The sequence below is a fragment of the Zingiber officinale genome, chromosome 8B (assembly GCF_018446385.1).
Source record: "Zingiber officinale cultivar Zhangliang chromosome 8B, Zo_v1.1, whole genome shotgun sequence".
Taxonomy (NCBI): Eukaryota; Viridiplantae; Streptophyta; class Magnoliopsida; order Zingiberales; family Zingiberaceae; genus Zingiber; species Zingiber officinale.
In genome coordinates, this window is record NC_056001.1 from 35,570,570 (window position 1) to 35,642,658 (window position 72,089).

The 72,089-nt window shown below is 40.0% G+C and overlaps 2 protein-coding genes across 3 annotated transcripts; both read left to right on the top strand.

Annotated features, from left to right (window-relative positions):
* The first annotated feature begins 34,804 nt into the window (after positions 1 to 34,804).
* On the top strand, positions 34,805 to 47,630 carry LOC122017795 (kinesin-like protein KIN-14B). Of its 2 annotated transcripts, XM_042575491.1 has the most exons (12): positions 34,805 to 34,937; positions 35,100 to 35,287; positions 35,372 to 35,455; positions 35,530 to 35,700; positions 35,790 to 35,896; positions 35,961 to 36,133; positions 36,214 to 36,375; positions 36,461 to 36,676; positions 36,774 to 36,811; positions 36,902 to 37,029; positions 46,162 to 47,245; positions 47,360 to 47,630. In XM_042575491.1, exons 2-12 carry the CDS (start codon positions 35,104 to 35,106, stop codon positions 47,473 to 47,475), a joined length of 2,463 nt encoding a protein of 820 aa, XP_042431425.1. In that variant the 5' UTR covers positions 34,805 to 34,937; positions 35,100 to 35,103; the 3' UTR covers positions 47,476 to 47,630. The 2 variants fall into 2 exon arrangements, with proteins under 2 accessions (XP_042431425.1, XP_042431424.1); XM_042575490.1 differs by lacking the exon at positions 34,805 to 34,937 and having other exon boundaries at positions 34,948 to 35,287.
* Positions 47,631 to 65,570: 17,940 nt separating this feature from the next.
* LOC122013670 (protein CHUP1, chloroplastic-like) lies at positions 65,571 to 68,303 on the top strand. Its single transcript, XM_042569910.1, has 4 exons — positions 65,571 to 66,569; positions 66,658 to 66,725; positions 66,806 to 67,429; positions 67,500 to 68,303. Exons 1-4 carry the CDS (start codon positions 66,449 to 66,451, stop codon positions 68,301 to 68,303), a joined length of 1,617 nt encoding a protein of 538 aa, XP_042425844.1. The 5' UTR covers positions 65,571 to 66,448.
* The last annotated feature ends 3,786 nt before the right edge of the window (positions 68,304 to 72,089 follow it).

A 72,089-nucleotide genomic window follows, 5' to 3' on the forward strand; every position in this document is an offset into this window, starting at 1 on the left:
TGTAATGTAATCTTAATTACATTACTACGTTTGGTAATGAAATGTATGTAATCTTTGATTACAAAGGTGATTACGTTCTTTTGTTTGGTGTTCATTATTTTTATAAGGAATGTAATTCGTATTATTATAAAATGACAAAAATATCCTACAACTTCTATTGGCGGGCACTACATCTATGTCGGAGCTTGCGGCGGCCACTGTCGTCGGCCGCCACCGGTCGTCGTCGGCCGTCGGCCGTAGGTCGCCGGTCGTCGGTCATCGAGGGGCGGTGGCAGTGGCGGCGGGCGAAGATGGGCGGCAACAGACTAAGGGTATATTTGACATTCAAATTTTTGTTAAAAGATGAACTCGTAATGTAATCGGATTACAATGTGTTTGCTTTGTAATTCAGATTACAAAACTTCATTACATTTTGTAATCTAGATTACATTACATTACAAGTTAAAAATGGAACCAAACAAAATAATCAACCTTATAATGTAATCTGGATTACATTACAAGGTAGATTACATCCTACCAAACGCAACCTTAATGTAATCCAAATAACTCAAGTTTTACAAGGCAAGGATAGAAAATCCAACAGGTGAATCCAATAGTTGTCGGTAGTAGAAGATCAGATGAGTCAAGACTAAATATTTGGCAGTCGATGTCAGATGCTTTATAAGGGTGAAAGTCTTTGATGGGGAAGTCTGGGAGAAATATATCTCTTCATAAAACGAGACTTAACCTTAGAATTGAAATGAAGGTATACGTAGATTGATGCTAATCGGCTAAGCTAAGCTATCGACTCGGACTAGAATGTCAACAAATATAATATTTATGTTCAGGGGTTAGTTCATCATGACTATGCATGACTAGTAGACTAACTGTAATAATCCAAAAAACTTGCGACAAATAAGTTTCAAGCTAAGCGTACTAAATGGAACTTCTTCAAATAATAATTTGCAAGTAAAATTATTATAATATTGCTTGAAGATGCTAGCAATCTATTAGTGCAATAGACCATGGATCAAGGTTGACGAAGTTTAAATTAGGTCATGATATTTGATCAATGTATTTGATGGTTGAATAAGACATTAAGTAAAAGGGAGATTATTTGTGCAATTGACCTTGAGTCAATGTTGACAAGTTAAGCATTGTTTGGGTTTTGATGGTCAATCAAGTAGGCAAGGTTGACTAAACATTTGAAAGTTGGAAGTCCAACAAGAGTTAGTAAGGTGAAAGTCCAAATATATGTTTAGCAATGGCAAAGTTGTGGGAGGCGAGAAATTTAAAGAGGTTAAGGATGATCAGATGTTTGGCAATAGAGAAGTCTCGACAGTTCAAAATTTACCAAATTCTAGATAGGAGAAGTCCTAATAAGTTGATGTGAACTAGATACCAGACAAGGTGAGAGTGTAGAACCGAATCAACACTAAAGGAGGATGAATAATACCCATCTTTTTTATCCTTGTTTTGTTCTTATCTATAACTTAGTATGTAGTGGAATAATAAAATCAATCAAAGATAAGAATAAGGAACACGCCATATATGTCCAAGACTATAACTTACTAATCTTTCTCCTTTCTGGACAACTTCTAATGGAAATCTTTTACAATATTAATTAGTACAAATACAATATTAGTAAAAGAGCACAATTATAGAAAAGCAAACAAACAAACAAACCTCTTTTGGAAGTCTTGAATGCGGTGACACTTCTCTTGTCGCTTCTTGGATCGTATCAATAATAGAGCATTGAGAGGTTTCAAGCATAGTGCATATTGAATTGATTTGAGTGTGAATGAGTGAATAATCCTCAACCCTCCGACTCCATTTTATAAAGATTGGTTGTCACTTTTCTTGTTAACTTGAAGTTATCCTGGTCACTAATTGGAACTTAGTCAAACTTCATTCGTAGATCAATTGGCAAGAACACAACATTATCTGAGTTTTTGATCGACCAAACATGTTCCAGATGGACCAAACTCGTGTGCAGTCACCTAGACCAAAGGTTCGGTCTTCGAACAAGCTCCGTTCAGCTTCGATCCTTGCGTCTTCATCCACCTGCTGTTTCTTGCAAAACAACACATGCCAACAACATGAAAAACCTACTATTAAATCTACTTAACCTACTAGACCTACTTGCTCGGAGTTTACTCTCCCAACATTTCTTTCTTGCTTAGTAAGACTTCTCTCTACCTAAGATTCAATCCTTAGGGTAAATATTAAATAAATAAAAAATTTATTTTCCCTTTAATCTTATTAACTGTAACTTAATTTCTTTCTCCAATACTTTTTCCTTCAAATTCCACTCCTAACTTAGAGCTGCCTCACCTGGGCATGATTGTCGATCTTCCGAGCAGGTTGAGAATTGAACAGCTTCCACGCACTTTGCTCCTTTATTGGATATCGATGATGACGACGACTGTGGACCAAAGCCTTTGGATCTTTATGGGAGACTCACGTGGAAGATTGAAAAGTTTTTAACAATCAACAAAAAGGAATTGCATAGCAATGCATTTGAAGTTGGTGGTTACAATACTGGTCTATCCACAAGGATGTGAATTGTGATGTCTCCAATCATCTCTATTTGTTTTTTTGTGACAATCACGAAACAACTTATGCCAGAGTGGAGTCATTTTGTGAAATTCACAATACCTGTAGTGAATAAATTAAGATCCAAAGAAATCAGAGTTGTTCAAAGAAACATTAACCTGATAAGTCCAATTAGCAAACATTACCTGATAGGTTCTTGAATATTGTTCTCCAGTTGATGAATTAACTGCTTTAATTTCATGTTATAGAATCACCTAGTTTGAAACAACTTTTGTTGTAGTTATATTCCCCCTCTTGTACAGATATCCATAAAAAATGTTCTCAGGTCTACTTTGGCTAGAGGTCTTGCTTGCGCACTTTCCACTTCAGTATTGTATCCTATTGATACTATGGTTTGCAAAATCACGACCCAGATCATAGGATCGTACGATCCTATGATCCAGAAGCACTAAATCGATCCGAGATCGATTGGGATCAGGTTTTGTAGTGAAATCGGAGCAGGATTGCTGGGATCATATAGGATCAATGGGATTGGTATGATTCTATGATCCTACGATTCTAAATTTTGAGTTGTCATAACTTTTGACCCAGGTTGAATTCGACACACAATATATCAAATCGAATTTTGTCCAGAGATCTATATTTATTATCAGGTGTAACCCATCACCACCTAGCCTTAGGCACCAAAATCATTTGCATAGTTGATATTCAATAGTTTTGATCATCACGAATATTTTTTTTCGTTGCTTCCCCAAAAATACGAGTTTTGGATGCTTATTTTCCAATATATTTCTGCTGAATCAACATGTCTTTAGAATATTATTTCCAACATTCGTATTTGAATCAACAAAATCAATATCCTATCCTACCTATCCGATCCTGGCTAATCTAATCCTACTGATTTGATCATGACTTCAAATTGATCTTGCGTAGGATCACGATCCTAAAAACTATAATTGATAACATGAAGGTAATGCTATCTGCCTTACTAGAGACAACTTGCTCTGTCATATGTAAGATGATTCTTATCCCGCCCCCGCAACATCCACCTCAGCCTCCAGACATAGCAAATTTTAGTAGCAAAATTAATAATTGTTTAATATTGTTTTAAAACTTATTTATACCAAGTGAATGAAGCAGATAAGCAACTGAAGGAGTGAAGGGACAATATATAAATGCAACCTGTTTTTTTAGTTAGCATCAGATATCCAGTCATTCGAACTGACTAATTATGAGAATGATCAGTCCGACCCTATGAAAATTTCCCAACGATCATGAGGATAAGTTCGGAATTCTCATAGCGGATGATCCAGCAACCCGACATCCTAGGTGTTAGAATGTATACTAAAAGCCTAGCTTTTTGTATAAACATTTACTTAGAAATAAGAATCATATTAGTCAAATATCTACATTTATAAGCTACGTGTAGTTGTTCAATTAATTTATATTGTAGATAACATAGTGTGTGGTGTCACACACAGAAGATAATGTTATCAATTCCTTATAAATTATAAACAGTAACTCACGACTGAGATGGAAAGGAACAAATCATTGGAATAGTCGTAGTGCAATTAGGTATTAGTTTATCTTTACTAATAAATTACACTAGTACACTCTGAGTGTATTGAGCAAGACCATTTAAGGTAAGTTATTTTTATACTGACTTAATAAAAGAACAAGACCTTAGTTATTATGGAAGTGTGCGCTCTTAATCCTAATATAATAACAAATACATATATTTAGTATTTATTTCTTTGACTTATCAAAGGATGAGATTTAGCTCGATAAATCAATAGGCCCGATAAGTTGGGAAATGATATTACTTATAGTGTGTGTTGTTGATTATAGAAGGAAACTGTGTCCTAGTAATCTAGGTCGATAATGTCCCCAAGAGGAGCTCATAAGGATTATCATGTTAAACCCTGCAGGTGGACTTAGTCCGACATGACAATAAGCTTAAGTGATACTACTCTTGGACTAAGATATTAATTAAAGAGAGTTGTCAGTAACTCATTTGCCAAGACATGATAAAAGAGAGGGAGGGGGTGCCTTCATGAAAAACAACTCTCTTCTATTTTTCCTCTCTCTTTTCCTCCTTGGTGGTGGCCGGCCCTAGCATCTTCTCCTCCTTTTCTTCATCCTTTGTGGCCAAACCTCATCAATCTCAAGGAGCTTGTTTTGGTGGTCGGATCTAGCTTGGAAAAGAAGAAGAGAAAGGAGGATTTTGTTTCCTAGTTTTCCTTGGAGCTTGGTTGGTGGCCGAGACTTGTTTTTCTTGGAGAAAGTTGCTTGGCCGAAACTTGGTAGAAGGAAGAAGAAGGGCTTGGGTGGTTCTCATCTCGGTAGATCGTCGCCCACACGACGTCCGAGATAAAAAGAGGAATACAATAGAAGACCAAGAGGTTGTTGCTTACAAAGAAAGATATAACTAGTAATTCTATTCCGCATCATACTAGTTTTCTTTTTATAAATTTGAAATACCAAACACAAGAGGCTAGAGATTCTAGATTTTCGGATTTGTAATTCGAAGTTGTGTTTCTTTTATTTTATTTGTCGATCTTGTGATTCGATTGTTCTTTTTGGTTAAACTTAAGGTTATATAAGGAAATTAAATATTGAATTTCGTTAAGAGGCTTTGTCGAGACAGTGGTGGATGTTCCCATACCCAAGAAGGTCATGTGCCTCGCCATGTTGACCTGGGAACCGATTTCCGAAATTAATATTTAATTAAATTTGTAACCTAGGTGGATTTGGATCTATAATGTTAAGTATCGTTTGTGATCCAAGTCTAAATCACTAAGAACAGATAAACACTACAACAAAAACATTAAAAGACAACGGTTAAAAACCGTTGTCGTAGGCCTTTAAAACTGTTGTAATTGGCAGTGTTGTTAAAAGTGGCGGGCTACGACAACGGTTTTAAACCGTTGTCTTTGAATGAAAAGAAAACAGTTTTGCAACGGTTTTAAACCGTTGTCTTTGAATGAAAAGACAACGGTTTAAAACCGTTGTTAATTAGAGCATTTTTCTGCAAGTTACAATTGGTTTTGGGGTTACGACAACGGTTTTTAACCGTTGTCTTTGAGGGTGATAGACAACAATAATGATTTTAAACCGTTGTATTTTAAATTATTATCTTTTAATACCAATATATCATATTTTTAAATATATAATAAAGAATCATAATCAAGAAAGAATATTCCCACATCAATATCATTCAAAATGTTAATTATACAAGAATTACAATCACAAAAGAAGAAATATATCTCATGTTCAAAACAAATTTATCCCAATAGTATGAAAAGACAACGGTTACTTCCTCGAGCTGACTTGGTCCTGTTCATGTTGTAAACCTTGCGTTGAAGGACTCAGTCTTATAGCTGGTCAGACTCCTATTTGCAATTCTTCTATCATTGTTACTTCCTCGAGTTGACTTGGTCCTGTGCTTGTTGTAATAATTTTTCCTTGCTTTGGGAAGTTGATGGTGATTTTTCTTCAGTGTGTAATAGTAAGGTGCATGGTGGATCATAGACATCAGGAGCCCATTTCACATGTAACTTGAAGTTCGATGGTGAACCATGCTGTGCGCAACTTCCCTTCATGGCAGAAATAAGTTTTGGAAGCATCTGGAGTAGCAGTCTAATAAATACATTAAGGAGAAGTATGAAATTTGCAAACATGAACGTGTATCACATATGGCAATCCCACTAAAGAAATTATAATCCAATGAAAGTAAAATCAATTCTTGCGAGTTGCAACTAACATGATCCTATTTTCTATAAATAGGAGCAAATCATTTTTGTAGACATGAATCTGCTGTATTTATGCAGAGAATGTAAATATGTCTTTTTCAAAGTAATACTAATTAAGGAAGTTCAATCCGTATGAAAAATTATAACGAGCTTATTTTCATACTAAAATTTTACAACAAGTACGTGTAAACCTTATACAGCAAGTGCGTGTACCTTTGAGGATGATACTATTCCATGTAGTCTCATCGCAAACAAACTCAAAACTTTTGCAGCAAGCAAAGGTCAACCATTTAAAAAACGAAGTCATGCTACAGATTGTTTTTCTAACAGATTTATGCTTTCTCCAGTTCTGACAACAGGAATATGCATCTGATGATTCTTCCTAAAGAGCATTCTTTGCATCTAACCTTCCATCTCTTACTTATTCTGAACTGCTAGTTTATTATAGCTCCAATGTATTTACTTTGCCATCACTGGGTGGAAGCCAAAAAAACAAAACAGCTTAGGGCAATTTATTAAACGTTAACGGACAAATGGTGACATTTTTCTCAATTGCAGCAGTAATTTGCATAACGAGGCACCAATAATTATATGCATGGCATGTAGATTATTAACCAAACTTTCTTCTGTAGGGACATTGGCATTTGCATTTCTCACTAACTGCAACATATACCAAGATGCTCCAGGGGTATGAGCATTGGCGACCATGTCATAGAAAGTACAAAAAGGAATATAATACATACACAAACAAAAGGGAAATTGTAGATGAATTAAGGCATGCTTGTACTATAATACCTTGTCTTCAGGCACATGATCATGTGAGTGATCTCCATGCCCTTCCCAAGGATGATGTCAACCCTGAATAGGTGTTTGTACAATAGTTATATTGAGATGACCAAGGTATAGGATGATTTTCATAGTAAGGTAATTTACCAAGAATACTGGTCCATCTTGCTTGGCCCTATAAAGAATCCAAAACCTGCAAAGGAATGTATATTCACATGGATCATCATGGTTATGTTTGAAAAAAATGAAAGCATTATTTAGAAAAAAACAGCATTTAAAAGACATTTTTTTAATCTGTCATTTGATTTAATGTTTGCAAGGAAAAAGATCTCGGCAGAAATATTATTGTAGAAATTGGATGAAAATTGTTATTTGTTTCATCATATTTGTGTCAAAGCCAGTAAAAGTCGTGAGGTGTTGAATTGAAATGCCCACATAGTAACCCATAGGGAGAAAAACATGTCAGGAATATATTACTTTTGCAATAAGATAAACACCAGAACTATCTCTCCACTTGAGCATATTAACAAACATGATCTCTGCCTTAGACATGTTGAAGTTCCGCAATCACAAAAATCTGCAGAGAAGAATAGAAAGCTATAGCATCAATAGTAAAATTCTTTCACACGATATAAAACTAGGACATGTATGATCAATATAATAATAAGAAGGATTCAAAAAGAGAAATTTCTTCCAGCTACTTAACAAATGTATTCTAGCCATACCGGAGAAGCGTATGGTAGTCATCATACTTCTCAGGTAGCTGACCCTTCGATAGCAGTGTGTCCCTCAACGACTTCACCACTTTCTCCTCATTCGGATCGTGGACGCCTTGGAACATCGTTGGAAATGCATTGCTTTTGCTGACCTTAGTGAGCGATTTCTACAAGGACCTGAAGGTCAATTTTGAAGTCAAAGGGGGCTTCTTCTTCTCGGGCTCCGGAAAATGCCAATGCGATTCCAAAGGTCCGTAGAACGTGTTTGTCCTTCTCGTCTGCTTCTGTTCCTCAGTGGTCGTCGAATTCCTCCTCGAAGAGTCACCATTAGACCTGGCTGTAGGATAGTTACCCTTCCACCAAGAACTCATTTCGCTTACCAGCTTTCTTTATCTCCTAAATTTCGCAGAATGCCTAATTTTGACAGAAGATGGAGGTGGAGGTTGGAGGGAAAAGCCTGGCTTCCCTGGAATAACTTCAAGCGCTGAGTGGAAGCCATGGAAAGGAGATCGCCCTCCATCTTCAAATGATCTGTAGAAGAAAAGGAAAAAGCAAAGAATATGAAAGCGTGCGATGGACAAAGGAGCGATCGAGTCGAGAGAGGAATAAAACAGCAGTGCTGCTTGATCTTAGCAGTGCTCCAAGGTCGTCGAGGTCGCGGTTGGTACAATCCGTGGCTGCAGATCAGAGGTATGCGATGAGGTTTAGGATGCCTCGACAAAGATCGCCACACATTGAAAACCTCTAAGCCTTCCATTCTACTCCAATCCCACAGCTGCGCGCTCACCATCACCATAGAAAACGAGAGAGCAAGTGAGAGGTTTTAGGGATCGAGAAGGTAAAGGGGCAGAATGCAGCGGCAAAAAATTTCAGAGAGAGGGAAAGACAAAACGCAGCAGCGGCAAAAAATTGCGAAGGGGAAAAAGCGGCGAAAGAAGAAAAACAACGCTATTCAATAACACTTAATAGACAACGGTTTTCAAAAACCGTTGTCGTAATCTCAAAAAAAGCGCACATAGACAACATTTTTCAAAGACTGTTGTCGTAGCCTTTAAAAACCGTTGTCGTAGCCCCAAAAAAACATAAATAGACAACGGTTTTTAAAAACCGTTGTCGTAGGCCAAAAAAAATTGCTAAAAGACAACGGTTTTTGTTAAAACCGTTGTTAAAAGGTAAAAAAGACAATGATTTGGCATAAAACCGTTGTCGTTTGAGTGTTGTTGAATGCAGATTTTCTTGTAGTGAAGTTAAATTTGGAATCAATAATGTTAAGTTTCGTTTGCGATTCCGAATTTAATTTCTAAAGAACACAATAGGTTATTAGGAAAGGTTCGACATTTGTACAAAATTTTGTATAGTGGAACCGGTACGATCTTCCTAGGACCAACCAACACTAGGTTTGTCATCCCACTGGAGAAAAATATCATGTAACGTGCCATAATTAAGAATCGAACCATGAGTACTTGAGAAACTGCATAGATTCTGTAGTTGCATTATATATATATATATATATATATATATATATATATATATATATATATATATATATATATATATATATATATATATATATATATATATATATATATATGTATAATATGTTGCATTAAAAGGTGAAATCGTCATCTTAGCAGCCCCTCCAGGGCGAGCTCACACACTCTAAAGGGATAATCATAGGGAACATTTGCACTAGCGCAGCAGCTCATTTCATAGGGGAGATCATGTTTATGTGTGTATTTATATGCCAAGACACTCCTTATGCATTTTATGGATAGTTATTTTATAAAGGCAAGTATCCATCGTTAATCATTTACTTTTCTGCATGTATATAATTAATAATAAAGTTCCATGAATTAATCAGTATATTAATCTTAAAAACAGTTCTTTATCGAATAGATATCTAGAGGATGTAAGTATCCCGTGGTAATTTTGATGTGATCAACCAAATCAAGTTAGGTCCTATTATGTTTTGATACCCTGTGTCTAAGTGTGTAGGAACTTAGGAGCACAGTAGGTCAAGTGAAAGACACAGCTAGCGAGAAGGATGGCACGGGAGAGATTCGACGAACTCGGTGCGTACGAGGGGCGAGGCGCTGTGGAAGAGTACGCTGACGGACGAGAAGGAGGTGCGTGGCATTTCCGAGTGACGAGAAGCTGAAGCGGAAGGTTGCTTGAGAAGGCTAAAAAATGGATTCGAGTGAACCCTATTTTGGATGGTCGAAATTACCCAAGCGAGCGGAGTACGCTAGTGGACGAGAAGGAAGCGCAAGGCATTTTCGAGGGATAAGAAGCCAGAGCGGAAGGTTGCTCTAGAAGACAGAAAAATGGGTTCAGGTGAACCTTATTCTGAATGGCCGAAATCACCCAAGCGAGTGAAGCTGAAACGGAAGCCCGAATGAAAAGTCAACCTATGGTTGACTTTGGGTTTGGGTGCCTGGAGCTATTCCAAGCACCCGAAGCTAGTCCGGGCGCCCGGACCACTTCGGGTGTCGAGGGCACCCTCGACCGTGGATCAGATTTAACAGGGTTCGGGCGCCCGGAATGGGTCCAGGCCCCCCGAACCAGAAACTTTATTGAGACGCCAATTGTTGCGATTTGATGTGGCATGGATAAAGTTCTATCCACATCCAGGTGCTTGGAACTCTTCCAGGCGCCCCGATCAGAGTTATAAATACATCCCCGATCTCAGTAGCTAAACGGAACACTTGTAAACAATTCTTCTTGTTGGTTAGTCCTAGGAAAATCGTACCGGTTCCACTGTACAAAAATTTTTGTACAAGTGTCGAACCTTTCCTTAAATAACCTATTGTGTTCTTTAGAAGTTAAATTAGGAATCGCAAATGGAACTTAACATCATTGATTCCAAATTTAACTTATCTGTTCTTGATGGTTTAGATTTGGATCGCAAGTGAAACTTAACATTATTTATCCAAATCCACCTATGTTATTAATTCCATTAAATATTAATTTCTAAAATTATCTTCTAGGACTGCATAGCGAGGCACATGACCTTCTTGGATATGGGAGAAACCACCACCGCCTAGACAAAGTCTTTTAAGGAAAGCTAATATTTAATTTCCTTAAATAACTCTAGGTTTAACCAAAAGAAACAATCGAATCACAAATTTGAAAAACAAAGAAAACACAAACTCGAAAAATAAATTCGAAAAACTAGATCTAATGCCTCTTGTGTTTGGAATTCATACAAAAAAAAAACTAGTATGATGCGGAAGAAAACTACTAGTTATACCTTCTCTTTGTATGTTAATGACCTCGAGATCTTCTGCCATATTCCTCGCCTTGCCTTGGATGTCGTGTGGGCGACGATCCTCCAAGATGAACATCACCCAAAGAGCTTTCTTCTTCCTCCTCTAAAATCCGGTCACCACCACCAATTTAGGAATCAAAGAGAGCAAGGGAAAGGGAAGGGGAGAGATCCGGCCATCATGAGAGAGCACAAGCAAGAGACTAGAATTAGATGCCTCCTCCTCCTCCTCCTTCTTCTCCTTCTCCTCCTTCTTGTATCCGGCCATTTGAAGAAACCACAAGCAATATGTGGCCGGCCCTAGCATGATAAGGAGCTAGGGGGCGACCCTAAGGAGGAGACTAAAGAGAAGAGAGAAAAAGAATTCATTAACCCATGAAGCCTCCTCCCCTTCTTTTATAATACTTGCCCAAGGCAAATAAGGAAAAACTTTTTACAAAAATTAAAATCTTCCTCATGTTTTTCCTTTTCTTTCCTCTTGATTGAATCAATCACCAATCATAGATTAGTTTTAATTTGATTGGATGATGATTTAATCCTATTGGCCGGCCCCTTGCTTGGGCACCAAGCAAGGGTGGTCGGCCCCTATAAGGAAAGAAAAAAAATATCTTTTGTAAAAATTTTATAAACTCTTATAAAATTTTACAAGCTCTCTTTTGATTTCCTAAAGTGGATGTTAAAAAGGAAAGTTTTAAAAATTAAAACCATGTTTTAAAATTTAAAACTTCTCTTCTAAAAATTCCCTTTTTTTAACATGTTTTCAAAAATTTAAATTTTAAAACTTCTCTTCCTTTTTCTAAAACCATGAGGATGGTTAAAAAATGAAAGTTTTAAAAATTTTAAATTTTGTTTTAAAACATGTAGCCTAATTTAAATAAGGAAAGTTTTTAAATTTTAAATCTCTCTTTTAAAACTTGTAGTTTTCTACAAAGAGAAGATTTTAAAAATTCAAAACACCCCTTCCTATTTGAAATATTATGGCCGACCCTTCCTATGCTTGGACACCAAGCATAGGGCCGCCCTCTTGAGAGGAGATGTGGCTGGCCATTGCTTGGTCACCAAGCAATGGACCGACCCCCTTCTTGGACACCAAGATGACCCTTTCTTTGGATGGACTTAAGGGTTTAATGAGGCTACGATAGGGACCTAGAGGAGAAATTAGTTTTGGCCTTCCGATGAGCTTGAGTATCCCGTGTTCGCCCCCAACACACAACTCAAGTTCATCGATAATAACTCATTCCACTAGAGAGTTATTATCGCACTACCGCACCAATCCCAAATTACATTATGGGCTCCTTCTTATCATGAGTGTGCTAATCTCTCTGTGTTTAAGATTACGAATGCCCACTAATTAAGTAAGTTACTGACAACTTACTTAATTAATATCTAGCTCCAAGAGTAGTATCACTCAACTTCATTGTCATGTCGGACTAAGTCCACCTGCAGGATTTAACTATCCTTATGAGCTCCTCTTGGGGGCATTCTCAACCTAGATAACTAGGACACAGATGTTGGTGCGGGTAGCACTAACGGTCTAACCCATGTTTTGATGAATGACAAATAGGTTAAGTTAGTTGTGTTGTTGTCTGACACTTTGATCAAGTGTGCAGGAAAAGTCCAGCTAGGTCGACGGGCTGACCGGATAGCTGGCGAGAAGTCCAAGCGGGTCGACGGGCTGACCGGACGCTTGGCGAGAAGTCCAGCTAGGTCGACGGGCTGACCGGATAGCTGGCGAGAAGTCCAAGCGGGTCGACGGGCTGACCGGACGCTTGGCGAGAAGTCCAGACGGGTCGACGGGCTGACCGGACGTCTGGCAGGTAAGCAAGGTAAGTCACTGGAAGGGAGTGACTGTGAGGACGCGTTCCCGGGAAGGGGACATTAGGCGTCGATCCGGCTTAGATCCATTTCGGATGTCTAAGTCGAGATCGTGACTAGATTCCGGTCTCGGAGAGACGGAATCTAAGTCATACTCTTTTTATTTATCTGTTGAACTTTAACTGTGCTGACAATCTGTTTTACAGGATATACATTTGCCTCGGACTAACTTTGTTTTGCAGGAAAAGGGAGTTTTCTGGAATAAGGTAGTCCGGGCGCCCGGAAGGCGAATTCTATCCAGCCGAGTCGTCGCCACGTGGAGCATGATGGTTTGTGCAGCTACGTCACATTCCAGGCGCCCGGAAGGGATCCAGGCGCCTGGAACAGCATATAAAAGAAGCCCCAGACAGGATCTTCAGAACAATCAATCAAGCTGAGAACCCTTCTACTGCTGGTCTTGCTGCTCGACGCTCAGTGCGACGCCAACAAAGCTCCGACACTACGCTTCGTCTTTTCCCTTTTGTCGGTATTTGTTTTTCAGTTTCATTAGCATTCCCTGTACGGTTCTTTTGTAATTATTATTCCGAATTGCTAGTGATTGCCCAACGAAAGTGGTCAAGGACCACGGGCCTTCGAGTAGGAGTCGTCACAGGCTCCGAACGAAGTAAAACCACTGTGTCTATTTTACTTTTCCGCTGCGTTTAAACTCTTTTTTTTTCGAATCGATATTCACCCCCCTCTATCGAATCTAACGGTCCTACAACAGATTCCTTCTATAATCAACAACACACACTATAAGTAATATCATTTCCCAACTTATCGGGCTTATTGACTTATCGAGTTAAATCTCACCCATTGATAAGTCAAAGAAATAAATAATAAATATATGTGTTTGTTATCATATTAGGATTAAGAGTACACACTTCCATAATAACTAAGGTCTAGTTCTTTTATAAAGTCAGTACAAAAAGAACTTACCTAAAATAGTCATACTCAATACACTTGGAGTGTATCAGTGTAATTTATTAGTTAAGATAAACTAATACTTAATTACACTACGACTACTTCAACGATTTGTTCCTTTCCATCTTAGTCGCGAGCAACTGTTTATAATTTATAAAGAACTGACAACATGATCTTCTGTGTGTGACACCACACACCATGTTGTCTACTATATAAATTAATTAAACAAATTATATTTAACAAATAAATGTAGATATTTGACCATTGTGATTTTTTATTTCTAAATAAATGTTTATACAAAAGTTAGGCTTTTAGTATACACTCTAACACTTCTTCTGTTTAGTTATGTAACTAAGTGCTTTAACTGCTATAAGAGGCTTCTCCATCTGAAGAAGATTAGATAGTGAGCTTTCAATGTCTTGGATTAGCAAACCCCTGATTGCAAACCAAGTAAAGGATTTGCCTCTTTTTTCTGTTTGTTAATTAGTTTCTTTTTATACAAGTGTGTTTATTAATCAAGCTATAAGTCGAGGATGATGTTTTTTTTACAAGGTAATTCACCCCCTCTAGCCAACCGCAAAGGACCAACAAGTGGTATCAGAGTAAGGTCGCTTCAGAAGGACTAACCGTCGATCGAAGCACACGAAATGACTGTAGCTAGCATCTACCCACCAGTGTTCAAGGGGGAGTTCGTGTTTTAGAGACGTCGAATAGAGGCATATTTTAAAATCGATTTCAATATTTTGCTAACGATTAAGTACGATTTTGATATGCCCAAAAGCGGAGAAGGAAAAAAACTTGAGGAGCATCAATGGACTGAGAAGCACCGCAACGACTTTATGAAAAATGGTAAGGATGAGTTCCACCTTCTAAGTGTTCTGCCTGCTCAGGATCTCGATAGAATCGGCAACTACAAGAGTACAAAAGAACTTTGGGAAAAGTTCTTGAAGCTCTATGAAGAACCAAAAGAAGTCGAATCCAACTCCTCGATGGGCACCGAGTCATCGTCAGAAAAATCTGAGACCAAGGGAATTGCCAGAATAGCTCTTATAGCCAAATACCTACCTGAAGATAAAGAAATCTTGTCCGAGATGAGCATCGATGAAGGGGGAGAGTTTTCGGAAGAAAGCAGCGATGAAGGGGGAGCATCTACCGACGAAAATGATATGGTAAGTCAAGTATGTAAAGTTCCTCCAAATCAATTGTCTGAGTGCATTAAAATGATAAGTAGATCTTTGTGTAAAACCATATCTAAGTATGTAAAATCAAAGAAAGAATATGCATGCTTAATAGAAGAAATTGACAAATTAATAGATAAAAATACAAAATTGAAAGATAAAATTGAAATACTAAAAAAAAAAATTCATGCTTAAATTGTTCACATGCTTCAGAAAATTTTTTTAAATATCATCGAAGATTTAAATGATATTTTAGATACTATAAGGATCAAATTGTAAAAGTAAATAGACAAATAGTTTCTAAAAAGTACTTGATAAATCCATCTAGAATGAACTTATTTTGGGTGCTAAAATCATGCTTAAATTGAAAAATCATTATATATGTATGTTTTATTTTTAATTTGATTCATATTCTTACTTAAAATTGTCTAACAATTTTTTGTTTTAATTTCTATTTGAAATTAAATAGATATTAATTTTTTTGAGAAAGATGACTTCATTTTTGATCTGTAGATTCATTATATTACTTTTTATGAAGTTTTATAACAAAATTCATATTTTTCAATTTAGAATTGTTTTGCAGGATTAACTTTGCAAAATTTTTTTTTATGTGAAACTTTATCATTTTCTCTATCTGAGAAAATTTCTGACCGATGGTGAATTTTTTTTAAATTATTTATCCAAATAAAAATTTTTAATATTAAAATATTTTCAAAATTTTAATTTTTGAAAATTTATTTTTTTGTAAAAATACTTGCTCTATTACATTTTCAAAAAAAAATTCATGATTTTTTGAGCTTGGAAACTATTTTTAAATATTTTTTTTAATATAACTTTTTATAGAAAATATTTTATTTCTGCTTAAATTAATTTCATAACTTAGTGATTTTTTTTTCACAGCATTGATTAGTCGGTTTTACCACTATAAAATTTTTCTATAAAGAAAAATATTTCTCAAATTATTTTATCCAAAATTGGTTTATAAAAAAAAAGTCTAGATTTTTCGAAATTTAAATTTTTTTGGATGATAGTCACTATAGTGTTATTCCTTAGACTCTATTTTAAATTTATTTCAAGTTATGCACATAACTTACCCCTATTATTAATGTGATGAAAGGGGAGAAGTAGAGGTTAAGTCTAAGGGAGGGTAACATCTTGATTTTTGCATAATTGAAAAATTTATACTTGTCATTTTTCATGTTATTTTCTTTTATTTTATCCTAACTTAACTTGGGTTGCTCATATAAAAAAAAAAAGAGAATGTAAGTACCCCGTAGTAGTTTTGATGTGATCAACCAAATCAAGTTAGGTCCTGCTATGTTTTGATATTCTGTGTCTAAGTGTGCAGGAACTTAGGAGCACAATAGGTCGAGTGAAAGATGCAGTTAGCGAGAAGGACTACATGAGAGAGAGTCAACGAGCTCGGTGCGTCTGAGGAATGAGGCACTGTGGAAGAATACACTGGCGGACGAGAAGGAGGCACGTGACGTTTCCAAGGGACGAGAAGCCGAAGTGGAAGGTTACTCGAGAAGACAAAAAAATTGGTCCGGGTGAGCCCTATTCCGGATGGCCAAAATCACCCAAGCAAGTGGAGTACACTGGTGGACTAGAAGGAAGCGCGAGACGTTTCTGAGGGACGAGAAGCCGGAGCGGAAGGTTACTCGAGAAGGACGAAAAATGGGTTTGGGTGAACCCTATTCCGAATGGCTGGAATCACCCAAGCGAGTGGAGCTGGAGCGGAAACCCAGACAAAAAGTCAACCTATGGTTGACTTTGGGTCCAGGCCCCTGGAGCTATTCCAGGAGTCCAGAGTTCAGGCGCTTAGAGCTGGTCCCGGTGCCCGGAGTCTGAGCGCTCGGAGCTGGTCCCAGCGCCCGGACCACTTTGGGTGCCGAGGGAGCCCCCAAGGGCACCCTCAACCGTGGATCAAATTTAACAGGGTCCAAGCGCCCGGAACGGGTTCTGGCGCCCGGACCAGAAACATTATCAAGACGCCACCTGTTGCAATCTGGTGCGATGTGGATAAAGTTCTATCCACGTCCATGCGCTTGGAACCCTTACAGGTACTCCGATCAAGGCTATAAATATAACCCTGATCTAGTAGCTAAACAGAACACTTGTAAACAATTTTTCTTCTGTTTAGTTCTGTAACTAAGTGTTTTAACTGCTGTAAAAGGCTTCTCCGCCTGAAGGAGATTGGATAATGAGCTTTCAACATCTTGGATTAGCAATCCCCTGATTGTAAACCAAGTAAAGGATCTGTCTCTTTTTTCTGTTTGTTAATTAGTTTATTTTTATACAAGTGTGTTTATTAATCAAGCTATAAGTTGAGGAAGGTATTTGTTTTTGTACAGGGCAATTCACCTTCTCTTGTTGGTTGCAAGGGACCAACAGAGGAGACATGGATATTTAGATCAATATTAAATATAACTAGGTCGAGATAGACCGAGGGATGGATATCCAAGTTATACTTTGGGTGCCTTGAGTTTTGAGGTACACTAGACATGACCCGCTTAAGAGGAGGCCACATATTAAGCATCATTGATCATTCATCTTATGAACGAGTATAAATTATCTTTAACTTAAGACATTCATTTATTCTATGCGTAGAGTTATGTACTTTGATGCTGTTAAAAGTAGTCTTTAATCATTTTAGGATTAATACGGTTGTTGAGTGTATAACAAAGCATAGAGAGAATAGTGTTGAGTCAATAGAGGATTCATCACTTTCTTGGATTAGAAGTTAACGTCCTAGCCGTTTGATAGAGATATTAGTTATTCGAAATCCATGGTCATGAAAGGAATGATTTATCATTCAAGAGGAGTCTATTATATCTTGAAAATCAAGTAAAACAATTAATTTGGTGATGATACATAATGTATCGAATTAATTAGGATGTAGGCTAGATAAGATTGAATTACACAGTAATCGATTCATAGTGGTTTATAATTTATGACTAATATTAATTTTATCATATTGAGTGGCTAAAAACTGTTGCTAGACGGTTACCTTAGTCTACGTATGGATTTACATTGCCTTCATGTATAAAAACTAGAGGGTCTCACGCATAGTACATAGACATGAACATTATTTATAATTGATTACTTTAATGGATACTAAAATTAATCAATTTATTATTTCAAAATAAGAATTATTTGGATTATTAATTAATTCTAAAATGTTGAAAGTTAATTTGGGTCAAGATCAAATATAGTTTTATTTGATTCAAAGAAGAGGAAATAGAGAATTTGGATAGACATAATTATGGTGATCTTTGGAAAATTTGAAGAGCCATAACTCTTCATATTCCTTAAAGAATTAATGGAGGTCATAATTCTACTTAAATGAATAATTAATGGAGGTCATAATTCTACTTAAATGAAGAATTAATGAAGACCTTAATTCTTCATCTTCCTTGAAGACTATAAATAGCCACCCTTGGAAAGGTTGGAAGTATGAACTCTCTCTCCACTTCTCCCTCGAAAACTTCTTTTTCACTTTCTTCCATTGAAAGAGATCGATAGTGTAAGTACCCTATGATAGTTTTGATATAATCAACCAAGTCAAGTTAGATCCTGTTATGTTTTGATGTCCTGTGTCTAAGTGTGTAGGAACTTAGAAGCATAGGAGGTCGAGCGAAATATATAGCTAGCGAGAAGGATGACACGGGAAAGAGTCGACAGGCTCGGTGTGTCTGAGGGGTGAGGCGTTGCTGAAGAGTATATTGGCGGATGAAAAGGAAGTTTGTGGTGGTTCCGAGAGACGAGAAGCCATAGCAGAAGGTTGCTCGAGAAGGCCGGAAAATAGGTTTGGGTGAGCCCTATTCCTGATGGCTGAAATCATCTAAGCGAGCGGAGCTAGACAAAAAAAATCAATTTGTTGTTGACTGTGGTCCAGGCGCCCGGAGTCTGGGCGCCCTGAGCTAGTCTTGGTGCCCGGACCACTTCGGATGCCGAGGGTGCCCTCAATTGCGGACCAAATTTTACAAGATTTTGGCACCCAAAGCGGGTCCAAGCGCCCTAACCAGAGAGTTTATTAAGATGTCACCTGCTGTAATCCGATGCGATGTGGATGAAGTTCTATCCATGTCCAGGTGCTTGAAACCCTTCCTTGAATGGTTCGGGGGGAGAATTTATACCTGGTATTTTTTTTATGCCCTCAAAATTGTTTTGAAAAGTAATAAATACCTTGACATTACTTTAAATTGTGTTTTACTTTTTTTTCGGCTTCCAAAATCTATATTTTGTAAAATATATTTAAAAATATGATATGCGTTAAAAATGGGTGTTTTACAAAAATCATTCAAAACTTACCTTCAAAATTTACTTTGAAAAATGACTCTTAAAAAATGAAAGTGTTTCAAAAGATTGCATCCAAAAAATGCTTAAAATATTTTGAGAAATACTTTGAAAACTATTTTCAAAAACACTTTATAAAAATATCATTTTTCTTTATAAACGGGTATCCTTTATAAAACTTCCAAACTTTTTTTTAACAAATAATTTGTAAAACTTTTTCAAAAAAAAACTTGTTGTTGAACAGTATTTTCCAATCCATCTTGACAAAAATCTTTTAATGTTACAAATGTTTTTACTTACTGACTTAGTACATTTTTATTGACTTTAGTTAGTTTCTATATTCTTCATCAACATTTTTCATGTTCCTTTACATATGTTGATTCATTTGTCAGCACGAATTTTTGATAAATGTCAAAGGGAGAGAGTTAGAGTTTAAGTTAGAAAATCAGGAAAACTTAATCCTAAAAATGATCAAGAAAACAAAACTAACTGTCTTAATTTAGACTTCTCTTACATCATTTTATATGTTGTCGTATATTTTTCCTAACTTTAACTCAGGTTGTCATTTCACTAAAAAGGGGGAGATTGTTGGTATAGTTTACACTAACGGTCTAACTCATATTTTAATAAATGATAAATGAGTTAAGTTAAGTGTATTTATGATCTAAATACTTTACCAAGTGTGCAGGACTTGACGGGTCTGAAGGACCTAATACCAAGCTAAAATCCAACTAGGTCCGAGAGATCGGATAGCTAGTGCGAAGTCCAGATAGGTCAACAGACCGACCTGATATCTGGTAGGAAGTTTGGTTGGGTCTGCGGGACCTGATAACCGACAGAAGTCCAATTGGATCTGTAGACCTGACAACTGGCATGAAAACCTGGTGGGTAAAGAGACTAGTCAACCAACTACAAGTTGGTAAGTAAAAGTAAGTTACAAGAGGAGAGTGACTCGATGAGGACTTGTTTCAATTAAGGGACAGTAGGCGTCAGTCCAGTTTATGTCCATTTCAAACGCCTAAACTGAGACATTGACTAGATCTGGTATCGGGGAGACAGAGTCTAATTACTACTTAATATTATTGTGTTAACACTTGTCTTGTAGGTTATTATTTAGTCTATTGGATTAACACGCTTTGTAGGGCAAAAAGAGCACAAAAAGCCTCGGGTGAACAATACCCGAGGCGTCTTCTAGGGGATGGAAGGCGCCTTCAAGCACTAAAGGAGTCTTCAGTGTATGGAAGGCGCCTTCCACAGGATAAAGTTCAGAATTCATCTAAGATAAGGACTGAGCCGTTCGGGATCAGAATTGTCGCATTGGAAACACCTTCAAGACCTTTGAAGGCGCCTTCCATGCTCAATAAAGGGAGTGCTCGCCCAAGCCATCAAACAACTCACTCTAACGATCCTCTGCACTTCCGATTGAACTTCCAAATGCTCTGGCTTCCTGCTACAACTCTGCTGCAACACTGCCACGCTAGTCTACCGCTAAGAAGCCGACCAAACATCAAGCTCAAGCCAACCTTCTTCGAAAGAGTGTTTGGTAATCTTTTATTTTATACACTTAATTATTGCAAAAAGACAAGTGTAGTGTGTTGCAACTGTTCTGAATTTTCTTTGTACTCAATTCCTTCTTCCGGAGATATCAGAAGAGGAATTTTAGTGGATTACCCATTGATAGGTCTGAGAGACCTGGGTTTTAGAGTAGGAGTCACCAAAAGCTCTGAATCAAGTAAAATTGACCGTGTCTGTTTCTATCTTCTTACTTGCTTTTAATTTTCTTATTTTTCCGTTGCATTTACTTTGATCTCAAAATGAAAACAAAGTTTTTCAAAACCACATGATTCACCCCCTCTCACGTGCGACTCGATCCAACATGATGTTCTTGGTTATTTTTGGGAGAATGATTCCCTAGTTTAGGTTCTTTTCCTAAGCCCCAAATGGTTTGTATGAATAGAGGATTTCAGATTTCTTGAAGGGATAGTTTCCTCACTAAATTTTAAAGGTTGTCCATCATGCTCTTACTTTACACGTTTGTGTATGTCCCTTATCTTCTAGTTGCTTTAAATCCTTCTTATAATACTTAAAATTAGAGAACTCAAGTTTAATGTATAGAGAACATTTTAGGTGAATTAATCTAAATTTAATGTCATTTAATTACTGGTGAAATGTTTAGGATTCTTTATACTTCATGAAATTAGATCATTGTTTATAGTTTTAATATTTCATATAGTTTCTTCATTTTTTTATGCATACAATGGCCCTTAAAATTAGGGAACTTGTGGTTAATGTATGGAGAACATTTTAGGTGAATTAATATGAATTTAGTGTCATTTAATTATTGGTGAAAACGTTTAGAATTTTTTATAGTTCATGAAATCGGATCATTGTTTATAGTTTTAATATTTTATGTAGTTTCTTCATTTCTTTTATGCATACAATGACCCTTAAAATTAGAGAACTCGTGGTTAATGTATTAAGAACATTTTAAGATATTTTATCATAATTTAAGGTCCTTTAAATACTGTGTGAATAATTAGGGATCTTCACATTGCATGTAGTAGTTTGATATGTACCAATTAAATTTCAGTTTACATCATTTCAAATGTTATGAAATCAGAAACCTTATTAACTAATTAATGGGATGAAAGTTTAGGATCCTTACGGTTCAATAGGTTAAGCTATAAATCATGTCTTTCCCTTACATTTATGTTTAAGTTGTTATGCATGCTCATGCTATGTTGATGTAGAAGTCCATGCTTAAGCTTATGACATGAATTTACCTGCTTATGTTTAGGTTTACGATTATGTCATGTTTAAGTTGCTATGCATGCTCATGCTATGTTGATGCACAAGTTTATATTTAAGCTTATGATATGAATTTGTATGCTTATGTTTTGGTTTACGATTATGCTATGTTTAAGTTGATATGCATGCTCATGCTATGTTTATGCACAAGTCTATGCTTAAGCTTATGATATGAATTTACCTGCTTATGTTTAGGTTTATGATTATGCCATGTTTAAGTTGTTATGCATGCTCATGCTATGTTGATGCACAAGTCTATGCTTAAACATACGTTATGAATTCGCATGGTTATGTTAAGATTTACAATTTGTGCCCATGTTTAAGTAGAAATTACGTTTATGTTAAGTGCATGATTATGCTTATGTCCATGTTTATGTAATGAATGTGGTTGAGTGTGACCGGTGTCCCTAGCCCGGGAGCTCACCAATTCTATGTGGTTGAGTGTGACCGGTGACCTTAGTCCGGAGCTCACCAAAAATCTAAGTAGTAGAGTGTGATCGGTGATCTTAACCCGGGAGCTCACCAAAAATTTATGTGGTAGAATGTGACTGGTGTCCTTAGCCCGGAAGTTCACCAAATCTGTGGTTGAGTGTGACTGATGACCTTAGCTCGGAAGCTCACCAAACCTTAGGTAGTTGAGTGTGACTGGTGACCTTAGCCCGGGAGCTCAACAACCCTGCGTGGTTATGTTTATGGATGTATATATATGCTCATGATTAAATCTATTCTTATGTGTATATTTATGCCATGCAAGTATACTTATGTATATGCTTTTGTACATGCTCATCATTATGTCTATTTTCATGCTTAGCTTATTTACATGCTTATGCTTACGTTCGTATGCCTATATCAATGCCTATGCTTATGTTCATGTCCATAATATGTCAGTAGGTAAGTCCTAAGATAGCTAGCATGGGTATCCCTTAGTACACTAGATTATAGGCATGAACTATTGCATAACATGGTACTGACTATACTGAGTCTCTCGACTCATAGATTATAACTTTATTTTTCAGGAAATGAGACGAATGAGGTAGAAGACAATGACCAGTGAGTCAGCTCAAGACCTTGGCAGTACAACCCGAATACCTTTTAGTTTAGTTCCGCATAGCTACATGTTTCCGTTCGTAGAATAAGTTCTGGGACCATATGACCAGTGTCAAATGTTGCTAGTAGTTATTTTGTTTCGAGTAATTCAGTTAAATTGAGACTATGCATGGTTGTAAGTGCAATTATGATTCGTGATGTCCTCATGCTTGGACACATACATAAAAAAAACTAGGGGTGTTTCATTGTCGATCCAAGAGGCTAGTACCAAATGGATCATGTCAAGTTCTTGATTTAGTGTGCGTGGATACCACTAGAGGAGTCATACGTGGAGCTCTCATTTGTTTGTGATATCATTCACTCTATTGAGAACTATGAGGTATGTTTTATTTCATGTTATTTTATTTAAAACTATATGTACCAAGAAGAAATCCATGATTTAAGGGAAAAATCAAATTTTAATATATGTATTTCACTACGCTCCAATTCCAACAGGTCAGACAATCAATTAGGCATTTTCACACATGCTGAGAATTAACCACAAAACCTATTGCATCAAACACTCATGTAGGAACCAACTGCGTCAACCCGTGGGGCACTATATAAATGCAAATATATTGGAGCAAAGATGAAGTTGTCATCTTAGTGGCCATTCCAAGGTGACCCCACACTCTCTGGAAGGGATTAAATCATGGAGATATAATTTGTCCTAACACAACGACCCTTTACATGGGGAGATCAAACACCAAAGGAGATATTTTTACACTACTGGGAATTGATTCCAAGACCTATTGAAGCAACAAAGAGTGATATTATATATATATATATATATATATATATATATATATATAATTTCAAATTAAAAAATATTACAACCCTAAATATTATATCCTAAATTCTAAATTCTAAATCCTAAAAAAAATGCGTACCCTAAACACTAAATCACAAATCCTAAATCCTAAACCCAAAGCTAACAAAAAAATTATGCACCCTAAATACTACATACTATACCATGTGAGTATCCAAATTTTTGTGTTTGAATTTTTTTAGCTTGAAACTATAACCCAATCCATGAAACCTAAAGGCAAAAATCTAATTGCCTTAAACCTAACTAAAATAAAAAATAAACAAAAAATGAAAAAAAAAAAAAAAAAAAAAAAAAACTCTTGCAACAATTGAGACATCTCGAATGGATTGGAGGCACAGAGTTTAGGGATTGAGTTATGGTGTTCAACCTAAAAAAATTAAAATAAAAAAAAATTAAATGCTCATGGGGTATAATATATAGTATTTATGACACGTAATTTATTTTGTTTGGATTTTTTTTAAAGCTTTGGATTTAGGAATTAGGATTTAGGGTTTAGTATTTAGGGTATGGTATTTAGCTTGCGTAATTTTTTAAAATATTTTTTAAGATTTAGGATTTATGATATAATATTTAGAGTGCATAATATTTTTTTAATCCAAAGTTTTAAAAAATAAAAACGTAGTTAATATCCTGTGTGCTCATAATCACGCATTGTGTGGCACACAGGATATCAATATTATATATAGAGAGAAAGCGCAATGTTACCCTATATACTTTATGCCGCATACCCTATACACATCTCAATATTTTTTTGATTTGAAAATTATTTTGTGCTTAATACTATAACTTAACTAGGGGTGTAAATGAACCAAGCCGCTCATGAGCTATTCGAAACTCGATTCGCTAAAAGCCCATTTGAGCTCGTTTAATATAAGGCTCATTAAGATAAACAAACTAAGCTCAAGCTTCACAATATTCAGCTCGTTAGCTCGTGAATATGTTCGTTAAGCTCATAAATCAACTTTTAAATAAAAAAATAGTTTTGATATTAAATTTATAGATTTTACACTCTACTTATGAAACATATAGACAAATTATTAAATTTCTTTATTAGAATAAAATTATAAATTTTAATAAGAATATTATAATTTTTCTAAATATGTAAATTAATTTTTAATAAATATTTAAATTTATAATTTATATTTATTAAGTTCGTGCTCGGCTCGATTATAAACGAACCAAACTCAAACATTCAAGAGTTTGGCTCGGTTCAGTTCGATTACACCCCTAAACTTACCCCTAAACCCTAGATGTAAAATCTTATTGGAATAACCGAGAACTTAAAGTTTTGAGATGGTTCGAATAATATTTGATTCGCATTTGGAATTATAGAGCTCGAGCAGAACTTGAACATGCTCGATAATGTTTTCAAGCAGAATTCAAATCTACAATAATTTCTTAGAATGTTTGCGAGTCGTTTGCAAGATTTTATTTAATTTATTATATATTTATTTTTATATATATACTTATTAATGGTTAATAGGTTATATTCTAATGGGCTATTGGGTTAAGTCATCACCCATCCCTGCTCTTTTTACTAACCGTTTAAGTACATAACCATAATGTTTACAAACCCTAGCCCATGCTTCAAGGCTTCAATGCTGCCACTGTAAACATATAGTGGAAGGAGGTTGAAGGCAACGAGCCGACGACAGAAAGTTGAGGGTAGAATAGCGTGGAGAACTTGAGGTCGTGTGATCGTGCTTCTAATGGTCAGGAACTCGGGATCTAAAGAGTGAGAATCACACGCAAGCTTCTTTCTCTACCTCGACGTTCTTAATCAAGGAAAATCTGAAACATAAGTCTCTTCTTTGTCTTCTCAAACTATCTCTCTTTTTTAGCATTTTATATTTGAGTAATAAATTTAGTTTAATTTTTAGAATTTTATATTTGAGTTTACTAACATGTGTAACCCTCGTACATTTTATCTTGTGATATTTTGCACAGAGTGAAGTGGTGAAATTATCAAAAAATTTAATTTTATGAAGCATTTGTATGTTTTGCTTACTAGTGGCTAAACTGGGAAATGTGTAGCAGATTGAAGCGGAGTAGATGTACGATTTTTTTTTCATCCGTTTTTGTTTATTTTTCTGAATTGAGGAATGTAATGGCAGATTAAAACAGGATAGCAGTACGAACTTTTTATTTTCATCCATTTTGGTTTATTTTTTTGAATGGTGAAATGTAATGTTAGGTAAACTTTTAAACAACTTAATTTGGATGTTAGGTGTTGTATATTTCAAAATATATATAGTGATCTTCTATTTTGTTATAAATTATTGAACTATTATTTTATTTATTGTCCTTAGTTTTACTCTGTGGAAATTTATTTTATTTTTTTTCTAAATTATTTGAATTGGAAATGAGTGTTGTATGAAATTTTTATTCTATTTTTATATTATTGATGCATTCGTCATTTTATATATTTTTATTCAATTATATATATATATATATATATATATATATATCAAGCTCAAATTTGAACATTAATATTTTTATAATATTTGACTCGATTCAATTCGTTTATACCTCTAGGCTTGACTGAGGACATGAATGTTATTTGAGTAACAAATAAAGTCGTCACTTTAATGATCTTTCTAAGACAATTCCATACTCTCTAGAAGGAGGTAAATTATGGGAGTATTTAATCTAGCAAACGACACTTTGCACAAGGAAGATTAGACACCCATATTTTGCACACTCATTGGAAATAAATTCTAAGACCTATTGAAGTAATCATCAATATATAAGTATTAACTACATCAATCAATCCATAGGGGTATCTATAAATACAATATGTTAAAGTAAATGATGAAATCATTATCTTAACTATTCCTCTAGAATGACCTCATGCTTGGTAGAAGAAGGCAATTAAGGAGGACATTTGCTTAGTACAATGATCCTTTATCGAGGAATCAAGCACAAAATTTATTAAAGTATCCATTTATACAGGTAACATCTGTGTAAACAAGTGGGACGTATAAATGTAATATGTTTTGTTGTTTCCGGTAAATTCTGGAGTATGTAAATTGATCGTCGAGGCTAGTGTTCGACACTATCTCCGTAAACGATATTGCTCCGCTACGGTGCTTAACGGATTGTTGCAATTCGTTCCCAAGATACAACGACGACAATCGTCTCGGAATCGTAGCACTCCGACTTCCGAGACCAGCGAACCTTCTCGTAGGCTTCTTGGACTCTTGAATGCACAAGATGAGTGAGTGAATACTTGAGGAAGAGAAGATTAAGTTGAGTGATTTGATTCCAATCTGGAGGGTTCTATTTATACAGAAGGAAGAGGCTTTAGGGAGGGGTGTGACCTTTGGGTGGATTAATCTGGGCCGTCCGGACTGAAGAGTTATAACCCTTCACATAGCCCCTTTAATCTCATCCATCAGATTTAAGAGTTGTGACCCTCAGATCTATCAGCCATCGGATCTGGATCCATTGATCCGATGCTTCAGATCATGTCTCATCCCAAGCCGTCAGATCGTGACTCATTGTGATCCAACGCTCTAGATCGCATTACAAGTGATCCACCATACTTCTTTGATCAACGTTGATCAACGGCTGCCATCCGTTCGCCCAACCAACTGTCCAGTCATCTCCCTTTGCCCACGAGGATGCCACATAGGCACTGCCATATCAGGTACTAGCCTGACACGTCACCCGAGTGCCATGTAGGCACTGCAATGTCACCTGGAGCATAAATTTAAGCTCCTCAATGCTCCTCGCGACGATGCAAAGTGCAAAGTGCAAAGTGCGCCTACAAAGCGCCCATTGCGCACGTGCGCACGTGGCGGGTGGTGGGCTCACAGGTGCGAGCACCTGCTCGCCCCTGAGCAGAGAGTACCTGGTACTTTTCTGAGTTAACTCCAATAACTCAACATCATTAATAAGTAAGGAATGCACATCGGAAATTTCCGATGTGGGACTATTCTCCCTTGCATTTCCTTAATGAATAACCAACGTTATTTTGGGCCGACTTTGAACATTAATTTCTCATTCACCCTTAATCGGTTTTGAGCAAATTAATAGTCTAAATCTATCTACGCGAAACGTAGATTTCAATTTTGAAGTCAATTACGACTTTCAACAATTGATGGCTTCCGATTTTTCCTCCTCAAAATCGTATTGGTCCATTTAGGCCCCAATATCCAACAATCCCCCACATGAATGGAAATTAATGTAATGCGTGTATGCATGCTGACACTTTACAAGAGTCCAATCGATAAGTCACTGCATCGGGAGAGGTAGCTTGTGGCTTTGAACCTTCCGTAGTGGAATGCTATCGAGTATACTAGGCTGCGCAGTGAACGTGATGTCTTGAACTGCTCAGCTGTTTGTGTATACTAAGACAATAACACCCACACAGAGACCTATCTCACCTACTTTAGGTTCTCATGGTTGGTTCCGTTTTGGCCATGGACACCATCTTGGATTCATGAGTGTTTCATTGAAGCGGCCTGTCTTCACACTCACATAGGTGACACTTCTATCAAGAGTATCCTACCATACTCCACCTTATAAGGTATAGAAGTCACTAAAAGCATAAGCTTAACCTCACTACATGAGGTAGGACAATACAAATTCATCCTAGGATTGGGATAGAGATAAACTATCTCCTGTGCTGAACCACAACTTCTGAAACTTTGTTGTCCCATTGAACCAAGATCTTGGGATCTCCAGTCAACAAGGTTGGGTTTTCCACTTCAGTCGTTTTCAGTTGTAGATTTTTTAATCCCATTCCTCTTGATGAGCAGTATACTTGATCTCGACTCAACCCTTTCGTAAGAGGATCTGCCAAATTATCTTTGGTCTTAACATAGTCGATTGCAATCACTCCATTCGAGATCAACTGCCTAATGGTATTATGTCTACGACGTATATGTCTTGACTTCCCATTATACATACTACTCTGTGCCCTTCCAATCGCCGATTGACTATCACAGTGGATCAGTACGGCAGGTACAGGTTTTTCCCAGCTCGGAATATCTTCCAAGAAGTTCCGCAGCCATTCAGCTTCCTCAGCTGCTTTGTCTAGTGCTATAAACTCGGATTCCATAGTTGACCGAGCAATGCACGTCTGCTTAGTGGATTTCCAAGATACTGCTCCCCCACCGATCGTGAATACATATCCACTAGTGGATTTGGAGTCTTTTGTATCTGATATCCAATTAGCATCACAATATCCCTCCAACACAGCGGGATATTTTCCATAATGTAATCCATAGTTCATAGTATATTTCAAATATCTAAGAACTCGCATCAATGCCTTCCAATGGGCGTCGTTTGGATTACTGGTGAAACGACTCAGCTTGTTGACCGTACAGACAATATCCGGACGTGTGCAGTTTGTAAGATACATCAAACTGCCTATTATCCGAGAGTATTCCAACTGCGATATGGTCTCACCATGGTTTTTCGCTAAGTGTTGACTTAGATCCATAGGTGTTTTTACAGTAGAAAGATCGTACGCATTGAATCTTTTCAATACTGATTCTACATAATGGGATCGTGTTAGAACTATCCCCTCTGATGTCCTGAGAATTTTAATTCCCAATATAACATTTGCTTGACCCATATCTTTCATATCGAAATTTTTGGTCAACATTTTCTTTGTTGTCATGATTACATCATGATTACTGCCCATTATTAGCATGTCGTCTACGTACAGACAGACGATTATATAGCCTTTGGGTGTGTCTTTGACATAAATGCATTTGTCACATTCATTTATTCTGAATTCGTTTGACAGCATTACTTTGTCAAATTTTTCGTGCCATTGTTTAGGCGCTTGCTTAAGTCCGTATAACGACTTAACAAGTCGACACACCTTTTTCTCATTTCTTGGAGCTATGAACCCTTCGGGTTGCTCCATATAAATTTCTTCTTCCAACTCACCATTTAAGAACGCAGTCTTAACATCCATTTGATGTATTTCAAGGTCATACAGTGCTGCAATGGCTATTAGCACTCGTATGGACGTAATCCTTGTTACCGGTGAGTAGGTGTCGAAGTAATTAAGGTCTTCCTCTTGCTTGTACCCTTTGGCTACAAGTCTGGCCTTATACTTGTCAATTGATCCATCAGCTTTATACTTGCGTTTTAGTATCCACTTACAACCTAATGGTTTATTACCAGAAGGAAGGTCTACTAATTCTCAAGTATGATTATTCATGATAGACTCAATCTCACTATTGACAGCTTCTTTCCACATTGGAGCATCGGGACTAGAGAGAGCCTCACTTAATTTTCTTGGTTCCATTTTTGACATGAAAGTCATGTAATCTGGCCCGAACAATTTCTCAACTCTAGCCCGTTTGCTACGACGTGGCTCTTTGTTTTGATCGTCAATAGTTCTTTTATAACAGCTAAGTTCGGTAACGACATTCTCGTTTGAACTTCCGTTGTTATCATTTTCAACATTTCCTTTCTTATTTGGGAATACGTTTTCAAAGAATATTGCATTCCGAGATTCTATGGTTGTTCCCACATGAATATCAGGAATGTCTGATTTGTGAACTAGGAAACGATATGCACTACTATTATGGGCATATCCGACAAATACCGCATCGAACGTTTTAGGTCCGATCTTTACTTGCTTTGGTTTAGGTACTTCGACCTTTGCCAAGCACCCCCACACTTTCAGGTATTTGTACGATGGCTCGCGGCCTTTCCATAGTTCATAAGGAGTTTTATCACTTTTCTTATGAGGGATTTTGTTGAGAATGTGATTTGCCGATAATATTGCTTCCCCCCACAAGTTTTGAGGTAAGCTGAATTTATCAACAAGGCATTCATCATCTCTTTTAGTGTCCGATTTTTACGTTCGGCAACACCGTTCGATTGAGGTGAGTAAGGTGCCGTTGTTTGATGAATAATGCCAGATTCTGAACAAAATTCATTAAACGGTGCACCATATTCTCCACCTCTATCGCTACGAATTATTTTAATTCGTTTGTCAAGTTGATTTTCAACTTCTGTTTTATAAGTTCTAAATGCCTCTAGGGCTTCGTCTTTACTTCTTAAAAGAAAGACATAACAGAACTTTGTGCAGTCATCGATAAAAGTAATAAAATACTTTTTACCTCCTCTAGTTTGCACAAATTTCAAGTCGCATAGATCACTATGTATTAACTCTAGAGGAGTCGTTGACATTTCCACCGAATGAAAAGGTAGTTTCGTCATTTTTGCTTCCACGCACACTTCACATTTGTGTGTTCCGTCAACATTGACGTTTGGTAATAAATTTAATTTGACGAGACGTTTAAGAGTATTATTATGCACATGTCCGAGTCGATCATGCCACAAATTAAAACACTCAACAACATAGCTGGAAGCATTTATTTTATTACCATCATTATTTCGGAGTACAGGCATTACAACCATTTTGAATAGACCCTTTTCTAGGTACCCCTTTCCTACGAAGATATTATTCTTCGTAAGTACAAAGTTGTCTGACTGGAACACTAGCCTAAATCCGGCCTTAACTAGTGCCGCTCCAGAAACTAGGTTCTTACTGATGTCGGGAACATAGAGTACATCAATGAGTGTTAGCTCCTTTCCGGACGTCATCTTCAGAACAACTTTTCCGAGTCCGACAATTGGCGACGTCATGGAATTACCCATATAGAGCTTCCTGCCATTTATTGGAGTATACTTGGAGAACATCGCCTTATCGGAACAGATATGACGAGTTGCTCCAGTATCAATGAACCACTGCTTCGGGTTGGTATCCACCAAGTTGGCTTCAAATACAACCGCAGTGAGATCCAAGTCCTCAAGAGAGGTTGCGACGTGGTTCGCAGCATCCTTTGGCCCCTTGGTTGGCTTCTTCGGGCGTCTGCAGTCCTTGGACAGGTGTCCTGCCTTTCCACAGTTGTAGCAGGATCCCTTGAACTTCTTCGCTTGTGCCTTCTTCTTGAACTGTTTCGGCTTTTTAGCGTTCGGCTCGACCAGGTTGGACATATCGTCTATAGTCCGCTTGGTTCCTCTGCAGTCGGATAACTTTCGATTATCCTCCTCTATTCGTAGCCTCAGGATCAGGTCTTGCAGCCCTATCTCCTTTTGCTTGTGCTTTAGGTAATTCTTGAAATCCTTCCATGACGGAGGGAGCTTCTCAATTACCGCAGCAACTGCGAATGACTCGTTCAGCTTCATTCCTTCGGCGTCCAGATCATGCAGTATTAATTGCATATCTTGGACTTGAGATGAGACGCTCTTTGAGTCCACCATCTTGAAATCCAGAAACCGGCCGACGATGAATTTCTTCAGTCCGGCATTTTCGGTCTTGTATTTCTTCTCAAGCGATTCCCACAAAGATTTCGCTGTTTCCAATGAACAATACACGTTATACAACGTGTTGTCCAAGGCGTTGAGAATGTAGTTGTGACACAAAAAATCTCCGTGCGTCCACGTATCGCAAGCAACCTTGCTACCGTCCGTAGCGACTGGCGGGTCTTCACGCAAAAACCGTACAAGGTTTAGCGTTGTTAAGTAGAACAGCATCTTCTGCTGCCATCTTTTGAAGTCGGCTCCGGTGAATTTCTCCGGCTTTTCTCCGTGCGGAATGGATGTCGGAACGGCGGTCGGAACGGCCGTCGGAACAGCGGTCGGAATGGCGGTTGGAACGTCGTTGGTAGCCATATCAGTTTGTACGGAATATCGTTTACGACTGTTGTTTCCGGTAAATTCCGGAGTATGCAAACTGATCGTCGAGGCTAGTGTTCGACACTATCTCCGTAAACGATATTGCTCCGCTACGGTGCTTAACGGATTGTTGCAATTCGTTCCCAAGATACAACGACGACAATCGTCTCGGAATCGTAGCACTCCGACTTCCGAGACCAGCGAACCTTCTCGTAGGCTTCTTGGACTCTTGAATGCACAAGATGAGTGAGTGAATACTTGAGGAAGAGAAGATTAAGTTGAGTGATTTGATTCCAATCTGGAGGGTTCTATTTATACAGAAGGAAGAGGCTTTAGGGAGGGGTGTGACCTTTGGGTGGATTAATCTGGGCCGTCCGGACTGAAGAGTTATAACCCTTCACATAGCCCCTTTAATCTCATCCATCAGATCTAAGAGTTGTGACCCTCAGATCTATCAGCCATCGGATCTGGATCCATTGATCCGATGCTTCAGATCATGTCTCATCCCAAGCCGTCAGATCGTGACTCATTGTGATCCAACGCTCTAGATCGCATCACAAGTGATCCACCATACTTCTTTGATCAACGTTGATCAACGGCTGCCATCCGTTCGCCCAACCAACTGTCCAGTCATCTCCCTTTGCCCACGAGGATGCCACATAGGCACTGCCATGTCAGGTACTAGCCTGACACGTCACCCGAGTGCCATGTAGGCACTGCAATGTCACCTGGAGCATAAATTTAAGCTCCTCAATGCGAAGTGCAAAGTGCGCCTACAAAGCGCCCATTGCGCACGTGGCGGGTGGCGGGCTCACAGGTGCGAGCACCTGCTCGCCCCTGAGCAGAGAGTACCTGGTACTTTTCTGAGTTAACTCCAATAACTCAACATCATTAATAAGTAAGGAATGCACATCGGAAATTTCCGATGTGGGACTATTCTCCCTTGCATTTCCTTAATGAATAACCAACGTTATTTTGGGCCGACTTTGAACATTAATTTCTTATTCACCCTTAATCGGTTTTGAGCAAATTAATAGTCTAAATCTATCTACGCGAAACGTAGATTTCAATTTTGAAGTCAATTACGACTTTCAACAATTGATGACTTCCGATTTTTCCTCCTCAAAATCGTATTGGTCCATTTAGGTCCCAATATCCAACATGTTTGTGGGTGAATGTGTGCCAGTTTGCCTGACGTCCTCATTTCATATGCTTAAGGAAATTTATTTCGCAATAAATAGGGTCATATAACACTATAAATGCAGAAGAGCAGAGCCATGTGCCCCCAAAACAACAGTATTAAATTGGTACAGTCACACTGTCAGCAGTGAGATACCTGATCTGTTTGGGGTTCGGCAGTAGCTCCTCAGTCCCCTCACTCCACCGCAAGTGGGACATTAATTATATTCTTCAGCCTCAGCTTGTTGTGTTAGTGTTCACGGGTTAAATCTTGTGCTGTGGTGGGGTTCGTCCCATGCCATCACACCATATCAATTCAATTCAATTCTGTATCGGAAAAAGGACGATCATTGAGCCAAGAAAGAAAAGCACCTTACAAGACCCCTTCCCCTTAGCACCCTTGTACTGAGATAGCAATGCTGCTTTAAATACATGTGATATGATGATCAAGTTAAACCTTAGATTAGTAGTCAATTTTGTCGTGTTTGAAAGCACTCATTTATGGATGCCGATATGCGACCAAGCACAACAACATATTATCAGAATACATCCACTGGAAATATTTGCTACTCCAAACAATAATTTAAAACAAAGACAACGAGTAACACGCCATATTCTATATGCTTTTTAAATTTGCCGTGGGAGTTCCACCGATGACCACTATGTTATCGATACTCCGATTGCAGTTCCAAATTCCACATTGACCTCCTTACATATTTGCAACTTCCTCCTACAAATAAAATTGCTAATTCGCTCTCAATTTACAAATAATTTTCATTTATTCGACGTATATCCAAGAATAGACAGACTCAGGGAAACTTTATGTGCGTTGGAAAGCCTTTGTCCTGTAACTCTGCTCGCCTACTCTCATGTCACTTTCTGATTGACATAGTAACCATAGATGCCTCAATATTAAATTTCTTGTAATCACGCAAGTTTCTATCCATGAGTATCATCTTGACCCGGTGTTGCTTTTAGTTTAATGAATACATGCAAGGTCAAAGATTAATTTTGACTGGGAAAGAAGAATGCAATCGGGAGTTTGGAGTAGCTAGGATTGAACTTTTCTTCTCGGTAAGGTAGCCTAATTCCTTGGAGTTTGGTGGGATTTGTATCTCGATCGCCTGCCTTGCACATGAGACGGGAGATAAAATTATCATTTCTCATCTTTCTTGGAACAGATTGGGTGCTAGTGGATATAACTACCAACTGCCAATTGCTCTCTTCCTTTTGCAGTAAAATGGACGAAGCAGTGGGCAAAGATTCGAGCGACGCTTTCCAAAGCCTTCCCGACTCCATCCATTCGCTTCGTCGATTCAACTCCAAGCTCACTGATTCTTGGTTCGAATCAGTTTGCCGCATAATCAAGGAGCTGCAAGAAAGCAAATCGAACGGCGACGACATGGAATTTACAAAGATTCAAGGTTCATCAAAAGGCAATACTTTTTGTACTTTCTTGCCACGAGTACTTCCTTGTAATTTCTCTTCTTCTTTTTTGTTTCGTGTAGCTGAGCTAGATTCCCTTCGATCTCAACTGAAAGAAATAGCGATACAGAGGAGACAAACACTGAATGATTTTCTTGATCTAAAAGGTAGCGGCAGCAGCTCGGATCCTGGAATTCGATGCTGGGTCTCATAGAAACAACTCAAACTTTTCTTGGCGCAGGAAACATTCGAGTATTTTGCCGCGTGAGGCCTTTGCTGCCCGAAGAGAGCTGCAGGTTTACTCCACCTTCCCTTCTCACTCCGGATTCAACAAGGTTGCTCTTGAGGGTTGGTGACAGAAGGAGCAAGCAGTACAATTTCGACAAGGTGTTCCATCCACAGTCTACGCAAGGTGATACGATCAACAGACGTCCGCATTCATGTAGAATTGTAAAGCATAATTAAAACGATGAACATTTTGCTTTTTTTCATAAATTCCAGAGGAAGTGTTTTCTGAAATTGAGCCAGTGATAAAATCCGCCTTGGATGGGTATAATGTATGCATCTTTGCTTACGGGCAGACCGGGACAGGAAAAACCTATAGCATGGTAAGATTGTCAAATTTTTCATGATGCTGTTCGATTAGCCTGAAAAAAAAAATGATTTGTGCAGGAAGGAAGCAGAAGCAATCCAGGTATTGTGATTCGTGGGATCCAAGCACTGTTTCAGCAAGCATTGGAAAGCAACCATGCATTCCAGTTCAATTTCAGCATGCTAGAGATCTACATGGGTGGCCTGAGAGATCTACTTGTTCCGCGAAGCTCCAAACAAAGAAAACCACCGGCGTAGGAACACTGACATCCCAAATATATCTATCTATCTATCTATATGCATTTCACATTGTGTGAGTGACTATTGTCTACAGCCTTTCGATACAAATGAACTCAATTGGAGGTGTGGAGATAGAGAATCTAGTGTCTGTCGAGGTTCACAACTTTGAGCAAGTTAACACACTGTACAATCTTGGGAAAAGGTCACGGTCGACGGGTGCTACCAAATCCAATTTAAACTCGAGTAGATCTCACTGGTAATTATTCTATGCATTGTCATTTAACTTATGACTGCAAGTAGGATTGGAGCAAAAACTTGATTTCAATTTGTGCGCAGGACAGTCTTATCTGCATATCAATAGCCTGTGCTGGTGCACCGGAGAGGCGACAAGGGGTGAATAAGATTTGGATGATTGATTTGGGTGGAAGTGAGAGGCTTTTGAAGACACAAGCAACGGGCAGAAGATTGGAAGAAGGAAAGGCCATTAATCTTTCCTTGTCAGCCCTTGGAGATGTCATCAGCGCACTGCAACACAAGAAGAGTCATGTGCCATACAGGCATGTTAATTATATATCTATCTCAATCTTTCCCTTAATTCAGACTTGAATAGACTTTGAAGATTGAGATTGAGATTGATTCTTTCACATCGCACAGGAACAGCAAGCTTACACAAGTTCTGAGAGATTCACTTGGTAAAATTAAATTTCTCATGACAAGCAAAATCATGCATGGTTAACTGACCATTGAGATTTCTCACTTAATTATGCCCTTTTTCATGGTAGGATTTGACTCCAAAACCTTAATGTTCGTTCATGTCAGCCCCAAAGAAGAAGATTTATGTGAAACCATTTGTTCCTTGGGTTTCGCTGCACGAGCAGGAAGCATACACTTAGATAGCAAAGAATCACCGGTAACGTTTCTTCCATTTTCATCAAACTGCACTTTCTATATCTCTACTGTATCTTCCATATCTACTAGACAAAGTTAACGCATGTGTCATATTAGGGACAACTTGCTATTTGAACTTCTGTGCACCAACCTTATCCTATGTCGAACTTCATGTAAAGTTATTGATGGAGTCGGGCATAATAAAATTATAGAATTTAATGATAGTTCTTGTAAATTTTAAGTTACATGAATTCTAAGAACCGTATAAAAATTTGTATATAGCACTACAAAAAATATAAGAATTAGAGATGGAATCTATCCGTCGCTAAATTAAATTTGTGACGGAAAGAGTCTCGTCGGGTAGAAGTCTGTCGTTATCACTGTAGCAATGGAAAGTTAGACATCTGTCGCTATAAATAACGACGGATGCCTGAATGTCCGTCGCTATGAGCCAAATGGAACAGTAAATCTATTAAACAGAATGTGTGATGGATTATTTAAATAGTTCATCGCTATTTGTGACGGATATTTAAATAATCCGTCGCTATTTCCCTATTCGAGATATTGCAACAAATTGGGAAGGTAACGTATCCTTAAAATTAGCGATGGCTAATTGACTTTCCGTCGCTAATAGCAACGATAAGTCAGATATCCGTCGCTAATGTTACCTCCAGTATACATAATTCTTTTGGGTTTTTCAGTTTTCCCCGTTTACATATGAATATAAATCACTTCAACAATCACAAGCGCTAATTTTGACAATAAACTCATAATACTTAACAACAAAACTGACTACACATCAATAATTACAACATAACAAACTCACAATAAATAACAAACACACAACACATCACATCCCAAACACCACAAAAATCTAGCAGAATTAAAATGAACTAGATACATAATAGTAAATCGAAACACAAGTCCGAATCTAATACAAGATAAAGTTTCTCCAACAAAAAATAATCCAATACAATACATCCAAAGCAAAATAAAGAACAAAATCATCTGTGCGTCCTCCATGAAGTTCCATTGAGATTAGTTTTGAATAGAAAATGTAATATTAAACTACAAAAGATATTACTTATATTAAACTAATAAGTAGTTGAGCTAACAGACATTTTTAGAAATATATACTTGCGTCCGTAGAATAAAAATATATCAAATCTAAAAATGATTATGCAAATATATAAGACAATCATATATGCATATAATTATTAACAAAAATAATATTATTTTTGACTTAATTAAAAGTTAAGCTAAATGATACATACCTCAAAATAATATACTCTGCAGGGGAATCATCGAGATCTTGGGTGTCCTGGGACTCCAAACGATGCTGGGCAGCCATCTGTGAATCCAGAGAGAACGTCACCGCAAATGCTTACATATGACGAACTATCGCTTTAGTATAAGCCGTCGCATGTCTCATATCTCAGCGTCCCTCCCGACCATCGTCTGCTCCAATGATGATAGTCGAGTCCGCAAGTCCTTATTTTCCTCCCGCAATTCTCGTACCTCACTAGATGAGGAGGAGGAAGTAGAACGACCCCTGATCCCTGGAGTTCTCATCCACTCATACATAACTTTGGCCTGAGAGCCAAGCCCGTAGAGGGATGTCTTTTTCTTTCCACCGATGACACCATAATAAATGTCATTAACTGCATCAGTGGAAAAAGGTTATGACCCCTTTCCCTCTGCCCTAGGCTGAGACGCCTCAGCAACTCTAGTGGTCATTTCTTCCTGTGTTAAAATAATAATTTTAGTAACCTTCACATAAAGTGTACAAATATATTTACGAAATTTAATATACTTACGTTAATTGTTGAGGAATGGTGAACGACATAAGACCCATCTTTCTTCTTATGAGTTTTATTAAAAATCTCCCAACAAGTGAGAGGTCTCTATAATTCAGCAACCTATGTAGAGAAAATGCAAATACATTAAAAATAATAATAAAACATATGTAAGAAATATTTATATAACTTAATTTTAAACATACTAAGTCAAAGGCATGCTCCACCATTGAACGGGATCCAGCTATAGGAAATACAAGAATATATAAGCATGAATCTTCATTTTCATCAAAAACATGACATAAGAAAATAAATACATAAACATAATGACAAAGAACCTGATTGAAAAGTCATGTCTTGGTCCTTTCGCGTCGTCTAGAAGATCCTGAGAAAGAAAAAGCGGAAGCAAACAAAGGAGGATCTTCCAAGGGGCTTAGGGAATGACGACGCTGAAAAGTTTCTTGTCAATGGGGAATAAGAAACTTGGTCAAGATGATATCCTAAACCCTTGGAGACCTCCCCTTATATAAGCAACCAATCTGTTATCAGCTCATAGATGATAACAGATTGGACTAAAGGGTTCTACACATTCAACCCACATTCGATAATTTGAAACTCACTAAACATAAGTTAGATCACTTTAAAGGGTTCGAATTGTATTCACATGTGCAACTTACAGATAAACCCACCTAATATAGATAATTATATCCAACAATCTCTCATTTGTGCTATATGTGTGCTATATGTGAAATACAAGTAAAATTATAGTTGATATCAAATTTTATTGGTACAAAATACTTATATAAACAATCTAGTCCATTAACTTCATTGGTATAGGACTAAAGAGGTCATAGCTACTATATATGATCGTAATAAGCTCCAACAGTAATCACAATATCAATGTCATTAATGACATAGATCAAGATGTGAATGTGTAGAGTGGAAATTATATGAAATGTGATCAGTACACGTCAATTTCCAACTAGTTCAACGATAATGTCTGATCATATTTGCAAAATACTTTATGCTAAACTATAATAGTAAATTATGATCAACTTTATAATTCCAAAGGAACCTATATATCATATTTACAAATACCAAATGCTAGCAATAAATCATGACATATTTTATTCAAAGTGTTAAACAAACAAAATACCCATGAATGTTTTGAACTTCAAGTACGTACATTAATTAAAACAAATGTTTATCTTTATTAATCAATATAGAGTAATAAAATGAATACAGACTCCTACGGGATGAGTTCTTCTTCCATAAGAAGGACTCTCATATCCATAACATGCGCATGAAACACCCTAGGCACCAAGCCTTTGGTGAGCGGATCAGTCAACATAGAATCTATGCTGATGTGCTCTACCATGATCTGACAACTCTGAACTCTTTCTTTAACCGCTAGAAACTTGATGTCGATGTGCTTGGACTTCAATGAGCTGACGTTGTTCTTGGCATAGTTCTATGGCTTTATTATCACTGTAGATCCTCAATGGCCTGTCAATGCTATCAATGATCTGCAATGCTGTGACAAAGTTTCGCAGCAAAATCTAGTGATTGGATGTTTCATAGCATGCTACCAACTATGTGTCCATAGTAGAAGTGGTTGCTAACATCTTTTTAACACTCTTCCAAGATATAGTCCCTCCAGTAAACATAAAAATATAGCCCGAAATAGACCTCCTACTATCCAAGCATCCAACAAAATTGGAGTCTGAATATTCAATCACCTCCAGGTGATCTGATCTTCAATACGTGAGCATATATCCTTTAGTTCTTTGTAAATACCACATCGCTATCTTTATCGCTTTCCAGTGTGACAGTCCTGAATTACTAACATATCTGTCTAATATCCCCACTATAAATGTTATATCTGGTCGAGTACAAACTTGTGCAAACATGAGACTTCCCACTGCTGACGCATATGAGAATTTTTTTCCATCTCCTTTATTTCAAGTTCAAGTTGTGGACACTACTGCAGGCTAAACTTATCACCTCTTGACACAAGTGTGTCACCAGGTGTATAGTTCTGCTTACCATACCTTATAAGCACCTTTTCAATATAGGCTTGTTGTGATAATCCAATAATGCCTCTTGAATGATCACGATAGATCTATATGTCTAAAACAAAGGATGTTTCGCCAAGATCTTTCATTTCAAAATTACAAATAGAAATGACTTGGCTTGAAGCAGCAGACCTTTATTATTGCTCGCAAGCAATATATCGCCCATGCACAAAACAAGTTTAACAAAGTTGCTTCTATTGAACTTGACATATATGCACTGATCAACGGAGTTCTCTTTAAAACCATATGAGGTAACCACTTGATTAAATTTTTGATACCACTGACTAGACGCATGTTTTAAACCATAAATATATAGACTTCTTTAATCTACATACTAGGTGCTTTGAGTCCTTAGACTCAAAGTTCTTTGATTGCATCATATATATAGACTGCTCTTTGTCTCTATTGAGGAATGTAGTCTTTACGTCCATTTGATATAACTACAAATCATAATGAGTTACAAGTGTCATGATTATCCTGAGGGAGTGTTTCGTCAACACAAGTGGAAAAGTCTCATTGTAATTAATGTCTTCTTTTTGAGTGAATCTTTTAGCAACAAGACGAGCCCTATAATTTTCGGCATTGCCCCTTGAATCTCGCTTGGTTTTAAATATCCATTTACAACCAATGAGCTTCTTACCTTTAAGCAATTCAACAAGTTCCCAAACGTCATTGTCTGCCATAAACTTTAACTCTTCTTACATGGTGTTAATCGACCTTTCAGGATTAGAGCATTGTTTGACTTCTTGGAAAGATGTAGGATCACTTTCCAACCCTATGTCAAAATTATATCTCTTGGAGATAAACATAACCACGAGAATTAGTGGTTCTCTGTTCCCTTGTGGATCGCCTTAAAGACACTTGTGTTTGAGGTGGTTGAGGTACTTGTTTATCAATATGAGGTAATACTTTAATTTCAGTAGTAGGCCCCTTCAATTGTATTGGAGATGTCATGGAAATATCTTGGTTCACTACGCTCACTAGATGTGTGATACCTATAATATGCGATATGATAATCATACCACTACTGATCGTACTAGTAGTGACAACAGGAGATCACCAATGCTTTCCTCAAAAGATACTTCTCTGATTTTATCACTCTCACTGTCCTCAATGAATTTGGTGTTTCCCGTTTTGAAGAAGGATCTCGTAGAGGGATCATAAAATTTATACCCCTTTGATTTCTCAGAGTAACCTACAAAATTACAGCTAACTATTCTTGAGTCTAGTTTTCTTTTGTTAGGCCTGTAAGGCCTGGCTTCAGTTGGACAACCCTAGATGTGTAAATGTCTAATGTTAAGATTTCTATCCATCCATATCTCGAATGAGGTTTTAGTTACTATCTTACTAAGAACTTTATTGAGTAGGTAAACTGTAGTCTTTAGTGTTTTACCCACAAAGACTCTGTTAGAGAAATGAAAGTCATCATACTTCTTAGGGTATGATTGTGACGTTTAGTTATACCATTCTGACTAGGAGTATCAGACATGGTATACTGAGGCACAATCCCACACTTAGCAAGGTAATTCTCAAAAGGTCATAGACATTGCTCACTTGATCCATCATATCGACCGTAATATTTACCTCCACGGTCGGGTCGGACAACTTTAATTTTCTTACCTAGCTGAAGTTCAACTTCGGCTTTGAAAATTTTGAACATGTCCAAAGATTACGACTTCTCATAAATAAGATACAGATAACCAAATTTAGAATAGTCGCCTATGAAGCTAATAAAATATGTATGTCCATTCTAAAATACCTTTGGGAATGGTCCATAAATGTCTATATGTATTAGCTCCAAAACGTCACTACAATGGCTAAAACTTATCGATTGATATCTTATGGCAATTGATTGATATGATCTAATCGATTATCTCAATCGATTCGAAAATTTACTGTATACGACTATATTATTATATTTAGAATCCTCCCGTGAGAAATTGAAGTTTCTTCTAAATTTTATAATTAAATTATTGATATATTAAAAAAAATTATTTAATGTATTTTTCCCGTACACTGTTTTACATTGAAATAAGTTATTATTTTATTTGTTTTTTGTTTTTTTTACCCATACTGTTTCAACCAAGAGGAAAAAGAAAAAAACGCATAAACAGAATTTATTTAAAAAGATAAAAATAAAATACTGTTTCGTCGAAACAGTATTTTTTTACGAAAAAGTAAACCTACTGTTTAGGAATAAAAGAATTTATTTTCATTAAAAACTAACTTAATTAATTAAAAAAATCTCAATCGATAACCAAAATTTAATCGGAATAAAAGTAATCTCAATCAAAAAAAATTAATCGATTACTAATTAATATAATCGTGAATTTAAAGTTATTAATTAATTGAATTTTAATTATTTCTGTTCAAAATTTTAGACTGCTTGATTAAAATAATCGATTGAACCATCACAATTTTATCTAAAATTAGATTAAATAGTGATAACACAAACAAAAAACTTGAAAAATAAATCTATCTTTTCTCTTATATGATTTTAGATGATTAAAAAATGTATTATACTAGGAAAACTTAATCTTGTTAGGACCGAAAATAGCTAGAGGGGGGGAGGGGGTGAATAGCTCGTCGCGTTCGCTCGGTGCTCGGCGTTGTTTGTTCCTTCAAAGATGTGGCAGCGGAAAATACACAAACAATCACACAACGCTAACACGGTTGGTTTACTTGGTATCCACCTCACAAGATGTGACTAATCCAAGGATCCACACCAACACACACACCCTCCACTAATAAAACTCTCCTTTATGGTAACTACCAAGGGCGGAGAAGCCCTACAAGACTCAATACAAGAAGAGAGGGAAAGGATAAAAGAAATACAAGCTTACAAGCTTACAATGAGTATAAACCCTAACCCTAGCTTCTCTTCTTGGCTTTGATCCGCCTCTTGACTTGGAGAACTTCCAAGATCCTTCAAGAACTGGCGATCTGAGCTTTGTGAGTGTTGTGTAGGAGCTGGCGAGAGATCTGGAGTGAATCGGTGAAGAGATGCCGAAGGAATCGTGCGTCTGCGTCCTTTATCGACGCCAACGGTCGGATCCCGATCGATTCGAATGTTCCCAATCGATCGGGGAGGCTTTGGATCGATCCACGGATCGATCCAGAGCGCCTCTGTGCTCTGGAAAAACGCCTGGATCGATCCACGGATCGATCCAGCGCTTATCGCGCGAAGCAGCAGCGTCCCAATCGATTCACTGATCGATTGGGACATCTGGATCGATCCACGGATCGATCCAGAGGCTCTCTGTTCGCTAGAAAAGGCCTGGATCGATCCACTGATCGATCCAGCTCCTGGATCGATCCACTGATCGATCCAACACTTGGTTTTTGCCCAAAACCAAGTTCCAAGCCTCTCAAACCAACATCCGGTCAACCTTGACCTGTTGGTACATCATGCCTAGCATCTGGTCACTCCTTTGACCTGCTAGGACTTCCCACCAAGTGTCTGGTCAATCCCTTTGACCCACTTGGACTTTTCTATTCATGCCAAGTATCTGGTCACTCCCTTGACCTACTTGGACTTCCACCAGATGTCCGGTCAATCCCTTTGACCTATCTGTATTTCCTCGTGCCAAGTATCCAGTCAATCCTTTGACCTACTTGGACTTCCCAACACCAGATGTCCAATCATCCTTGATCCATCTGGATTTTCCCTTGCCTGGCTTCACTCACCAGGACTTTCACCTAGCTTCACTCACTAGGGTTTTCCATCTGCCTAGCTTCACTCACTAGGGCTTTCACCTGGCTTCACTCACCAGGACTTTCACCTAGCTTCACTCACTAGGGTTTTCAATCTGCCTAGCTTCACTCACTAGGACTTTTCTTCTGTCTGGCTTCACTCACCAGGACTTCCATTCTACCTAACATCCCAGTTAGGACTTCCCAGTCAAGTATCCGGTCAACCTTGACCTACTTGACTCTTCTTCAATCAATTTCTTATTGTCAAACATCTAAACTCAAACCAAGACTCAGCTTGGTCAACCAGGTCAACCTTGACCTGAGGGATGTTGCACCAACAAATCTAACATACAAATAATAAATGGATGAAAACTTAAACTTTATTGTCAATGAATACGGTGAAATAGAAACTTAGAGATCTGATACCAATTGATAGTTCTTGTAAAACCTAAGTCGAATGGATTCTTAGAACCGTATAGGAATTGGTATATAAGAAATACAAGAACATATGAGCATGGATTTTCGTTTTCATCGAAAACATGACATAAAAAAATATATATATAAATATAATGACAAAGAACCTAATTGAAGAGTCATGTCTTTATCCTTTAGTGTCATCTAAAAGATTCTGAGGAAGAAGAAGAATAAAAAGAAGCGGAAGCAAACAAAGGAGGATCTTCCTAGCTAGGGGCTTACGAGATGACTGCGTCGAAAAATTTCTTGTCAATGGGAAACAAAAAAATAGGTCAAGATGATACCTAAACCCTTGGGGGTCTACCCTTATATAGACAATCAATTTATTATCAGTCCATAGATGATAATAATTCGAACTAAAGGGTTCTTCTATATATTCAACTCATATCCAATAATTCGAAACTCACTAAATATAAGTTAAATTTAACTTTTTTGATCCACCGAGATAACCTTGATGTGCTGAACTCAAGGTTGTCAAACTAGGAAGACTGAGCTGTGCTGCTTTGGAAGACTGAATTATTATGCTCGAGCTAATCGAGTGTCGAGTAGGCCAAGCTGCTGCCGAGTGCCTGAGTTGGCAAGGGTTGGGTGCTCAAGCTAACTAAGTGATGAGTGGACCAAATTGTCGAGCATCCGAATGCTCGAGTGGCTGAGCTATCGAGTGCCCGAGTAGGTAAGGGTTGACTGAGAGTCTCTCATCTATACATATTCACAACATAAAAAGTTGTGATTCCATATAAACTGACCTTCGTGCAACAAAATTTCTAATATTGGGCTAAACTTTCATTCACCATGGAGTTCATTTATCTTTGTTTTTTCACTTACTTTCCAACAATCCTTCACACATGAATAACAAATGAAAAAGTATATGATAACATTCAATAGTAAAATCTTTTATATTTATCCTTTAATCTTTCCTTGTAAATATATATTTATTTTATTGGTTGATTAATAGATGCAATATATATGAACTGTTCTAATATTTCATCCAAGACTCTCTCTCATACATACCACAAACATACCTAATTATATGAATTTTTTTGGTTGTCTTTGAATATACTCTCTCATTGTATCATTGAATTTTGAAGGTATCAAATTCATTTAACTTGAAAACAGGAAATGCAAGCTAGGAAAGAGGTTGAAATGACTAAGCTGGAGCAAAAAATAAGAGGACTAGAAATTGAACAAAAGGATGTCCAAAGAGAAATCAAGAAGCTCAAGGAAAAACAGAATTCTCTTCTGAGATTAGATCAGCTACGCGATTTGGATATAACAGATTCACCACCTTTATCTGAAGAACTTCGCTTCGATGAAGCAATCATTCTTCGTAATGAGAGGATCTCCACACAAGCATCTCCTAGCATTCCTAGATTCATGAAATCAACAATCTGCAGTCAAAAGAGGATTAATTCAGTTCCCTTGCCTTATCTAAGCATACGAAAGAAACCAACAATCCCTTCAAAGGCGAGAAGGACAACTTCGCTTTATGCTGAATCTGTCCATTCCGAAGCAAATGATACGGTTCTTATGTCTGAATGTGACTCAAAAATTACCATGTCTACTAGCTACCCAGACGAGGCCCAAGACCCGGACGATGATATCGTATGTAGTCAAGACACATCAGATTATGAAATTAAACAAGTCATTTTCACTGACAAAGAAAAATTCCCACTAAGCACAACTTCCCTTCCTCACGGATGTTTGAATGAGGAAGGTATAAACGCAAAAGAATCGAATGAGAAACTGCATTCATCCATTGAAGATTGGCTTCATCAACAAATCATAGGGCAAACTATTACTCAAACCGCTTGTGGTAAAAGAGTGTTGGTCATTCCCATTGAGCAGAGCAATGACACTGGCAGCCAACAAAATGCAGTGAATGAGCTTAATCAAGAAGATAGCCAAAGTTTTGGTAACACAAATTCTGGCACAGACTCAGAGAAAAATTCAAATGGCGTATATTTTTTCAAGAGTATATCAGTAGATGAAGCCTCATCTGCATCGAAAGATCGTGATAGAATATACTGTCAAGACAAAGACGAATATAGTGATAGCTTCTCTCATGAAGATTTTTTGAAGGCTCAACTACAAGAAAACAAAGAAAAATCTTCCTTGCATTTTAGGGAATCAAGAAGATCAGTGTTTGTGACTCATCCATCACTACTGATTCAGCAGAACATGCACCAACACAAAGAACAAGGTAAACTACTTCAAAAACATGTTTACTTATGTGCTACCTTTTTAGAATGTTATTCTTAGACATAAAATTGACTTATTGCTATCATCATAAACTAGCCTTCTCTTCTCACCTCAGGCCTAGGTTGGAGAATCTTGAAGACACTTAGGACGTTGTGGATGATTGGCCTAGTACTCTTGGGCATTCGTAGTCTTGGATTGGGTTTGGACTTCTTCCATGGCTTAATGCTCTAAACGTCCATGCATTTTATCTTTGGAATCTTTGGACGAAGCATAGATGGATGCAAGTTATGTTGGTTCCAAATGTCACGATTAATTTTGTACAAGATCATACAAGTGAGAACTGTTTGTATATATATAATTTATTTTTGTATTTTGATCTCTCTGTCTTTTTTACATCTTCATGCTCTGATATGAATATAAAACATGATTGTGGATCTGAGTGCAACACACTTGTTTTCAAAAACGTTTGCACATAATCGATTGGGATAAATCATGTGTGATGTCTTCTGTATTAATATATGACAAAGCATAGGGCAGTTACATGAACAATATCAAGTATCAAAGCACATGTGAATACGTGTAAGCATCCATGCATCCCACGGGATGCCTAATTAATTAGAGGGTGACAATTTTGTCATAATTGAGTAAGAGATCAATTTCGAGAGGATGTATGTCTTTCGGGAAAAAATTCCTCCCATCCTCTAGCGACTTAACGGTCGGCTATAAGATGATCTCATGATTTACCTCCCTTTATATAACTTGAGGACAGGATGAGTAGAGTCGACCCTAGGGTTGTCAAGATGAGGTCATCGCATAGGGCCCCACCTCTGACGGGGCCCAAGTAATTATTTTATATTTTTTTTATGTAAATACCAACAAAATATATTCTTGGTGTTCATTAAAATAAATAAATAAATAAATATGACCTAATTATAAATTTGATATTATATATTTTTATATATATAAAAGTGCCCAAAAAAAAGAAAAATAGCGGAGAGTATACCTTATTTTTCTCCTTCACAGAACTTTTCCTATTTCTATCTTCCTATACTCTAATCTTTGGAAATCTACTTTTACTCACCTTCCAACTCTTCGCCCACTCAGCCAGCCACTATAAATACCTTCCCAATTCCCACATTGTGATTTCCAAAGCAGTCGTCGTCGCATCATCGTGTTGCCACATCGTCATTTTTCCTATTTTTATAGCATCGATTTTATTATTTTTTATATGAATATAGAGAACCTATTTTTTTTTACACTGGACCTTTCAAAGTTTAGGGTCAACCCTGGGGATGAGCATAATAATCTTTTTCTACAATGAAATATCTATGTGTAATGCTCCCCTAGGGCACAACACAAGTGGCACCAATAGGAGCATCTAGGATCAATTCTCAACAAGGGCATTTGCCCAATGTGATTAATTTCATAATGTCCAACTGTGATTGTCTAACCACTTGTCATTTTTTGGATTTACGTGGTCAATGAAAAATTTTCGTGGACCAATTATCTTTAGAATTAGTTAATTTAAAGAGCTAGATAGATTATAAAAAAAATGTCTATATGCAAAAATGTTTATTTTCTTTGATGATTTGGTGCAAGTATACAAATATAATAGATGTTGTGGACGATTGAAATAAAGGCCCGAGGGGGAGGGAGTGAATAATCAATCATTTATCTTTTAAAAAAGGTTAGTGCACAACAACAAAAATACAAACCACAACACAAATATGAAAACAAGAATAAGGACAATGCAAACAAAAGTGCTTACATGGTTGAAAAGCCCCTAGCTCCTACTTCACTGAGTCAAAATCCACTAATTTTCTATATCTTTTAAAGGTGGAAAAATCTCTTACAAAACTTTTATCACTAGAGAAAATTTACATTTAGGACAAGAGAATAGAGTGGTAACATGAGAAGTAGTAGAGTATAAGCATTTTGAATAGTTAATTTAGTAGTCTTTTAACCCCTATTTATATAGCCCTTAACGAAGCCTTCATAATATCCTCACTATACTGTTGAGAAGATTGTTTTGAGCTTCTAATCTATTGTTCTTTGCTGCACAACATCTTTACAGGCCTCTTCAATGACCCATCTTCCCTAAAGCTTACTATCATTATAACAATTAAGCATTTTGTTTCAAACAAACAACCCCTCCATCAATTGATTCGATCCTCCATTAGCTTATTATTCTTGCAGAAGCTTCAAGATCTCCAACTGTGTCGACAAATGAGTGTTCCTTTGTAACAACAAAATTGATTCTTGAGTTGACTCAAACTAACACCAGTTTATTGCATTTTGTATCAATCAACTAGCTCGCTGACTAGATTACAAATAGAGGAGAATAGAAACATTTAATTCTCTTTTCATTTATCTTGAGTCACATCAACTAACCAATCGATCGACTCAAGCTTTAATCGTCTATGTTATGCTCACACAACCTTGTACCAATGAAAAACCTCCAAGGGCATTGTTCTCTTGTGTTAGTGCAATCATGCCTCAAATTGTTTATGAGACCTTGAATTTTGATGTTTGGACAAAGGGTTTATGTTAGGTCTTGCCTTGGGTATTTGTCATTATTGATATAGTTTGTACTAATAATCAAATTTAGAATTTGATATATGGCAAAGGTTAAAATTAGATTTGTAATTTAATCTATTTACCAAGTATTCAGGACTGAAAGACTTGATTGTGTAGGTCCCGGTAGGCCAGTTAGAGGAGAGTGAATAGCCTGCAAATGAAATTAATACTTCTCTTGATTCTAAGCTTAGTAAGGAACACACGTTAATTATAATAAGTAAAATAAATGCATAAAAGAAATAAGAAGTACACGAATTTACTTGGTTACAACCGGAAATGTTGTTAATCTAAGACAGTTGAAAAGCTCCAATAGAAGATCTCCTTTAACGAAGGTGAAGTAACCTCTTACAAACGTTACAAGCGTAGGCTTTAAAAACAGAAAGAATTTGAGCACAGAATGTGTGTTATATTGAACTTCAAGAACCAGGGCTCTATTTATAGCTCACTGGTCGCAACTAACGGTTTGCTAATATGGCACATTCCGGACACCAGGACCCGGTTCGGGCACCTGGACGTGCTCAACTCAATTCACTCTACAATTGCTCTTCATCAACGATTTATCAGTTCCCGGACGGCTAGACTCGATTTAGGCATTTGGAGTTTACTGACGTGGACTCTGTACTAATCATCTTCAACCAATGAATGGCTCATTGATGTGGCAGCACCGGTCCGGACGCCTGGAGTCCAGATGCTTAAATCCAGTCAACGCAGAAGTTGACTTTGGGTGATTCTCCAGCTGTCCAGAGTTGAGCTCACTTGAACCCAACTCTGGCCTTCTCCTCGAGCAATATTCCTCCCCGACTTCTCATCCCTCGGAAACATCGTGCGCATTCTTCTCGTCCGCCGATGTACTCTTCTGCAACTCCTCATCCTTCGGATGTACTGAGCCCTTCAACTCGCTTCCCGTGCAATCCTTCTAGCTCACTATATCTTCTGCTCGACTTCTTGTGTTCTTAAATCCCTGCATAGTTAGACACAAGGCATCAAAATTGCAGAGTCTAACTTAACTTAGTTAATCATATCAAAACCAACCCGGGTTACATACAGATGAGACTCGACACCAGGCTGAATTCCATTTGGGAACTGACAAGAAGACCAGATAGATTGATATCTAGCAGTAAGTCCAGTTGGGTCTGTGGGACCTGACAACTGGCTGAAGTCCAGATGAGGCATCTGGCAGGAAGACCTAGTGGATCAAGAGTTGAGTAAGTATGCAATGGTAAGTGAGGTAAGTACTAGAGGAGAGTGATCCAGTGAGGATGAGCTCTAATGGAGATGTAGGCGCTGGTCCAACTTAATCCATTTTAGAATTCTAAGTTGAGACCATGATTAGATCCTGGTCTTGGGAAGATAGGATCTAATTCATATATCCTATTTTTAATGTGCTAACTCTATTTTGCATGTTACCTTTTGTTGTTTGAACTAACGTGTCTTGCAGAAACAAAGTGGAAGAGTTAGTCTCGGATGAACAGTGCTAAAGGCGCCTCAAAGATGACTGGAGGCGCCTTGGAGCTAACGAAGGTGGCTTGGACAGGGAGGAGGCGCCCTCGCTCATATAAGATTTGAAGATAGAGTTTCGCTATGGGAAGGTGCATCAGAGCACATTGAAGGTGCATGGGAGCACATTGAAGGTGCATTGGAGCACATTGGAGGTGCATCGGAGCTGATGGAGGTGCCCTCGCACAGATAAAGATTGAAGTCTTCGGATTAGATAAGTGCCATTGAAGGCGCCCTAGACCCTTGGAGATGCCTCCAATGCTGTTTATAAGGAGCATTCGACCAGCAACTTCAACAGTACTTCTACATGAACTCTTACGATTATTCTACTGTTACAACCTCGCGTTGCTACCATACTATTACTACTCGACTACATTCGACCGTTGTCGGCAAACCAATACCAACTGATCATGTCCGAATGCTGAATCAACGGACGCTGGGCACGGGGCGCTTTTCGACTGTTGACGTGGATCTTCGCCTGGTAGCACGAAGCTCCGGTGAACCTGCACAAAAGTCAAGCCGGGAAGGGGTTCCCGGCGGCGACCCTCCGACGCTCAAGTCAGGCGAAGCTCAAGAGAGAAAAAGTGGCTCCAAAACTCATCGAAAGCATACCTCCGGCGAAGAATGAGGGCCTTTATATAGGGCAGCGAAGAAGTGAGTGTACACCTACCGAGGTGTACACGTGTCCATGGCCCATACCCCAGTAAGGGCTTGTCAGTGAGCTTCCCTAACCCATACTGCTACAGTCTCAGCATGTCCTCGATGGGACAGCGGAATCCCCTGTCACAAGATTTGGAGCATGACCTACACGTGAAACATACCTGCTGTCAGAAAAAGACGTCCCTTGTCCTTTTCCCCTTTGCTCCAGATTTGGCGTCCGGGCGGACAGCTCCCCCAACATCCGGCCCGACATATGCGGTGGTTTACTTGGGGAGATTCTCCCTCACGTGCTTTGTAGAGACTATTAGCAGTATGTTACCTTATGGCTTTGGCCGAGCGTGCAGTCCGCTCGGCCCTGCGACCTTTTCCACTGAGCGTCGGAACCCTGATTTCGACAAGGCGCCTTTAACCATCAGCCGAACATCGTCCGGTCGGCCAGCCGAACATCGTCCGGTCGGCCAGCCGATCGGACCCATCCCTCTCCGGACGTTTGATTCCACCGGACGGCCGGCCGGTCGTCCGGTCGGACCCGGCCCTTTCCGGATGGACAACTGCCACTTTGACTTCCACGTGGCATTGACTCCACAAGGCGGGGTCCCCTGTTCTCACTACCGGATCACTTGCCTCCCCTTCAAGTCTAGTCGAAGGAGGCGAATAGTCCGACTGACTGGACTACGAATCCGGCCGAGCGGCTCCTCCATGCTGGTATCCTCCGCTCGACCAACCATAGAGGTAGCCTTAAGCGAATCAACAATGGCATTCACCGGATCTCCTCGTGTTCTGCGCCAATCTTCGACATTAAGGTTGAGCATGCTTTCATTAAATGCTCCGAATGATTGAATGCCACGTGGAGCACTGCCATCGGTGTACGGCGGCGATGGCATGGTATTTTGATGTGATCGAAGCGATTCGAAATGGACGGCTCGATGCATGCTTTGATTCCCGTGACCTGGATCCAACGGTGGAGGCCGCCCGGCCTTCACCCTATAAATTCTTCGTTTCCTTCTCTCCCTCACTTGCCTCCGCGATTTCGACCATTGCCCCTTGCGCTTTGGAGCTCCGGCGATCCTGTTTCTGCTCTCCGACGCTCTCCGGCGCCTTTTCCTTGATCCCTTTCCCCGCAGCAAGGTTTTATATCTTTCCTTCCTCTTTTCCGGTGTTTCCTCCGCATTTCTTTCTCAGTTTCGATCCTGGAAACCTCCTTTCGTTTGCTGTTGTTTATCTCCTGCCTTTTTGCCTTTTGATTCCTTCCGATCGGCCCATGGCTAGCTCTTCCAATCCCGAAGATCAGTCGCTCAGCCCATGGTACACCACCATGCAGTCCCGATTCGAACAGCGGGACTTCGATATTTTGACAGATAATTTCGAAATCCCAGAGGATTTTGACAGTCAATTTCGACCTCCCAGAGGATTTCGAGATTCGCTTAGCTGGTCTTCGTTTTCCTGTACATCCTTTCATCATAGATGTCTGTAATTTTTTCGGTGTGCCGCTCGGCAGTTTAGTACCCAATACCTTCCGTCTCCTCTGTGGTGTTGTCGTTTTGTTTAAGATTCACAACATCCCCCTCCGACCGGAGGTCTTCTTTTATTTCTATTACCCCAAGCAAGCCGAGCCGGGCACCTTCATGTTCCAAGCTCGGCCCGGCTTGGTCTTTTTCAACAAACTTTCTACTTCCAATAAACATTGGAAGGATTATTTTTTCTATATCCGTATGCCCGATCAGGCCACCTTCCCGACAAAGTGGCAAGTCAACTTGCCCCCTACTCCCGAGCTGAAGAAATTCAAGACCCGACCGGACTATCTCCATGCTGCAAACATAATAGCCGGTCTGCGACTCGACATCAATAAGCTCCTTCATGAAGAAGTGATGTACATCTTCGGTCTGAGTCCTATACGGACTCCTCTTCCGACCGGCTTCGGTAAGAACTTTACTTGGGCATTTGCTTTGATCGCTAACTGATTTATTTTCTTTCTTTTGCAGCGGACATTGTCATGGATTCAGTGATGGCCGGCATTTTGAAGAGAAGGGCGGCAGCGTTAGAAGCCGCGGCCGCCAAAGAAATGGAAGCACTGGATATCCAGCCGGTCGGATCCCATGAAGGAGAGAGCGGGACTCAGGCTGAGTCGGCCGCTCAAGCTTCCCAACAAAATGTGGCTAGCGGCGCCACCCCCTCAAGAGAACGAACTGCCCCCGAGGAAGGTTCCGCTTGGGAGGAGGAGCAGCCCTTACAAAAGAGGCGTCGAGTGGAGACTCCCCTACGCTCGGCTACCTCAGCTGTCCAGCCCTCCGAGCGGGCCACTGCCACCGCTCGAGGCAAGGCGCCAGAGGTCGAAGCCATTTCATCCGACCGGACGCCTTCTGAATGGGACGAGCCGGCCGTGCAAATCGAAGCTGTTCCGGTCAGCACCCTTCCGCCCGTTCGCCAACTAGTCCAACGCTCGACCATTCATTCGCAGTTTTCTGCGCTGGCTTCTGATCCCCTCCCGACAGCCGGTCGGACGACCCCCGGTCATGGTCGTACCATTCGGGTCACTCTTTATCTCCCGACTGAAGAGCTGCTGCCAGAGGCCGATCAACCGACTGCGCCCGAGCACACTATCACCGTGAAGGGGCCTCTCGCTGAGATGTGGGCCGACGCTCGGGCACGCGTCGCCCTGATCCCCATCGGGAATTTGGCTAACAGCCATATGCAGCAGGCCACGGGGGTAAGTTTGTAATCTACCAAGTTTTGTCTACCTTCCTCCCGATCGGCCACTAACAGCTTCTAACTCTTCCCGTCAGAGATGGGTAGAAGAAATTACGGTTTCCAATCGCTTGGCCCTGGTGGATGAAGAGCTGCGACAACTGAAGGCAGCGGTTGGTCCGTCCGGCCTGCAGGGCCCTTCATATTCCGATCTGCAGAAGGAGCTGAAGAAGGCCCAAGATATGCTGGCGGCCGAACGGAAGAGAACAGCTGACCAGGCTCATCATTTGGCCGAGCTCGAGCGACAAGTCAAGTCGCTCGACCAAAAATTTACCCTGGCCACCACTCGGAAGAATACGGCCGTTTCTGACTTGGAGAAGAAGAATGTGGAGGCTCGAGGCCTGGAGCTGAAGGTCAAGGAGTTGATGGAACAGCTTGACCAGGAGAAAGTAAGTCGCTCGGCCGACGCAACCAAGCACAAGGACGAGCTGACCGCTTTGCAAGAATCCCTCTCTGCAGCTCAACTGGCATTCAAAGAGTACCAGGAGGCCGAGCCGAGTCGGGTTGCAGCTCTAAGACAGGGCTATATCCGCTCGCCCGAATTCTCGGAGGAAATCTACGAGCGGATGTACACCGCCTTTGAGTTGGCAATGACCGCCACCATGACTTATCTGAAGTCGAAGAGCCTTCTCCCCGAGTCCGCCTCTATTCCGGCCGGCGACCAGGTGGCTCTTCTGGATAACATCCCCAAGACCCTCTATGATTATATCGAGTAGTTTCTGTAATTGGGCCACTCGACTGGATGTCATCTCTTTTTGTAATTAGGCCGCTCGGCCTAAAGCTTTAACTTTAATGCAATGTTTTCCTAGTATTTGATGCCTCTTTACATAACTAAATTGTGTGTTTATCCGCTCACCCATTATCACTTCTCGTGCTCTCGCTCGGCGAAATATACCATGTCCCTCTTTCAAGATGTTAGATCTCGTTTTCAAGATGTCAAGTACCTTTGGATACTGGGCCAATCGGAGCGTGGAGACGGTCGAACGGTATCGAAATCGCGTAGCTCGGACGTTTATAGACGCCGGCTCGCCTCTCGATATTTAACGTCGGAGCTCGACTGTCTTCCGCTCGGAGGGTTTATAGACGCCGGCTCGTCTCTCGATATTTAACGTCGGAGCTCGACGGCCTTCCGCTCGGAGGGTTTATAGACGCCGGCTCGTCTCTCGATATTTAACGTCGGAGCTCGACGGTTTTTCGCTCGGAGGGTTTATAGACGCCGGCTCGTCTCTCGATATTTAACGTCGGAGCTCGACGGTCTTCCACTCGGAGGGTTTATAGACGCTGGCTCGTCTCTGGATATTTAACGTCGGAGCTCGACGGCCTTCCGCTCGGAGGGTTTATAGACGCCGGCTCGTCTCTCGATATTTAACGTCGGAGCTCGACGGTCTTCCGCTCGGAGGGTTTATAGACGCCGGCTCGTCTCTCGATATTTAACGTCGGAGCTCGACGGTCTTCCGCTCGGAGGGTTTATAGACGCCGGCTCGTCTCTCGATATTTAACGTCGGAGCTCGACGGACTTAGTGGCTAATCTTTAACACAGTCGCTCGGCAGGAATGATAGCCATCCTTTTAATTCATTTCTGCTTCCTGCATTACAAGGGCATGGGCGACTAGAATATACACAAATATGAGTTACACCAGTGCACCTTTCATCCGGCACGATAAGGCTGGAGATGATTCGCACTCCATGGCCGGTCCAGCTGTCGTCCGTCCTCATCTTCCAGATAGTAAGCGCCCGAGCGGAGCTTTTCGATAACCTTGAAGGGGCCCGCCCACGGAGCTTCAAGCTTACCGACGTCGTCGACCGGCTTGACTTTCTTCCAGACAAGGTCGCCGACCTAGAATGATCTGGGGATTACGCGCCTGTTGTAGTTTTGCTTCATCCGTTGACGGTACGCCATTAGCAGGACGAACGACTTGACTCGGTCTTCATCAACTAAATCCAGCTCCATGTTCCTCCACTCGGCGTTACCTTCATCATAATTCTGAATCCGGACGGACTCGACGCCGACTTCAACGGGAATCACCGCTTCGCCGCCGTACACCAGATGGAAAGGCGTGACGCCCGTTCCTTCCTTGGGAGTCGTTCGGATGGCCCATAGGACACCCGGCACTTCATCCACCCAGCTTCATCCCAAATGGTCGAGCCGAGCGCGAAGAATACGAAGAATTTCCCGATTGGCTACTTCAGCTTGACCGTTGCTTTGGGGATAGGCTACAGATGTGAAGTGCTGCTCGATGCCATAGCTTTTGCACCAGTCTTCAAGCAACTTTCCTGTGAACTGCCGTCCGTTGTCGGAAATCAGTCGGCGAGGGATGCCGAACCGACAGATGATGTGTTGCCATATGAACTTTTTGACCATTTGTTCGGTGATCCTGGCTAGCGGCTCGGCTTCCACCCACTTAGAAAAATAATCGACCGCCACTAGTAGAAATTTTCGCTGTCCGGTCGCCATAGGAAATGGACCAACGATATCCATTCCCCACTGGTCGAACGGACATGAGACTGTCGATGCCTTCATTTCCTCTGCCGGTCGGTGATAGAAGTTGTGGTATTTCTGGCACGAAAGGCACGTCGACACGATCCTCGCAGCATCTGCTTGTAAGGTCGGCCAGAAGTACCCGGCCAACAGGATCTTCTTAGCCAACGATCGTCCGCCCGGATGCCCACTGCAGGATCCTTGATGCACTTCTTGGAGGATATACGCCGCATCTTCCGGGCTCACGCATTTCAGTAACGGGCGGGAGAAATCCTTCTTGTAGAGCTGATCGCCGATGAGTGTGAACCGACCGACTCTCCTCCTCAATAGCTGGGCCTCATCCCGATCGGACGATATAGCACCCGAGCGGAGAAACTCCATGATCGGAGTCCGCCAGTCGCTCGGAGATGTGAGGCCCTCCATTCGATCGACGTGCGCCACCAAAGATACTTGTTCAATCGGCTGCTGAATGGCGACCGACGTTATTGAGCTCGCGAGTTTGGCTAACTCATCGGCTGCTTGATTTTCTGCTCTGGGTATCTTCTGGACAATAACTTCTCTAAAATTGGCTTTAAGTTTCTCAAACGCTTCAGCGTAGAGCTTGAGCCGGGCGCTGTTAATTTCAAAAGTGCCAGAGAGCTGCTGCACGGCCAACTGCGAATCCGAATGAAGTGTTACTCGACCGGCGCCTACATGCCGAGCTGCCTGTAAGCCGGCTATAAGGGCCTCATACTCTGCCTCATTATTTGTAGCTTTATAATCCAGCCGGATGGATAAGTGCATCTTCTCTTCTTGGGGAGAGAACAGTAGTATTCCAATCCCGCTTCCGAGCCGAGTGGACGACCCGTCCACATATATTCTCCACATGGCTTCTGGCTCCGGTTTTTGCACCTCAGTCACAAAATCGGCCAAGGACTGCCCTTTGATTGCCGAGCGGGGCTGGTATTGGATGTCAAATTCACTTAACTATGTAGTCCATTTGACGAGCCGTCCGGACGCTTCATGATTCAGCAGCACTCTTCCCAATGGGCTATTCGTCAGGACGATGATGGTATGAGCCAAGAAATATGGACGGAGGCGTCGAGCGGCTAGGACCAAAGCAAAAGCAAGTTTCTCGAGCCCGGTGTAGCGAGATTCGGCATCTTTTAAAATATGGCTCAGAAAATACACTGGCTCTTCTCCGCTCAGTCTTACTAACGCTGAGCCTACGGCTTGTTCAGTAGAAGATAAGTAAATGCAGAGCGGCTCACCCGCAACGGGCTTGGCTAGTACCGGGAGGGAGTTCAAATACGTCTTCAAGTCTTCAAACGCCCGATCGCATTCTTCATCCCAGTGAAACTTGGTCGCTTTGCGCAAGATTTTGAGAAAAGGAAGGCTCCGGTCGGCGGTTTTGGAGATGAATCTAGACAGAGCAGTTATCCGACCGGTCAAACGTTGTACCTCCCTTGTATTTCTTGGAGGCAGCATGTCTTGTAGAGCTTTCACCTTGTTGGGATTTGCTTCGATTCCCCGCTCGGTCACTATGTATCCCAGGAAACGCCCTCCTTTTGCTCTGAACAGGCACTTCTGGGGATTTAGCTTGACTCCATATTTGCGCAGCGTTCGGAAGGTTTCCTCCATGTCTTTGAAGAGATCAGCTGCTCGGACGGTCTTGATGAGAATGTCATCCACATACACTTCCAGATTTCGCCCGATCTGCTCTCTGAATACTTTATTCATCAGGCACTGATAGGTGGCTCCCGCATTCTTCAATCCGAACGGCATCACATTATAGCAATATGTGTCGTCGGCCGTCACGAAGCTGACTTTTTCTTGATCTTCACGGGCGAGCGGCACTTGATGATAGCCTTGGTAAGCATCGATCATACATATTAATTCGCAGCCGGCCGTAGAGTCCACCAACTGATCTATCCGAGGCAGAGGATAAAAGTCTTTCGGGCAAGCTTTGTTGAGGTCCCGAAAATCTATGCATACTCTCCACTTGTTGCCCGGCTTGGAAACTAATACCACGTTAGCCAACCAACTCGGGAACTGCACCTCACGTATATGGCCAGCTTCCAAAAGCTTCTCCACCTCCGCTCGGATGACGGCATTCTGCTCGGCGCTGAAATCTTTTTTTCTCTGCTTCACAGGCCGAGCGTCCGGTCGGACGTGGAGCTCATGCTGCGCTACACTTGGTGAAATTCCGGGCAGCACATGTGTCGACCAGACGAAGACGTCATGGTTTCTTCTGAGGCATTGGATCAGCTCCTCTTTCTGCTTCACCTCTAGATCAGACGCGATGAAGGTCGTGGCCTCCGATCGGGTCGGGTGTATCTGTACTTCCTCTTTTTCTTCATAAACTAAAGAGGGAGGCTTTTCAGTTATGGCGTTTACCTCGATCCGGGGCGATTTCCGAGCGGAACTTGCTTCTGCTCGGACCATTTCAATGTAGCATCGCCGAGCTGCCAGCTGGTCTCCCCGTACCTCTCCTACTTTGTCTTCGACGGGGAATTTGATCTTCTGGTGGAAGGTGGAGACGGCCGCCCGGAACTCGCTGAGCGCTGGTCGTCCCAAAATGACGTTGTATGATGAGGGAGAGTCGACCACCACGAAGTTTGCAGTTCGCGTCCTTCTGAGCGGCTCCTCTCCCAACGAGATAGCTAGTCGGACTTGCCCGACCGGCAGGACTTCATTGCCTGTAAACCAGTAGAGCGGGGTTGTCATGGGCAGCAGCTCGGCTCGGTCGATTTGTAGTTGATCGAACACCTTCTTAAATATGATATTGACCGAGCTTCCTGTGTCAATAAATACACGGTGAACAGTGTAATTGGCTATTACCGCTTTGATGAGTAGGGCATCGTCATGGGGTATTTCAACTCCTTCCAAGTCCCCTGGCCCGAAACTGATTTCGGGTCCGCTCGCCCGCTCTCTGCTGCAACCGACCGCATGAATTTGGAGCTGCCGGACGCTCGCCTTTCTTGCTCGGTTGGAGTCTCCTCCGGTCGGCCCGCCAACGATAATGTTGATCTCGCCTCGGGAAGTGTTACTTCTATTCTCTTCTTCCCGAGCGGATGGTCGAGACCTTTCTCGTGACATTCGGCGATTTTCTTACCTTGGAGAGCGATGTCGATCGGGAGTCTGTTGCTGTCGCCTATTGGTTCGCGTCTGATCGGTTTCATGCGTTCTCTGCCGCCTGTCGATTGAGGGAGACCGTCGGCCGCCATTCCGGGGCACAGGATGAGCCACGAAGGGAAGACTTCGGCAATCCCTTGTGTTGTGCGTATCCGTCCGGTGGAAGGAGCAAAACATCGGGGTCCATTTCTTCTTTGGCTTGGGCCGGGCGGCGGCTACCTCTTGCACGTGGGACCTGGCATGAGGGGATCGGATTGCTTCGGCCCTTGGTCCTCTGGGCGGCTGATGAGTGGCGTGTTGTTTCCGCTCGGCCGGAGGAACCCACTCGGTTGGAGTTTCTTTTTTCCTAGCTGCTTGCGCTTCTTCCACGTTGATGTATTCGTTCGCCCGGTGTAGCATGTGATCATAGTCTCGGGGCGGCTTTCGGATGAGCGATCGGAAGAAATCCCCATCCACTAGGCCTTGTGTGAAGGCATTCATCATGGTTTTCGAGGTGGCCGTTGGAATGTCCATCGCCACTTTGTTGAACCGCTGGATGTAAGCTCGGAGCAATTCACGGGCTTCTTGCTTGATGACGAACAGGCTCACGCTCATTTTCTGGTAGCGTCGACTGCTCGCAAAATGGTGGAGGAAGGCCGTTCGGAACTCCTTGAAGCTCGTGATGGATTCGTCCGGCAGCCTCCGAAACCACCGTTGAGCCGATCCCGAGAGAGTGGTAAGAAAAACTCGACATTTTACTCCATCTGTGTATTGATGGAGCGTAGCTGTGTTATCAAACTTACCCAGATGATCATCTGGGTCAGTTGTCCCATTATACTCGCCGATCGTCGGAGCCCCGTAGTGCTTCGGCAGAGGATCTCGTAGAATAGCCTCCGAAAATTGACGATTGATCCTCTCGGGCGATGCGTCCGCTCGGGGGGCTTTCCCTTTTCTGGCATCTCGTCTAGACATTTCGTCCGAAGAAGATCCCCGATCTCTATGAGCTGCTGCGGCTTCGGGAGTGCGGAATAGTGCTCGATGAAATGCAACGGTGGCTTGAGGTGCTTCCGCTCGGCCACCAGAAGCAGACGTTGCTTGCTGCTCCGGCCGCTCGGCAGTGGCTTTCTATTTTTGCTCCACAAGCTTGGCGGCCCTTATCTCGATCAGAGCGTCGAGTTCCTCATTTGAAAGCGTCACCGTGTGTTGTCGTCCAGCCTCGTCCATCGTTTCCGATCGGATGCAGGAGCGTTCCCACAGACGGCGCCAAATTGATCCTGTCCGAATGCTGAATCAACGGACGCTGGGCACGGGGCGCTTTTCGACTGTTGACGTGGATCTTCGCCTGGTAGCACGAAGCTCCGGTGAACCTGCACAAAAGTCAAGCCGGGAAGGGGTTCCCGGCGGCGACCCTCCGACGCTCAAGTCAGGCGAAGCTCAAGAGAGAAAAAGTGGCTCCAAAACTCATCGAAAGCGTACCTCCGGCGAAGAATGAGGACCTTTATATAGGGCAGCGAAGAAGTGAGTGTACACCTACCGAGGTGTACACGTGTCCATGGCCCATACCCCAGTAAGGGCTTGTCAGTGAGCTTCCCTAACCCATACTGCTACAGTCTCAGCATGTCCTTGATGGGACAGCGGAATCCCCTGTCACAAGATTTGGAGCATGGCCTACACGTGAAACATACCTGCTGTCAGAAAAAGACGTCCCTTGTCCTTTTCCCCTTTGCTCCAGATCTGGCGTCCGGGCGGACAGCTCCCCTAACATCCGGCCGGACATATGCGGTGGTTTACTTGGGGAGATTCTCCCTCATGTGCTTTGTGGAGACTATTAGCAGTATGTTACCTTATGACTTTGGCCGAGCGTGCAGTCCGCTCGGCCCTGCGACCTTTTCCACTGAGCGTCGGAACCCTGATTTCGACAAGGCGCCTTTAACCATCAGCCGAACATCGTCCGGTCGGCCAGCCGATCGGACCCATCCCTCTCCGGACGTTCGATTCCACCGGACGGCCGGCCGGTCGTCCGGTCGGACCCAGCCCTTTCCGGATGGACAACTGTCACTTTGACTTCCACGTGGCGTTGACTCCACAAGGCGGGGTCCCCTGTTCTCACTATCGGATCACCAACACATGAGCATATCCATTTCAACATCTTCATGTTGGTAACGAATTTATCATTGTGCATACTTAATAAAATTGCAAAAGAAAAGTATAGGGTGGGTGTTACACTTTCCACATAGTTTGTATTCGAGATTCGAATTTAGTGGATTACCCATTAAAAATGTCCAAAGGACCTGGGTCTTGGAATAGGAGTTACCGAAGGCTCCGAATCAAGTAAATCGATATGTCTTGGTCTTTTTTCTTTCTTACTTAATAGTTTTGATTTCCGCTGAGTACTTATTTTTAAAGTTCAAAAAAGAAACATTTTAAAATACACGTGATTCATCCCCCATCCCCCTCCTCTCACATACCTACAATCCTATAAGTATCTATTTGAGCTTTTAGGAACTTGAAAGAACACACATGGAGCTCTGAGAGTTCATAGCTTGGCATGGCTAAGCTAACACACAGTGGCTTAGAGGTTTGAAGAGATTAGAGAAGAATGGTATGAGACATCTGATGGACCGCAAGACATGGTATTAGAGTAATTCTAGATTGATGACTTGGTGTGATTAGGTTGGAAGCTCAATGACTCAAGACCCGTAGAGATCAAAGAATATTACATGAGATAAAACGAGGTAAGTGAGAAGTTCAAGTAGATCAATATTAATCAGATGCTTGACAGTTAAGTGAGAAGTCCTAACATATCAAGATTGACCTAAACAAAGGGAAGTCTAGTCAGACCAAGGTTGATAGGATAATTAGCAAAGGGAGAGTCTAGTCAGGTAAAAGTTGATCAGATGACTAGCAAAAGGAAGTCCAATAGATCAAGGATGGCTAGATACTTAGTAAAGAAAAAATTTGAGTGAACATTAGATAGTAAAAACTCTTGAAGGAGTAACTCTAGTAAAGGAAAAACTCTAGGGGAGTAAATCTTAGATAATAAGAAGTTTTGGAGGAGCAAACTCCAAGCAAGTGAGACTAGTAAGTCAGATAAAGGAGATTCAGTCAAAAGTTAGCATGTTCGATCGATCGAAGAATAGTAAAATGACATAGCAGATGATGTATCAAAGGATAAGCTTAACGTACGTGTCATGGATAAGCAACTGACTTGATGATGTGGCAATTGACATGGCATGGATAAGCACCAATCTGATGATGTGGCATGGATAAGCATTGAAGTGTTGATGTGGAAGTTGAGCTGGCAGAGATAGTGCCAAATAAGCTTCAGGAGGTGACATGACCAAGGATAAGCATCGAGCAACTAATGTGGAAAAGATAATGTAAGAACATGTCCCAATAATACTTGATCCAGATAAGGTAAAAATAGATCCAGATAAGCTGTGGATCGTTGATCAGATAGGCTTGTTCGTTGACCAAAAAAGTTTATAAAAGAGACTCAAACAATAGACTCATGATCATAAAATCTACTCTTAATCTCTCTATGCTCTGTGCTCTGTGCTCTGTGCTCTGTGCTCTGTGCTCAAAAGTGCTTTCAGAAATCTTCTTGTGTTATTGGGGAAGCGCAAGGAGTATTCGACAAATACTCAAGGCTTCTTGACCTCATATACAAGTTTGTTTGTAAGTATTATTTATATGCGCATTTATTTTCAATATACTTGTGTTTGTACTTACCCAATTGTGTAAGAAGTTTCTTAGCCTCCAAAAAGAGAAATATAGTGGATGGTATTTTTGGTACATAACTTTGGACATAGCATCTTGGGAGGTGTGAACGGAGGAAACCTAGTGTTTTTTTTTTAATATGAAATTCTTTTAGGATTTTATTGTGTATAGACTAACTATGTAGATAAGAATAACTCAAGAGAAAAAGAAAAATGAGGAGTGCTATTCGTTCCTTTTAGCACAATTTTTCTATAGTAAAAAATAAAATCGTCACATTGATGGCTCCTCTAAAGCGGTCCCACACTTTTTAGATTAATATCTTAATTACCTAAGAATATCTCCAATGTAAACTTTTTAAAAGATTTGTAAAATTAAAAAAGTTCAACAAAAAAACTCTAATAAGTATGGAGATAAGCTTTGAGGTTTTTAGTTCAAAAGCATGTTTGATTTTTCAAATCTGATTTTTTCTCTTGAAGACTGAGCTATTAATCATTGAAAAAATAATATTACATGTTTGACTTTTTAAAACCATTAAATATTTTATATAATAGTTAAATTATTCATCTTTCTTTTGAAAATAAATATATTTGATAAATTAAAAAAATACAAATGACTATAATTAAATTAAAATTCATAAGTTAATTAAATGTTAAATAAAAATTATAAATTAAATTAAATTAACAATCATAAGTTCATTAATTTATTAATTAAAAATTAAAATAAATTAAATTAAAGATGAGAATTAATTTAAATATTAAATAAAAATTATATAGAGAAATTAAATGAAAAAATAATAAATAAAGATATGTAATTTGTAATGTAGGACCCACAAAAAAGTTGTATGGAGGTTTTTTGATTAAAGAGAGAATAGTAGATTTTTTCACTTTTGATATGTCATATTAGAAACTACAAAAAAACTTATGGAGAGATTTAGGGCATCTTCAATCGTTAAAGTTCTAAATGAGCTTTTTTTATTATTTCAATATGTCATGTTAATATTATAAAACCTCATTCAAACATCCCCAATGGTTAAAGCTCTAAATTAGGGGGTGTAATCGAGCCGAGCCGAACTCTTGAATGTTTGAGCTTGGTTCGTTTATAATCAAGCCGAGCTCGAGTTTTATTTAACGAATATATTCATGGCTCACGAGCTTATTCGAGCTTTTATCGAGTCTAAACGAGCTTAATAAATATAAATCATAAATTTAAATATTCATTAAAAACTAAATTATATATTTAGAGAAAATTATAATAATATTATTAAAATTTATAATTTTATTCTAATAAATAAATTTAATATATTTGTCTATATTTTTCATAAGTAAAGTACAAAATCTATAAATTCAATATCAAAACTATTATTTTTTTTATTTAAAAGTTGCTTAATGAACTTAACGAACGTGTTCACGAACTAACGAGCCGAATATTGAGAAGCTTGAGCTTGGTTTATTTATCTTAACGAACCTCATTAAACGAGCTCAAATGAGCTTTTATCGAATCAAGCTTCGAATAGCTCGCGAGCGGCTTGGTTCATTTACACCCTACTCTAAATGAGATTTTTTATGATATAATTCATAGCATGTAGTTGCATGGCTTCATGCATATACATCAATTTAATACAAAAGAACATGTTTACGTTTTCACTACTGCTCTTGAACTATAAACCTCAAACGTCATATCTACAATGGTTTAAACTTTTTTATTCAACTTTTTTTTATTTTAAAAATCTCTCATAAACCTTGCATTAGAGATGCTCTTAACTATTGGAGATGCCCTAAAGAAATTCTATTTATTGGGAAGGTGAAGAAAGGCACGATATGCGGACTCGGGTGATTGAGTTCTATGAGGAACCTCAAAATTCGGATTGGTGGATATAAATACATTAAAAAAAGCTTTGAAAAGTTTATTAATACTAATTTGAAATTATTCAGAATAAATTGATTGATGACTTGAAAAAAAATATATTACATGATTTGATATCATAGAAGTCAGGCACTAGAAATAAAAAAAAAATCCTGAAATTTACCTGCGCGATTCAGTGAAATGCCGTTGTTTCTATTATCATATATATTATTCTTACCTGTATAAAATTTTAAAATTTCGGATGTCATCAAGCGTCTCCTAAATCCAAAAACACCTCGATTTTGTGCCAAGTTGAGATTGTGAACGAAGTGCGGAGCCATCGTCACGCTTCACCATCCAAATCTTAAACCGTTTTGTTTCGTTTATTATTTTGCCGTTATTGGATGACTAAAATTAGGATGCAACAACTGGATACGGCGACGACGCCGCAAATTTCCTCCTTGCGCATTGCCCTCACCGGAGAGAGACCGGGAGGCTGTCCGTACGTCGAAGCGGCAACGTCGTCGTCTTCGTCGCGGATGTAGTCGGCTAAGGGCGTGCGTTAGCAAAGAGCTAGGCAGCGAGAGATCGATGACGAATCCCCTCGTTTTCCGGTTTGGCTTCGCTCTTGCAATATCCATCGCTGGATTCGCCGTCGTCTACCGCCGGTCTCGAACCCGACGACTCCCATCTCGCCCTCGTTCCTTTTCCGGTCTGTTCTATCTTCAAATTAAGCTCGATTGTTTTAACCAGAATCATCAAAATCTCAACTTTACTTCGTAAATAATGTTGATTCTCAGGTGCCGAGTCTCCATCAGTTTGTAAGTCTGCCGTAATTGGTCTCAAAGAACTCCGACTTCTAAATGGAGTAAGAATCAAACTCGTAGTTATGATATATAATTCTCTAAAAGGAAACCGGAATGTCCGACATTTGCATTTTGATTCAAGGTCACAACAGCTTTTACAAAGGTCGTCACCAGCACATCCACAATCACCACCTCGATCACAACCACTAGGACGACCACCTCGAGCTTCCTTTTCTTTGAGTTCGATCGAAAGAAATCGGAGAATCAAGAAGACGGGGCAATGCAGGAAGAGATAACAAAACTGAGGAACCAGGTTTGGTCCCTCCAAGAGAATGAGAGGGGCCTGGAACTCCAATTGCTGGAGTACTACGGGATGCAAGAGCAGGAGGCTGCTGTCAGGGAGCTCGAGAACCAAATCAAGATCAATTCGGTCCAGGCCAAATTAAACTCTTTAAAGATTGAATCTTTGCTCACCGACAACCAGAAACTCCGAGCTCAGTTGATTGATTACTCGAGAGCCGTGAATGAACTTGAGGCTGCAAAAGGAGCAATCAAACTCCTCGACAGAGAGGAGAAAGCGACATCCCTGAAACGGAGAATTGAAACAAAAGATGATGAAGAGATAGCGAGAAGGGTGAACAGAATGGAGGAGTTGGAGTTCGAAATTGCAAAACTCAACTGTATGAATTCAAGATTATCCGAAGAGAACTTGGATTTGACAAGAAAGTTGGAGTTGGTGCAAGCTTCTGCATCCGGAGAACAAAAGGTAGTGTGTTGTTTTCCTTTAGGAGTTTCTTTTATGTGTTCAACTAACTGCATTTCAACTTCTATTGCAGGGCATCGCAGTAGAGGAAGCCAACAAAACGAGGGAATGTAATGAGAATTTGATAAACGAAATCGAACAGATGAAAACTGATCGATGCGCCGATGTTGAACAACTTGTTTATCTGAAATGGGTCAATGCTTGCCTTAGGTACGAGCTTAGAAACTATCAGCCGCCACATGGAAGGATGGGTGCGAAAGATCTCAGCAAGAACTTGAGTCCCAGGTCAGAGAAGATGGCAAAGCAACTCATACTAGAGTATGGAAACGGTGATGCAGATGAGAAGAGCTTAAGCTGCATCGAGTTTGATTCCGAGGATTCTTACTCTTCCCCGGCATCCACTGCGGATCTCGAAGAGTCTTCCTCCTCCTCTAGACATGGCAACTCTAAAAGAAAGAAATTTCTTAGCAAGCTAAAGAGGCTCGTGCTGAGTAAACACAACAACAATTACCACAAAGTTGTAAATGCTGATAGAGCTCCAATAAGCCCCAGCAGTTCTGGAAGAAGGGTGTCGTTCTCCGTAAGTTCGATCGATGACATGATCGGAAGAGATTCATGTTGTAGCCTATCACCAAGCATGACAGAGGAACACTCTCCAGCCAATCAATCTGTGGACAGCCAAACATATAATGAGAAGGATGAAAGTTTTAAAGGCGAAGCAGGGACACCCAGTAGATTTCAGAGAATGGCTCCAGGCGATGATGCTGCAACGGATCAACGCAATACTCCAGAAAAGGCTGAGATAAAGAAGTTGGCAACTGCTCTGAGTGAATCAAGAGATGATTTCAAATTTAACAGGACTTCTCATTGGAATTGAATTCCCCAATTAAAAGGAAAATCGATCGTTTCAAACACGTCTTACAAACTATTCAAGGATTTTTTGTATGTTAAAGTTTGCTCAATAATTATACACGGGATTTTGGATGAAGTTAGTGGGCACTGACTAGGAGAATTAGATTCTTCTCGCAATGTTTAAATCTAGAGATTAGCGTACACTTTATGCGTGCCGTTTAAAAGAAAAATCGTTAAAAGTTTCATGAATGAGACAAATAATATATGGTTCGGGATGGACATGAAGAGAACATGTGCTTTGGTTGTAATATCTACAACTTGTTTTGGTTTTAGACAAAGTGGTGGGTAAAAGGTTAAACATGACCTGAAAATGGAAGAATCGAATTATGTGATAGCGTCTTGGCTGCTTGCTTTTCTTTGCTGAACAAAGTCATAGATGCTTCACATTGTGTCTTCTTTTCTGAAAGGGCATATAGGAATGTTAAATTGTTAGCTAAGTCCACCAACTTAAACCTCTGTTACATCAAGTATTCTCGTCGTCATCATATCCTTTATCCTTGTCAAGTGGACTACCAAACTGACTTGGAAGTTGACTGGAAAAAGACTTCGAGCTAGGAACGCTTGCAAACACAAATGGAAGGAAAAGGAGAAAGAAGATCGACAATAAGCAGAACAGGAGGTTCCCTAGCACAGCTACTCTGACGATTAAGTCAATATCTGGGGAGGAAGAACAGTGGAAGGAGAAGTAAGTTTGTAGATTCGTAGATTCGTGTACCTATACCAACATAGAGGGATCCTTTTTATAATACCTCTGTGATCTGATCTCCACATTTAATGAGATATCACATCATTACTAGACAGTCTGTCTAATCACTATGCTTTCATTGAATCTATCAGTCTCATTATAGGTATGAGAGAAGTATTTCGTATTTATGCAAAGATACAGTCCTTCTGACCCTCTAGCAAACTCATGTGTCGTATTAATGGCAAAATGGGCTTATGGGCTGAAAGGCCTACTAGGCTACTAGTCATTTGACTCATCTACAAGAGGATGGGTCAAAAACAAGGAGCTCAGTCTCTCATGAAGGGTGGCTGGGCCATGATAGCATCCCAGTGGAGAGCTGAACCCCTATGACGTTTGATCGGAGATATTTGATCAACGTGTGATGGAGAGCAGAGCTCGTAAGCATCTAACTGGGAAGTTGGGCCCTTAAGACATCCGATCAGAGGAATACAATCGGTGAGTGATGGGTAACAGAGCCCCGTAAATAGCTGAGTGGGGAGCTAGACCACTAAGACGTCCGATCGAAGATATCCAATCGGTGAGTGATGGGGAGCAGAGTCTCATAAGTAGTTGAGTGGGAAGCTGGACCCCTAAGACGTCTGATTGAAAGTATTAGATGGATGAGTGATGGGGAGCAGAGCCCCGTAAGTATCTGAGTGGGGAGCTGGACCCCTGACGTATCCGATCAGCCTCGGCCGATCGGCATGGGGAGATTTCATCTGGTAGGTTACTTGGGTTTGACCACTCTTTGACTTTAACTGCCACCTACTCATGTCTGTTGACCTTCGGACCCTACTTGAGGGCTCCCCATCATCCGTCATATCACAAGCCTTCCCTTTAAGTCTAGTCAAAGGAAGCATGAGACCAATTGACTAGACCCCCACAAACTTTAATTTTCCGATCAACTCCCTTGTCCTGGCTGACATCACTTTGCTAAGCTTACAGTTGATGTCATCCATCTCAAAAAAGGGGCATGTCAGGTGCCATAAATGCACGATAATATGTAGCAATACGCGTTATGGTGTATCAGGGCGATGATTTGCTTGTCACATTCATCATAAATGTCATTTTCTACGGTACCTCCACGTGGTCCACCCATGCTCAATTTTTAATTCTTGAAGAGACATCTGACGGTTAGGCTTCTAGCAGTTCTGGCTCCTTGATCAAACGGTTGTGATGAATAGTCTGCCTTTTGTCCTTGAGATCAAACGGTTGTGCCTTGATCCGCTAGAGGTTAAAGAGCACTGCAAGCCCAAGTGCGTCGCTCACACGCTTTTCTCTTGCCCTCGTTGTTTGCAGCTCCCGACGATTTCTTCCTTAGGTTTTGACTTTTTTCGTCTATAAGTTTTTCCCTAACACTTTGTGACTTTTTCGAACCATGGCCCTTAACGCCCCCTATACATTCCCTCTTTTTGGTATACCTCCATACTATTTGACATCAACGGCGGGGACTTAGACCATATTACACTCACCTTTGAGATTCCTATAGATCATCATATAATTGTCCACAACACACATGATCGGTCCCATCTTCCTTGCCTTGATTATATTACTTTCTTTAAGAATCAGTCCTTCACTTTCCCATTCCTAGTTTCTTCTCTAAGATATCCCAATATTTCCACATTCTTCTTCAATAGTTATTCTCAAATTCCATTCGTATGCTGTGTGGCGTGGTCATCCTTTTCCGATTGTACTGCATCTCTCTTACCCCTTATGTTTTTCACTACTTTTATTACCCTAAGAATTAGGAGGTGGGGCTTTTTATTCTTCAAGCTCGATCGAAGGTTATCTTTTCGATAAGATGTCTTCTTCTAATAAAGGATGGAAGTACTATTATTTTTTGGTCCGACCGGCCTTGCCTGTATCTTGGTTGATCGGTTGGCAAATGAATCTGCCATCCATTCCAAAGTTGGTTGACTATTGTTGGAAGCCAACTTTTGTTTTGGGATCGGGAGCATTAGTCGACCTAAAGTTCAACATTCACAAACTACTCTAAGAGGGTGTTCTTCACATATTTGGGTTGAGTTCTAATCAAGGTCGTATTGCCCTTTACTTTTGGTAAGAAATGCAACCTTAATCTTATATTATAGATAACTGAGATCATTTCTGTAAGATCGAAAAGAATTTAGATATCTTGGTCTCATGCCAATGGAGATATCATCCATCCTTTTAACCTCATGATCTTTCTCATGTGTTTTAAATTTGGGACTATGTTTGCAACCTTACAATCCCAATAATTCCCCCTCAAACAAAGGACCACAGACTTCCCATATCTGATCCTCGACCCACCAGGTCTTCCTGCCCCTCGGTCCACCCGACCTACTAGGACTTCCTACCTGGTGTCTGGACTCTTGATCCAAACATAGGAGCCTCCACTTTCTTTGTTCGAGGTCAATATTGTACCCACATGGCTCAATCATATCATACCTCTTGTGCACAATCGGCGGTTAAACCTTCTGGCAGTCCGGGCTCTAATACCAATTGTAAGATCAAAAAGAATTTAGATATTTTCACAATGATATGATATTGCCCACTTTGGGCCTAAGCCCTCATAGTTTTGCTCTATGGATCTCCCCAAAAGGCCTCATGCCAATGGAGATATCATCCATACTTTTAACCCTATGATCTTTCCCATACGTTTTCAATGTGGAACTATGTTTGCAACCTTGCAACCCCAACACTTTCTTCTTTTTGCAGCTAGGACCATGTGAAAAACCACCATGGCTAAGACCCTGAAGCTCGATGAGGATGAGCTAAATCGGCCCAGAGAAGTCGAGATGGAAAACACAGCCATCAGCTGACTAGCTCTATAAGCGGAGCTAATGCAAGTAAGTTGCGGTTAGTGGGGCAAGGGGCAATGATGCAGCAGTAAGTACGGCGGAACTGCCGCCATCTCAACCTTCCATGGTTTGTACAGATATCCTTGAAGTCCACTAAATCTTATGAGCCCATCAGGATCTAACGCAAGAGATGCAAATCGGCGACCCCCTCTAATCAATCTTCTTTACAGGTCCCTAGATGCTCTCA

Bases quoted from the DNA above. Each gene is read 5' to 3' on its own strand.
- LOC122017795 (XM_042575490.1), top strand. From the start codon at position 34,999: ATGAGACGGGAGATAAAATTATCATTTCTCATCTTTCTTGGAACAGAT. The intron at 36,134-36,213 runs GTAGGAACACTG...TATTGTCTACAG, and splicing joins AAACAAAGAAAACCACCGGC to CCTTTCGATACAAATGAACT. The intron at 37,030-46,161 runs GTAACGTTTCTT...ACTTGAAAACAG, and splicing joins TAGATAGCAAAGAATCACCG to GAAATGCAAGCTAGGAAAGA.
- LOC122013670 (XM_042569910.1), top strand. From the start codon at position 66,449: ATGACGAATCCCCTCGTTTTCCGGTTTGGCTTCGCTCTTGCAATATCC. The intron at 66,726-66,805 runs GTAAGAATCAAA...TTTTGATTCAAG, and splicing joins AACTCCGACTTCTAAATGGA to GTCACAACAGCTTTTACAAA. The intron at 67,430-67,499 runs GTAGTGTGTTGT...CTTCTATTGCAG, and splicing joins CTGCATCCGGAGAACAAAAG to GGCATCGCAGTAGAGGAAGC.